This window comes from Akebia trifoliata, chromosome 10 (assembly GCF_017979445.1).
Source record: "Akebia trifoliata isolate Shusen 1 chromosome 10, ASM1797944v1, whole genome shotgun sequence".
Lineage (NCBI taxonomy): Eukaryota > Viridiplantae > Streptophyta > Magnoliopsida > Ranunculales > Lardizabalaceae > Akebia > Akebia trifoliata.
In genome coordinates this window covers 1675785-1734999 of record NC_141384.1, presented here as the reverse complement: position 1 = coordinate 1734999, position 59215 = coordinate 1675785, and the positions used below count along the sequence as shown (strand labels likewise).

Here is a 59215-nt window from a genome sequence, read left to right as displayed (position 1 = left end):
AACGTAATAATATAAATATTTAATTTATTTATTTTGATAGGTATATTATGATTTTTTTTTTTAATTTTATATTATTTTTTGGGTTCATTTTTTAATAGGAATCAATTCTGAATTTTTCCTGAATTTTTCAAATTTTTTCAAATTTTTTAAATGGTTAAAAACCATTGTCTCAATGTCAAACGAGACGAGACGTATCGTCCGAGTCAACTCGGTATCAGAAGTGAACGAGACGATACCAAATACCGAGTTTAAAAACCATGCTCACAGTGTAATTTTTTGAATTATCTCACGAGACATCTCAAACGTATCGGAAAACTCATTCGAGACGACTTGGTATCAGAGCTGAACGAGACGAGACGCGATACCGAGTTTAAAAACCATGGTGACAGGAGAGATGTTGGGACAACTTTGAAATTTTAAAATATCTTAATAGTGATGTAGGGGCAGAGATGAAATTATAAAATATTTTAAAGGGATTACTCTCCTCTTCTCTCCATTTTTGGAAAGATAAAAAACTTATCTTTTTTTTTTTCTTTCTTCTCTTCAATTCTTTCTCTTCTCTCCCCACTTAACAATCCAAACAAGAGAAATGGAGTGAAATTCATTTATTTTCTCTTCTCTTCTCTCAATCCAAACACAGCGTAAAAGTTTTGGTGAAAAATGAAATTTCAAGATTCCCCTCTATTGTAACTTTCTTGACTGTTTTTTGACTTGAAAACTTAATTTCAAGTTGCCTTAGAAGATAAGTGTTCTCAAGTTTATATTTTATATATAATTATCAAACTATAAAAGAGAGAAATTGAACAATGGTGTTAGGTGATACACTTGAGATAAAAACTAAGAAAATAATTTTCTTATGGGATGAGACTTAAGCTTGATTCTTTTATATTGATAATTAGATTACACATGAAAAGTTTAACGGAAAATGAGTTTTCCAAGAAAATGTGATTTTTAGGTATATATAATTACTTATTTTTCCACTCAATGTCCTCAAAAAATGAAGAGTCTTGATTTTCTAACGCCCCCTCTAATACCTGACCCCATGGCATGGGATAGAATCATAGATTTTTCCCTCAGGATACACAACTATACATCCTCATAAATATGTGCAATTGTGTATCCCGAGGAAATAATTTATGATTTTGACATGGCATGTGTCAGTGGGGGGCGTCAAAAAAATCATTATTTAAAAATGAATTTTCTTTCATCTGATTCATGCTTTGATAGCTACCTCTTCAACTTTATCCTCTTTTCCAATAGAATCGTAATAATCTGACTATCCCACATGGCATACTCAATTGACTCCCCTGATGTAACAAATTCAGGAATCGTAGATCTGTACACCTCAGGATACACAACTGCATTTCCCCGTAAAAAGGGTATCCCAAGGGAACCGTGTATCATGATGCATACAGATCTATAGTACCCGAACTTGTCAAGTCAAGAGAGTTGATTATGTCATATGGGGTAGTCAGATTATCACGACTCTTTCCAATAATACTCCTTCAACTTAATTATCTTCCCCATCCCAATTGTTTTATTTTTACCCAAATAATGCGCAATCATATTCACTCAACAATCAAACAGATTGAGAGGTGATAATTTCTTTATAATATCATTAACTAAAATAGAAAAACAAAAACTATAGCTTCTAAAAAAACATGGTGGACAAAGCCTCAAACATACAACTGAGTGGGAACAAGGGTGGAGCTAGTAAGGAGCAGGTGGGGGCAATTGCCCCCATTGAACTTTGAGACACCCTTATATTTTCAACCAATTACATGCCCCATTTGTCCCCTCCCCAACCCAATTTTTTTTTTTTTTTTTTGATGGCATTGCCTCTTTACCGGGCCTTCTCATATACTAATTGGAAATGACCTAAATATCTTTTTCTTCTACTTCTAATAAAAAATCTTTAAATTTCTCCTTAAAATCTTTCATATTATTCAACTATACAACTAGCTATAGTTTATCCCCACTACAAGAAAATCCTGGCCCGCCCATGGATGAAATTATATTCATAGAAAATAGAATCTATTTTATCTCTACAAAAGTTGGGCTTTTCCTCCATCACTATCTGATGTTGAGGGCACACTTAAACCTAAACTAAGATTCTTGCCGACATGTAAAGCTAATTATTACTTTCTCTCTTACATTAAGTTGATGTATCAAAATTTCCAATAACAAATAATTAATAGTTGAGTAAATATTTTTAGTGTCTTCAATGTTGATTAGAACATAGTTTTAAAGAGATTTTTTTTTCCAAATAATTATCATAAATACGAAAGAGTAGCAAGTGTTGAAAGAGATGTTGATAAACCATTTTCAACGTGTTGATAGGACAGTTATGGGTAGCTAGGATTTTGCCCATGTGGGGGCAATTAAGAATGGAAATTTTTTTGTGGGGGCAACTAAGAGTGGGAAAACAAAATATTGTGAGGGCAATAGTGATAGATTTTTTTTTTTTCTGCCGTTGATATCTGTCGTAATAACTCATTATTTCATAGACTTTAAAAATTCTTGTGGGGGGCAAGTGCACCCATTGTAAATCCGCCCCCACTTGGCCTCACCTTGTGGCATCCAAAAACATGATCCAATATGTCAAGGGTCGTAGAGGATACAATTTTATAAACTTTGAAAAAATAAATTCAAGAAAAATTATTTTTCACCGTTGAATTTCCATTTTAAATTTGGGAGTTACATGGAAGTTCGTTAGCCATCAATTTTCAAAACCTTGGGTCAAGCTGAAAAACATTGTTTTTTGAATTTTTGAATAATTTTTTAGATGTGAGTTTTTCGATGAAAATGAGAGGGCTGGGATGTTGGATTGTTGATGTGCTAATAATCCATTTGAGTAAAAAGATTCTTAATAAGACTAAGGCTTAAAATCTAAGTAAGGAAATTGTTTCTCTTATTTTTACAGATAAATTGGACTTGAACCCAAAAACTCAAAGTTACTTTGAAATGTGTCAATCAGTAGAGCTATCACAAATTGATATTGAAAAATATTAAATTGACTTCCAACAACATTTTGTTGAACGCTGCCTTGACAATTGACATGGCAACGTGTACATAACCACAAATGTTTCTCCTCGAAATGCAAGTGAAAAATCTATAGTTTTATTCACATCGTCATGTCAGCATAGTTTTGAATATAGTGTTATGGGAATTTAATGCAAAACAACTCATTGGTTTTATTGTAAACTTTTCCCTGTTTCCCAAGAGTCATGATCTAGATTGGTGTCCCGTTCTTATTGATAAGTTTGGGGGGCCTACTCAAAAACCAATTGGTAATTAGTGGAGAAGTTCATAAATTTATAAGAAGAGAAACAAGGTAATAAGTGTCTGATATGGGACTAAACTCAATATACTCCCGCCCTTGTGGGCCAAAACATATGGAGATATGAACTAGATGAGATGGAGGAGAGAAAAATCTGTGCTGATACCATGATAAATTTAGGAGTCCAACTTAAAACCAATTGACATGAGTGGAGAGGCTTAGGACCTTGTAAGGAGAGAGACAAGGCAACAAGTGTCTGATGTGGGACTATACTCAACATCTATAACAACATACAATGTCAACATAAACTATGTGTTAAGTAGAAAACAACCTGATTAGGAGTTCAATGTGTTTTAAACTCCAACCAAAACGTGTCATGTAGATATCATTCTTTTTCTCTAAGAATGAGACACCTTACCCAATCCAAATTCTTTCCAAATCCATTGAACCACCTTTACCTCCATTAAACAATTGATCCTTTACTTTACCTAACAAACAAATATATATTTAATCTCGGCCAAATTCTTAGAGTCATTTCAACCTTATTTTTTGAAATTTCAATTAGAATAATGATGAATGCACGCAATTTTGATACACGGTTAGGTTCTATGCTCTTGCCTGCGTACCAAAACCGTGTGCCTTCATTACAACTCTTTCAATTATCCCTAAGTTGTAGGGTCACCTCATCTAATGTGCGAAGATCATCTCAATTTAAACTAATATGAAGGTAACACTAGTCAGTCCCAACACCCATGATTTGTGCTTGGATTTGCTATTTTCCCGCTAAAAGTGAAACAAAATTGCCTTGAAAAGAAACTTTTTGGTTGGACTTTATTGGAAGTAGTTGCCCTAGGCCTAGACTTTGCTCCCACTTCACTCATTCAAGGAAAGTTGATTGACTTTCTTTTCTGGTACCTTACATTGAAACAAACCTAAATCAAGGTTCTTAATGACTAAGTTAGGTTCTAACTTAGAGAACCTTATGACTTTTTTCCCCTAACCTATGATATCTATGGAAGATCATGAAGAGTAAATGTGAAATCCATGGAAGTTCTAAAAGAACAAGAAGTAGTAAAAGTGGATTGAGATAATAAGAAAGATGTATTTAGATTTTATTAAATAGAAGAACATAGTTTGTTTAATCTATTATATATATTTTTTTCAAATTTATTCTGATTATCTATTTTTCAAGCCAAATGGCGTAAATTAAATATTTATTTTAAGGTAAATAAGATCATGCCGAGCAAGGCCTTAATAAGTGAGATTTTCAAAAAAAAAAATTTAATTTCCTCTTCAAATTAAGTATTTGACAAAACAAGAAAAATATGCAATTTTTTTTTAAATATTTCGAAATCAAGATGATTTACCCGAGCCATTTTGATATTTTTCATACATGTAAGAGAAATTGTCATCGAAATGTTTGTTTTTCTTCTCTTTCTCTAGTTTTTTTTCTTCTATCTTTTTTGGTTCAAAGATATATGAAAAAGGCTCACATCTCATATGAGATGACTGAGAAAAATTGAAATAAAAAATTATTTGAGAAATGGGGTTTATGATCATTATTGGAAATTAAAAAACTAACTGATTAAGTTATTTCAGGAAAATACATAGCTGCTTTAGTGATTTATTTATTTTTGCAATATAGACGACAACCTTAAAATATAATTGTGCTCATAAGAGTTCTTAAGTGCAATTCTAACATACTCTTCATCCCCTCTCAACTGCTATTTTGGAGAATATGTATCTCGCATGCACTATCCATCTCACTATTCAATTTGGATAGTGAGATTTTCACTACCCATTTTGACCAACAAGTTTGGACTCTCCATCTCCAACCGTTATTTGGATTTTACGGGTCTTTATTGCACAATTAATCTCCATCTTCATTTTAGGTTGTATTAAAAAAATATGAAGATATTTATGACTGGTCATTTTTTAGTTTTTTGATAACATACCCTTTAAATATCCAAATGACGATCTATAAACACATGATGATCCATTGTGAATAGTGATTTTGGATATTTCCCTTAGAGTTTCTCTAATGCATCTAAACCAATTAAAGTCAAACTACACTGACATTCTACAACCCTTTCAACAACACAATCCATCCAAAGAACCATTAAGTTTGCTCAATATACAACACTTGTATCTCAAGGAAAAGCATCTATGGTTCTGTGCACACCACCACATCCAAGGGTAGTGTCATAGAACGTCATATTAGCATTTCTCATAATTGTGCTCTTAAGGGTCCCTAATGCATCTAGCTAATTAGAGTCGGATTGCACTGAAATCCTACAATCCTATCTATAGTACGATTCAGGGTTGGCAACGGATTAATGACACTCCAATATCGATCCAAAAATTTCTAAAGATGTACCTGATCCAGTCCGTTTCATTTCATTCTTAATCCAAAACCGATCTAAACACATGCCTTATTTTCAAATTATCAATGTTAAAAAAGTCTAAAAAATATAAAATCATATTAAATTAAAAAAAAATCTAATTTCCTATTACAAATATAAAAGGAAAATAAAAACGACTAAACGTTTTATCAATATGTATTTATATAAAATTAAGAATAAAAAAAATTATTGAAATATATTCGGATCAGATAGGGGTACATCTGAATCTAATCCGAAAATCCTTTTTTTTCATAATTTCTTGATCGAATCGGATCGGGTCATACTGGTTTGGACATAGGATATATTTCGAATCATTGCCAGCCCTAGTACAATTTATACAGAGACAGTGAACCATCGATTTTCCCCAAAGAATTGTATCTCGAGGAAATTCAAAGAAACGTATAGCATATCTCAGCCAATTAATTACATGCCCGGCCATATGATATGACCGTATAACCATTTTTAAATTATAATTAATTTGGACTACTTGTCACCAGCTAAGAGTCCCATCAATATGCCAAGTGGCACACTGTCGTTTGCATCCATTTACCGACAAATATCTGGCCCCACCTAAACGTTACTTAGTTACTACTAATCCAACGGCTCAGAGTCCAAATCAGGGTTATATATATATATATATATATATATGTTTCCCGCATGTGTTAGGTGTACACGTAGTGGTAGTTGCTAAGCCACACGTGGAAAGCCGGGAATTTCAAAATCAGTAAGATTTGAAATTTAATTTAAAAAGGGGTTGAAGTGGGACCCACAATTGCTATCCAACTCATAGCCATATATAACAAAAATCAAATTATCGGTCCAAGAGCCTAAAAAAAAAACAAAAAGCTGATACGTGTCGGATACGTGGGTCCCACAAGCTACGCGGCAGTTTCAAACTAACACGTATCGAGTAGAAAATTGTGTACGCGGGAAAATTACGATACATATGTCTTTATACGAATACTGCTAAAATATGTCTTTATCGAAAAATTTATTGCCACAGTTGTTTTCAATCGTCTTAACTTTTTGTTTCTGCTGGGATATCTTTATCAAATTTTCATAAAGATGTCTCTATCGAAACAATTGGTTGCAGTTTTTTCAAGGGTATTTTCGTCTTAAAAGTTCCGACACGAATAAACTCGAAGAAAAGGATCTTAAACTTCACATTTACTCTCTCCCTCTCTCCTGAGAAAACCAGAGAGTTTCGATAGGTTCTTTCTCTCTCTCTCTCTCTCTCTCAGAAGTAAAACCAGATAGCTTCTCTCTACAAACAAAAACCAGAGATAACAGTAAGAAACAGAGGCACTATGCTCTGTTTAAGAGCAGCGACTTGTCTTTTTATACCTACTTTACTCCTGTTATCTTTAACCTTTCTCTCTGTTTCTCATGGAGTTTCTCATTCTCACCATCTTCAAACAAAACTCACACCAGGTATTTATTTAATCATCTTTTTTTTTTTTTTTTCAAAATGGGTTTTGTTTTTTGTTCTCTTTCTATACTAATTTTCATGGTAAGTTGAGTTTTTTTAAGCATTTTCTTTTTGGGATCTCTAAAATGTTTTTTTCCCCCTTTGAAAAACAGGAGTGTTTGATGGGGAAGAGTATGGTGGGATAGTTAAGGTTTCATGGGGGAAGAGAAGGTCTGTTGCAGAGGGACCTGTAGAAAATTCATCACTTATATTAGCTGAAAAGAGAACATATAGAAAAGATCCCCTTGATGGGTTTAAGCATTATACAGGTGGATGGAATATCAGTGAGCGCCATTACTGGGCTGTGAGTTTCTCCAATCTTAGAAGATTTTCTCATCTGCATTTTGCCATTTTTACGTTTTTATTTTGTTGGGGTATGAGTTTTTCTTGAATCGTGAAAGGATAATCTCAAATGGGTTTTTCCAAATTTGATTGACTTTGGGTTCCTATAATTCTAATGTCTCCAATCCTGATCTGATTTTGTCGTCTCGATTTTTTTTTTTTTTAATGATGAGTTGAATCTTGAAATAATCATGTTTTCTGGGTTTCGCTTAATTTAATCGGCTTTAAATTTCTAATATTCTGAGTTCATTTTCTCAAATGGGTTTAGCTTAATTTTAATTAGCTTTAAGTTTCTAATATTCTCCACCCATTTTCTCAAATGGGTTTTGTTTAAATTTGATTGTCTTTGAGTTTCTGTATTTCTGAAGTCTCAAATGGGTTTTGCTTAAATTTTGATTGGCTTTGAATTTATAGAATTCTAGTATTTCAAATGGGATTTTGCTTATAGCTTTGAGTTTTAATTCGTAATCGATTACCTCAGGTGAGTTTTGTTTGTTTTAGTGGACTTTTAAGTTTAGATTCCTGAAATCACAATATAGAATAGGTTTTACTTATTTTTAATGGGCATTGAGTCTCTAGAATCCTGAATCAAGTATCAAACCCATGTTTTTTTTTTGTTTTGTTTTGTTTTGTTTTGTTTTTGTTTTTTAATGTTGCTGTGAGTTTCTCAAGTCCTGAATCTATAGTCTCATACTGGTTTTGGTTATTTTTAATGTGTTTTGAGTTTCAAGAATCATTAATTAATTATCTCATTTGTGTTATGGTAATGTTACTAGAATTTGCAATTTCTAAATCTTGAATTGTTGTTCTCACCTTATTTTTGGTTATTTATAACGATTTCTATGTTTCTCAATCCTGAAGTATTACTCTCATCAGTATGTAATGTGTTTTTATGTTGGTTTTGATTAATTTAGCTATTTATTCTGAACACAGTCTGTAGGTTTTACGGCCGCTCCCCTTTTTGTAATTGCTTTACTCTGGTTTGTGGTCTTCGGGCTGTGCTTATCACTCATTTGCTGCTGTTATTGCTGTTTCCCTCGTGAACCTTATGGCTATTCTCGAACAGCATACGCTCTCTCACTTATTTTTCTCATTCTCTTCACAATTGCTGCAATGTAAGTTCATATTCTCTTTTAAGTTATTTGTTGATGATTTGATCCCATTTGACCCATAGTAACAAAAAACTCCTTTTTTGTGTGTGGAAAAAGTCATTTAAAACACATTTTGCACCTTTAACGATTAAAACAACAAAAATTCGACTTTTTCAACAACAAAAAGACATGTTTTTATGTTTTAAATGTGACTTTTACATTTCAAACACGCTTTTTAAAAAATAACCCATTTTTTTATAGGCCTATGGTTCATTTTTATGGCCTTATGGTTGTTTGTGCTTTGGTTCATTGTTTAATGAAGGATTGGATGATAATGTCTTGATGTTATGAATTTTTTTTTTTTAATACATCACATTATGAATACATTATTTTTTTCATAATTTTTAATATATATATGTAGATGTATATAGTTTTTTCTCGTTTCTTTCCCCTTTTTTTTCCAAAGTTTTTCCTTGTCGTTTTAAACCTGTATTCAGGCTTGGTGACTATTGTTTGACCATATAAATGTTATATTATGTGATTGTAGCATTGGATGCGTTGTTCTGTACACTGGTCAAGGGAAATTCCACGGAATTACAACAGATACCTTGGAATATGTAGTAAAGCAGGCAAATGATACCATTGATAACCTTCGGAATGTATCGGATTATCTTGGTGCAGCTAAGCAAGTAGGAGTGGCTCGGGTATTTCTAGGATCTGATGTCCAAAGCCAGATCGACGAGATCGAAACAAAGATTAATACATCTGCTGGCACACTTTCTGATAGAACAGAGAAGAATTCAGATAAAATACAAAACACGTTGAATGCCGTGTAAATAAAAAGCTTTTACATATTTAAAATGTGGTTTTGTTGCTTTTGAGATTAATTGTAACTAAATCCATTTCATCTGTTTCTGTTCATGTAGGAGACTGAGTCTAATCATAATTGCTGCTATAATGCTCCTCTTGGCATTTCTTGGATTCTGTAAGCAAATTGATCCTCAATACAACTTTCTTGAAGTTTCAAGTCACTTCATGTATTGATGATTTTCTCAAATTTTATGATTGTTATTGTGTTTATTTTCTGCAGTGTTTTCTGTTCTTGGAATGCAATTTCTTGTATACATGTGAGTCACATGACATTAATAAACCTCTTTCTTTTCACTATGTTTTTTTCCCCTTCATCAAGTGCTTGTATGTTGAATGGCTGCAGCTTGGTGTCATTGGGTGGATTCTTGTTGCGGGCACATTTATCTTGTGTGGAGTTTTTCTCCTTCTCCACAAGTAAGTTCTATCAAAAGCTTATGTTAACTTAGCCAAGTTGATATAATGTTCTTGGTGGTTAACCTGTTAAATATTGTCCTGTTTATGAAATACTAAACTACTAATGGTGGCCTATTGGATTATTTTTTATCTAAAGTTCATTTTGAAGTTGTATAAAATGCTAAACTAATAATACTGGCCTTAAACTAAACTAAACTCATAATATTGGATTATGTTTTGGTACATAAAACATATGATCATGAGACATGTAATGGGGCTGTTTTTTCATTTGGTATGTGAATTCCAATGTTTTTACAAGAACGTGAATACGAAAGGATTTTAAAATTTTAAGATACTATAAATCGCTCTAATGTGGGGTTGAGAATCAACATAATTATTAGTCAAAAACACAATATAGCGTTGAGATATGTCTTCCATTGCTGGGGTGAGTTGAAGGTTTGGTTCTCTCTACTTTGCTGTCCTGTGTTAGGTCTATGTTGTCTACACCATTGTTAGGTTGAGTCAGCTCCACAATGTAGGGTTTGGGTTGAAGCTTTGCCTTGTCTTTTATTTTGGTCATGCATTAATAAAAAACACAATCTACTTTGTTCTACGCTCCATTATTTTTCCCTTTTCGAATTTCTCATCCACCTCCTCTCCCCTCTTTAGTTCAAACAAGAAAAATTTCCCCAATCCCATCTCTCTCTCTCTCTCTCGATGATCTTGTTACAGAGGCACTCAGAGGAGATGGCGGCCTCCTCGTCCAAGACCTTCTTGTTGTTGTGGAAATTCAGAGTAATATAAAAGCAGTGTCTCTTGATCATTTGTTGCGGTGGTCTTGTCATACGGTCTTTATCCTCATGTGGCAAGTGAGATTCCATTATTGTGTCCACACCTGTCCATTTTGCATTATCTATTGGTGATTGTACCATGCTCCATTACCTTGATCATTTTTTATATTTGACCAATATTTGGGCTTGATGTTTTTGAGTGTTCTCAGATTTATTAAAGGAGTCCTTTAGGGTTTGAAAAGTGTTGTTTATGAATTGGTTTCTTTGAAGATGTCTCTTTAATGTCTGGAGTGTGTTGTTTACGGCTTGATTCCTTGATAAAGATGCCTTTTAAGGGTTTGAAAATTGTGTAAGTTGAGATGCCTTGTAAATTCAATATTTTAGAAGCTTGGGTTAGTGACGCAGTTTGTCTGGGAAAGTTATAAAAATTGAAATAAGGTACGATAGAAATAATTGTGGTTTATATTTGAACGATAAATACAAAATCCTGGTTTTCAGTGATTAATTTCAATGGTGCGAGTATCCTAGCATGGCAAATTCACATCAACCTCTCCGTGAACATGCACAATGAATTTTCATTTTTTGATTAAATTCTTCAACTTTAGTTACTCATTTGTTGCCCAAAAACGTATGCTTGAAACTGTAATATCTGACTCATTTTACCTTATATATCAGTGTGGTTGGGGACACGTGTGTTTCAATGGAACAGTGGGTCCAAAACCCAACTTCTCATACAGCTCTTGACGATATACTCCCATGTATCGATGAGGCAACTGCCAATGAAACCTTGTTACGAACCAAGCAAGTTTCCTTCCAACTCGTCAATGTGGTGAACCAAGTCATCACTAACGTCTCTAACATCAACTTCGCACCCAACTTTGGGCCGTTCTATTACAATCAATCCGGTCCTCTATTGCCTCTTCTCTGCAACCCATTTCATCCGGACATGACTGATCGGGCATGTTCACCTGGCGAAGTGAACCTCGACAATGCAACACAGGTAAATTCAATGAACCCACAATTTTCATGGTAGGATAGGAAACAGAGACAACCCATTACGCTTGAGAGCTGGTTAGTACAACTCAATTAAGTTAAAGTTGGGGTGCCAGTAGAAGCTCTCTCTCTCTTTGCTAGATTTCTATTTTCTGGGTTTAGGATTTATATGAGCCTACTCATTTTAAAAGTGTTATAATGTTTATTAATGTATATAATTTGAGCCAAACCTTTGTAAGCTCGAAGAGAGTGTTTTAATCTCTAATTGTTGGGTGATAAACAATTTAAGAAATTGGTGTGTAGCAAGTAAAAGTTTGGGTGTCAGTATCAACTCTCAAACTTTCTTTTGGTTTCATGCAGGTGTGGCACAACTATGTCTGTCAGGTTTCATCGACTGGGATTTGTACAACTGTGGGCCGTCTAACCCCTGATGTCTATAACCAGATGAGTGCTGCGGTGAATGTGAGCTTTGGGTTGTATCATTACGGTCCATTCCTTGTTGAGCTTCAAGATTGCACATTTGTTCGGAAAACGTTTACGGATATATATACGGAATATTGTCCTGGTTTGCGACGATACAATAAATGGGTCTATAGTGGGTTGGTGACGGTTTCAACCGCGGTTATGCTCTCTTTGGTCTTTTGGGTAATCTACGCGAGAGAGCGGAGACACCGTGTGTATACAAAAAAGTTCATAAGTAGATCAGGTGAAGACCATTTCGAAGAAAAGGGAACTTAAATGAGGAGAATCTCTAGATCACTTTTATCGACGTAGGTGAGTTGGGACTTTTCTTTTCATTCTGTTTGTTTATTGATGGTTGGTTATTACACTTTGTGTAAATTATGCTTGTTTTACGTTGCTTATCTCTTGATCATCGGTAAGCAAGTACGGTAATTCCTCTTATGTCTCTATATTAGACTATAGTTTTCTTAGTCATCTAGTGATAACCAAATTCAGATTCGGCAAATATTGGCAGAGAGAAAATGGTGAAACCCAATCAGTTGTGTTTTAAATTTAACTTGTTTTCAGATTGAAAATTAGAGAAGAGATTCTAAGTATTTCTATGAACTCAATCATGTAAGAAAAAAAAAATCTTAGATAGCTCCTATTTAAGTCAATTTCTTAATTCAATTTTCAGGGCATATATTACCATGCAAATTTTCTTTTATTTTTGTTTTTTATTTTTATTGTTTATAATACCCTTTCGATAATATAGAGCTCTGCAAGTGTCAGTTAGCTTAGTTGGTTTAGTCTTTGTGTGATGATACCAGAGACATGGGTTCAAATCTTGTTAACATCTATCAAAACAAATACAAATCTCGAGAATGGGAAATGATTTTTTGAAGTAGAGATGGGACTCTGGATATAAAAACAAAGGGTTTATACGAGAGAGGATGGATTGAAGAAAGTTAATTAGATTAAGAGTAATTGATGATAAAATTTGAAGAAGGAAAATCAACTGTTTTTACAGGCTGAATGAAGTACTTTAGGTATGTTCCATCTATAAAACAGTTTCTCTAACATTCACCAAAAATGTGGGGGGGGGGGGGGGTGTTTGTGAATCATTTTTAGGCATATAATCACTTAATTTAGAAAGAAAAAAGAGAAAAAAAAACACTTATTAATGAGATTTAAGTGGTGGTGGTGTTTCAACTATCTATTTATTATCGCGTTTGATGCCCGTGCCTTTTGTCCCCAGATAACTCAATGGTGATGCAATTAGCTATTGCCACACCAAATTTTATTAATGCCCCACCAAATCAATCACCAGAGAATTGCTCACAGTTGCGGTGGCAATATCAGCTCTCTAAAACAATAGCTCTCTAAGCAGAGGTGGGATTGGTTCGATCAACAATCCTGAAGCGCTAACTAACTTTGCTTACTACGAAGGGTCTGTTTGTTATAGATTTCAGCTTTTGCTTTAGGATTTTATCTAGGAGAAGTAGAACTTAAACTTGGGAAGTTGCTTCCAGGAGAATTTTGGTAGTTACATAAGCGGACGAAAAGGTATTAGAAAGGTCGAATTGATTTTGTTGTTTAATCGATGAGTTAAGAAGAATGAGGGCGTGAAATCGTTATTTCACCCCATATGTTTTTCGATGTTGGCTTTTATTAGTGGCTCTCGTCCGAAAGCAGTCCTAGTAAGGCTTCTCAAAAATGCAGTTTTAAACTTCCTACAAAAGCTGTTGAAGCAGAAGTCGTTACCAACAATTTTTTTTTTGGTGACTCAAAACCCAAAAAGCCACAAAAAAAAACCCGTAACAAACAGAACTTAAGTTAGATAATGGGCCTCTCCTAAATTTTACCTTAGAAGCCCAACCTAGCATTGACAGCCTTGGGCCCTTTAGGTTTTGGATTGGTCTATCAGTTACTCATTCTCTCCGCTCGACTACGTTTCAAGACTACTCAGCCGTGCGAGTAGAACTTTGAAAACCACGTTTTACGTTATGGGAACGGTTTCCAAGGTATGTATGATCCATTAGGATTAACAAATTCAACTAGATATGAAATTACTAAAATAGCCTTTTGCAATATACATCGTTGCTACACCTAATATAATCAAGGACAATGCTGAAGTAACGTTAAAATGTACTTTCGATTGTACATGTGGTGGTGAATGCTAGAATCAATGTACATTTCAATGTTACACTAACGCAACTTTATACTAAAAGCAAGATAAAGTGATAAGAGTTGTACATATCTTGGAAAAAACACATCTACAGGCATGAACACGCTACAACGTCGAGATGTCCTTCGTGTGTCTCCCATTGAAGGCACTCCAACATTAATCCAAGTGATATATCCTATCATCCTAACGTGAAAATGTGTAGGAATCATAGATTCTTTTTCACTCATATCTCAATGAAAATCATAATGTCAAGTTGTGCGATATGAGGAGGTCACTTCAAAACCACTCAAAATATAAAGCAATGATTACTATGTCACACTTTCATGATTTATTCCTTAAAAAATGATAGTGGCTTATAGTGAGATAGAAAATAAGAAATAAATTAGATGTGATGGCGGTTTTATATTTATTTATTAGATTTAGGATCCAAATCCAATCAAAAAGTAATTGGATTGGATTCGTTTTGATTTACAAACTATAAATAAATTTAATATATTTTAAATAATTTACTGTTTAACTTCTGATGCTTTTTGTAAAATTCTTAATGCCCATGTATTAGGATCTACTAAATAATTATTTTTTTTTCATTTTACTTGTTAGGTGAAAAGTGCCAAAATGGTCATATATGAGATGAAAATTAATGGTCCAACCATATTTTAGAAATATTTATCTAATTATATGCTTATTTTTAGAAAATAAATACCCATCGGAGCATTGTATTTGCAATTTTACTTATTTATCCTCCTCATGATCTTCAAATAAATATATATTTTAAAGTTATAAACAAGAGGAAAACCAAATTTAAATATGATGGCAAGTTTAACCAAAGTAGTATTTTTTTTTTTTTTTTAATAATAATTTATTTATGTGAATTTCAAAAAGAGTCTTACTGGAGTGACTTGAAGCTTGTACCTCATATCACACATCTTGATGTGAAAGTGGGTAGCAACCATAGATGCTTTTGGACTCGTATCTCAATGAAAGTATCTATGCTTCCTGCATACTTTCATGTTAGGATGTGTGATATGAGATACAATCTTGAGATCACTTCATCATTATTCTTTCAAAAAAGAGTGTGTAGGTAAATTAATTTAAAACCCCCATGGAAATGACTTAAGCTATGAATTAAAATAAATACTATTCAAACTAAGATTCCTTTTATATATATATATATATATATATTATTATATATATATATATATATATATATATATATATATATATATATATATATATATATATATAAACATGGTTTGTGCTTGTAATTTTGAAAAAAAAATGCCGTTTTAATAAAGTATCATTTTTTTGGGTGATTTTGACACACCCCTTACATTTTGATGAATATTAGAGATACCCCCCACATTGTCAAAATGATAAAATATATCCCTTAATCGTTGTTATTAATGAGGGACCAACAAAAGATGGCGTTTAGGTGAATAAGTACTTGTCAACAGGCTTAAATACCGTCACACTAAATTCATCCGAAAATCAATGCCTTTTAAATTTATTGAAATACTCTCATTGAAAAAATGTCAATTGTAATAAATAAAAACATCTAAAAGAAACTGAATAATATTGAAACACCATCTAGTGTATCTAAAATAATTTGAAACATAAAATGAAATAATGATTCTTTTCAACTAGGGTAATTATAAAAGTACCCCACGAATTAATAAGGACAATTCACACTATAGCCAAATTGTTTTTGTCTTATATGGGTTAAAAGTTTCGGAATGAGCTGATTTTTGGTGAGGATGATCCCCATGGTTTGGAGATCATCCTCACAAAAAATCGGCTTATTCCGAAACTTTTACCCATATAAGACAACAATTCGGCCATGGTATGAGTTGCCTTTATTAATTTGTGAGGTGTTTTTATAATTGTCCTTTCAACTAAGCTAATTGGCATACAACCATCCTATGCCAAACAATCACAATAACATATTTATTTTAAATATAAACTAAGTTTTTGTTTGAACAGAAACACAATTAAAACACATAGATGTTAGTGTAGGCTAGCACAACTACCTAGTAAGATTTCAAATCTTAGCTAGGGTTGTTGGGCCCATGTGAATCATCATATTGGCATTCCAACAGCACAACACTCTAAATTTCATGGAAAAATTTTGATTAAAAAAATAATTTAACTAAAAAATTGACCTTTTTGGGCTGATCAATGATGTTGAAAATAGATTGCTACCAACCTTCCAAATTAAAATTAAAATTAAAATTAATGGTGAAAAATAAATTTTTTTTTTTAAATTTTCTTTTCAAAGTTTTTAGAATTATGTTATGTACAACCACATGGCATCAAATCATGCCACATGATGACGGGGTAAGGAAATTTCCTTACTAACTTATCAAGGAAAGTGTTTTTCATAACACATTCATCTTCTCCGGCCTTTTTATTTTTTATTTTTTTGAAGTTAATGTCCTTTGCCAGCTATAATTTCATGGTTGCATCAAATTTAATAAATAATTTTAAAAAGGCCTAAACAAGGAATGGGTAACGAACTTTCAAATTTTAAATTAAAATCCCAGGTGAAAAATAATTTCTTCTTTTTAAAAAAAAAAAAAAAATGCAAAAACTTGAGATTTACAATTATGATTGTGATTTTGAGATTACCTTTGATTGGAATGTGATAGTAAAGCGATCTTACTTTTTCTATATTGTGTGATTCATGCAAAGAATGAATGGATGATGATCAATTTTCTCTTCATCTTCAATCTTACACCCTAAATCCGACGTCCCATACTAATTTTGATATTAGAGATCTTGATTGTTTTACTGGATTTTAATTGTGAGGGTATTTTAGTTTTTTGACAATTCTTTATCATCCAAATGTGGGCATGGCTTAACTGGGAGGGTATTTCAGCCTTTTGAAAAGTAGTTATTCTCTCAAAACGTGATTTGTTGTTGGTCCCTCGTTAAGGACAACAGTCAAGGGATCGAAGCCATCAATTTGAAAATGTCGGGGGTATCTCTAATATTCATAAAAAAAGTAGGGGGATATGTCAAAATCACCCTTTTTTTTTTGTGTGTGTCGACATATAAATCAATTCTAGATTTGACAAATCACATAACTCGTGAATCGACGGCTTTTCCAATTTAGTGGTGCCGGGTTTGATCTCATGATTGTATCTCATATTGCGCGTACCTAATGGGGAAGTGTGTAGAAACCATAGATTCTTTTTTACTTGTATCTCGATGAAAATTTTATGGTTCCTATACACTTCCAAGTTAGGAATGCGTGATATGAGGTACAATCTTGAGGTCACTTTAGTGTTATCCTTTCCAACTTACAAAATTACATAGGGAAGTCTAGGGTGTTAATGGGTCGGTTTCGGTTCGGCTCCGTAACTATTATATTTAGTTCGATTTTGATTTTTGTCGATTCCAAATCCGATTCTAAAATAAATGGAATCAGAACCATAGCCGTTAAAAATCACGGGTAGCCATTATTTCTGGTTGTTAAGAATCAAATTAAAAAAAAAAGATTTCAAATCATTACAAATCTTTTTTCCATTCAAATAATTAACATATTATTAACAAAATTATTAACTTAGTTATACATTGTCATACTAAAAATATAAATTAATGAATTTGTTTCAAAAATAAAATTTATTTTAGTTAAAAGTAATAAATTTTTAGAAGAAAACTCATTTTAATCGATAATTTACATGAAAAATTAAAGAATTTTATATAACATGCATTTATTTTTAAATAAAAAAATATCTAAAATCATTTATATTATGAAAAGAAATGAAAAAATAAATAGGTTCGGATACCCATCGGTATCCTTTAAATAGAACCTAACGATCCCGGTTCCTATTAATTCAGTTCTATTTTAGACCTAATTCTCTGGTTAAATGGGTATCCATTGACACCCCTACGGAAGTCCTTATTTTTCTTAAATTTGAAAAAATATATATCATAAAATAAAGAAGTTCGTAACCAATAACCTAAGAGGAAAATTTCAACAGAGTGAGATTTTGTTGACGCATAATGACCGCGCAATCCTATTGGAGGATTGCTTGAAATTTTTTTTGCAGTAGTCCCTCCATCTTAATTTTTTTACAATCCTTATACTCTTTATTAATTAAATACAAATTCAAACACTATCATTGTCAATTGAAATAGCAAAACACTTGTCTTACTAATGTAATAAGATTTTAATCCTTACTAAGGGTCATTTTACTCATATAGATAACCACATCACCAGTCCAACACTACCACAGCCCTCTAAGTTTCATAAAAAATTCATATTAAAAAAATAAAATTCAAGAAACTATTTTTTTTTTAGCTTGATCCAAGGTTTTGAAAATTGATGACTACCGAACTTTCAAATAACTCCCAAACTTAAAATTGAAATACAACAGTGAAAAATAACTATTTTTTTTGGGATTTGTATTTTCAAAGTTATTGTACTTTTGTCCACTACAATGATGAAGCATCCGATCATGTTTTTGGATGCCACAAGGTGAGCTCAAGGTTACTTGGACAGAACAAAGTATCTTAGAGAAGTACTTTTCCTAATAGCTTAGTAAAATTTGAAATCTTACTAAAGGTCATAGAGCTCAAATTGTTTGAATGATTGCTATAATATTTTATTCTATTGAGATTGTAATTAGCGACAAACCTGAGTAATAAATAAAAAAAATAGGTGAATGGTTGATAATAAGTAAAAGTTGAGGTGTCAATAAAACCTCTCATTTATTTTTTATTAGATTCTTTTATTTTAGGTTTAGGATTTTATATGAACCTTTTTTAATTGTAAAAAGTTAACTGGAATTGTTTGAATGAGTGCTATAATATTTTATTATAGTAAGATTGTAATTTGAGGCAAACCTTAGTAATATTTGAATAGTGTGTTTTGATCTTTAATTGGGGTGTGATAATTAATTTAAGTAATTGGAATGTAATAAGTAAAAGTTGGGGCGTCAATAGCCCCTCTCTTAAAATATCTCTCATGGTAAAATAGTTGAAACACCTACTTTTATATTTGCAGGTTAAGTAGTAAAATATTTTTCATGCATTATTATTATTTTTATCTGAATTTTTCGAGGAAATCATTTTCATTAAAAAAAGTATATAGTTTTTTCTTCATAAATTATTATTATATTTTTTTTCAGGAACAGAAACCTTAATTTTGGATTGCCAGTTTCGTAATCCATTTGAGCTTAGTGATCTTTAGTAAGATTTCAAATCTTACTAAGTTAGTAAGAAAAATACTTCTCTAAAATATTATATTGCTTTCGACTAACCTTGGGCATCCAAAAATATGATCGAATGCTTTACTTTTGTCAAGGACAAAAGTATATGTACTTTGGAAAAATAAATCCCAAAAAAAGTAAATTTTCAACCATTGTATTTCAATTTTAAGTTTGGGAGTTATTTGGAAGTTCAATCATTTTCAAAAACTTACATCAAGCTCAAAAAAAAAGTTTCTTGAATTTTATTTTTTTGATGTGAGGCTTTCGATGAAATTTAGAGGGATGTAGTAGTGTTGGACTGGTATCCATATGAGTAAAAAGACCCTTAGTAAGTATTAAAATCTTATTACGTTGGTAAGACAAGTGTTTTATTATTTCAATTGAAAATGATGGTGTTTGGATTTGAATTTAATTAATAAAGAGTATAAGGATTGTAAACAAAATTAAGATGGATGGACTGCTCCGAAAATATTCCAAGCAATCTTTCAATAGGATTGCAAAGTTACTATGCGTCAACAATATGCCAGTCAACAAAATCACACTCTAAAATCCATTGTTTTCTTCTAGCCCATGGGGTGCAATTAGAAGTTTTGGAATGGGGTGATTTTTTGTGAGGGCGATTTCTATGACGAGGAGATCATTCTTACCAAAAATCAGCTCATTTCGAAATTTCTAACCATAGTTTACAAGTTGAAGAAGCGTGGATCGTCCAATTTTTGTAAACCACTTTTAATGGGATTATAAGTTATGGAATAAGGTAATTTTTTGGGGAGGATGATCTCCTCATCATAGAGATCATCCACACAAAAAATCAGCCCATTCTGAAACTTCTAACCCATACATAGAAACAATGTTTGGCTCTCTTTCGAGCTTCCAAATGCCAGCTAATATATATATATACACTAGCGGATGCCTTGTGGCCTGGGCTGTTTTGTGCATTTGTTCTATACGCATTGAAAAATTTTACACGCTGAAAATTAAACGAATCAATAAAGTACAACATCCAATTAAGTTGAACAATAGTCAATCGAAAATCAAATCCCTCTAAATTTCTTGTTTATGTGTTCCTTACACCTTAAAAATAAAGAGAAATAGAAGAGAAAAAATTGAGTACAATAAATTAAACCTTACAAAGACGTAACTCTATTACAAAGCAACAAAAACACCAAGAAGATGATTTTTATTATAGTAAATGAGAATATACCCTTTTAAAATAAAAATCCAATGATCTTTTGTCTATTTGATTTACATATTATTGTATATATACATATATATATATATATATATATATATATATATATATATATATATATATAGAGAGAGAGAGAGAGAGAGAGAGAGAGAGAGAATTGCAGAGAGTGGGTGGTTTGTTGTATTTGTTTTGGTTTTAGTTGGTTATTGTTGGGAGAGTTTCCCATCATTGGATATGCATAAATCATCTATCACCAAGCAATGTTTATAGAATTTAAAAAAAAAATAGAAAAAAGTTTGTTTTAAGTAATTTTGTTTCTATTTAGAAGGATTTTATTGGCATCAAAGGATCTTCACAAATAGATCTCACACCACAAAATACATTTATGGGGGTATAAAGATGTCGTTTATAAGGGTCAAGTTCGGCAATCAACATTAAGGAGCCAACATAGAACCTACATGTTTGTCTTATACGACTTAAAAGTTTCATAATGGGCTGATTTCTTTTGGTGATGATGATTTCTTTGGTAAGAAGATTATCCTCACACAAAATCAACCCAATCTAAAACTTCTAACAATATAAAAAATGATTTAAAAATTGTGAATCACCAAATTTTTATCAAATTTTTATCAAATTTTTATCGAAATTTTGTAAATCACTTTTGATGGATTTAGAAATTTCAGATTAAGCTAATTTTTTGTGAGGATGATCTTCTCACCATCATCCTCACAGAAAATATGCTCAATCTAAAACTTTTAAGCAATATAGAACAACATTGGCTGTTGAAAGCCACCCTATATATAATATGATAAAATGTACATAAAAAAAAGAGTCTTACATTGATAACTAAAAAAGATAAAATAATAAGAAGTAAAAAAAATCATTGAAAATTTTGTGTTTAGTTAAGATTTAAGAATTTTTTTTGTATTTATCTAAGGATCCTTAAAACAATAAAAATACTTTAGAAATTTTACAATTTTTATTTTTTGATACAATTGGTAGGGTTTTTAGTTTAGTAGGATTCTATATTTATTTGCTAATTCAATAAAATCCTAAAATAATTGATTTGAAGATTTTTCTTCAAGATTGATCAGAATCTACAATTGAATGTTCAATCTTGTTGAATGAAGTTTTTCTTTCTTTCAAAATCTCTAAAAACCAGTCCTTTATAAGGATGGTTTTCATGGTTGGACCTCGGTTTTACAAAAACCAACAGTTCTTGAATTATTAGCGAACCAATCGATAATTACTAAAATTACAATTGGACCCATTTGGACCATCGGCCCTGATTTTAAAACATTACTCTGAATTTGCAAAATCTTGAATTGGATCCCGATTTAATGGATTACCATGAACTTATCCTCATAATTATACACTTTGTTCAATGATATTTTCCTCCACTCTCGTATGAGTCATACCTCAATTAAGTCCCAGGACCTTCTTATATTAATAGTTCCCCCTTCTACAAAAGATCGATCGTTGGGAGTCGTTGATTGGTTAACATTAAAAAAATTATTTTTGGATTCTTTTTAATCAGATTCAACCTTGTGTCACAAAAACTGAGATGTTAATTTTTTCAAAACTACACCTCTCATCCTTTAGATGTCTACTACAAGGTTGCTACAAGAATCGTGTGCTATAGAGGGTCTGCTTCCATGCAAGGTTATGTGTGCACATTCTTATAATATTGAATTGCACACTAATTCTCGCATTGCTATTGTGGAGGTGCACACATAACCATGCATGGAATCAGATCCTCTGTAGCACACGATTCTTGTAGCAACTTTTTAACAGACATCTAAAGAATGAGAGGTGCATTTTTGAAAAAATTAACATTTCAGTCTTTGTGACACAAGGTTGGATCTGATTAAAAAGAATCCAAAAATAATTTTTTTTAATGCAGATCCATGTCTTTAAAAATGAAGGGCTATTGGACCCCTCCTATTTTTAGTGGTGTGATCTTATTTTATCGTTGATGTGGTGCTCTTTTAACTGTTGAAAGTCTGTTACAAGGTTGCTACAAAGGATCCGTTTCCACAATAGATGCCCTTCACTCATATCTCGATGAAAACATTTATGATTTTGTACATACATCATCGTCAACGACGTAAGAATTGATGTACATTTTAATTTTACTTTTTTCCAAAAAATGAATAAATAGAAAGATAGAAAGAAAATAATTATTAAAAGGATAAAGCAATAAAATATACGCCACACGTTATCAAAATCCTATGTACAAATAAGTCAAGTATGGATTTACAAATCACATGAAATAATGATTTTCCAACTGGAAAGTCTTCACTCGGTCAATACTCAGACTAACGTGGCATGGACATGAAGCCATAGATTTTTTTTTCCTCAAGATACACAATTTTGCATCGTACAAAAAATATGCAATTGTGTATCCCAAGGAAAAAGGATCGACGATTCCATGCCATGCCATGCCACATCAGCCGAGTATTGATCCGAGTGAAGACTTTCTAGTTAGAAAATTAGCACCCAATCACATAACACGGCGTGGATTGAAGGTTTTTTCAATTTAACAAAATACCCGCATTAGGGAAGTTCTTATTTTTCTTAATTTCAAATGAATTATCATAAAATAATAAAGTTCATGAGCAATGACCAATAAAAAAAAAAGGGCAATTTCAACAAAGTACAGACATTCACGTAATTACTAGAAGAATCAGGGGCAACTTTAAATTAATCACACGTGGTAGCAGTCCTTCGAGATTCCCTACAAAGTTGTCAGTTAGGCAAAATGGCATAAAATCCGTCGTTTTCTACCAGCCCATAGGTGTGTTATTAAAGATAGACATACTATGAATAAGTATTTTTGTTGCCCACAGATTCCTGGATGCGTGCCACGTCTAGTATGCAAGGGTAGTTTGGTATTTTGCAAATTAGAAATATTTAATACACGTGGGTTTATATGGTTGGTTACACGTGGATTTATGTGATTCGTGATCCCGGATCTTGTTAACGTGTGCCCGATATACACTCGTTCCACTTTACAAAATCCTATTATAACTAGGAATCATAGTTATCTCGCGATTAGTAATGATCGGACCTTTCAAATCCTATAAATAGAGCCCAGTTACTCATATTTTCAAAGACCAGCGAAAGACTTAAAGCAGCACTCTCTCTCTCTCTCTGAGCTTGTCTTCTGCAACAACAATGGCGACATCTTCTAAAACCAGATCAATATCGAGCGGATTCCAGAGATCGACCTCTCCTTCTCGAAGGTTTTGTTCTTCGTCTTCATCGGCTTTCGCTTCATCAAGTTCGAGTTTCTCTACTCGATCCACTACTGGTTTCTTCCACAGATCTACCTCTCCTACTCGCGTAAACGTACACAAATCCATCAAATCCTCACCATCCGTACGATTCTCGATCGAACGACCGATCTCTCCAAGCAGATCAATCTCTGTTTCTCCTCACAATCAAGTCGTGAAGAAGAAAAACAATCCATTATCATCGGCTCCATCGTCTCCGAAGAAGACTTGTATGTGCTCGCCAACTACGCATCCAGGTTCGTTTCGGTGCAGTTTTCACAAGAACCTCAACAACCAAGCGGTATCGTATTCGTCGAATGGATTGAGCACTCGTAGATCTGCCATGACGAATTCTCTGGTTCGAATCGGTACTGTGGAGGGAGATTTGGTTAAGAGAGCTTTGGCAGCTTTGATTCGACCTTCTTCGCATCAGCAGAAACGAAGAGCTTCATTTCAGCCAAGGCCAAGCAGGCTTTCGATCATGTCGAAGGCTGAGGAATTGTGATTGAAGAACAGAGGTCTGTTTATGATGTTTTCGATTAGGGTGATTTTTTTTTTCTATCGAAGGACATAGAACAGAGACATTGATGAAGAATAAAAGGATCGATAAATCAAAAGTTTAGTATATCGATTCACAAAGAGGAATTTTGTACAACAGAGATCAAACCCTAAAAAAGCCCTAAAATCTGAGATTGGTTGACATCCGAGTCCTCTATCTTGTATATATATCATTTTGCAGCTTTTGATGGCAATTAGAGACTAAATTTGTTTATTTGAAAGCTTCTATAAATTAATTTAATATAATGAGTCATCACACATCAGTGAGAAAGTAATTAAAGTTGGATCCCAAATTGATGGATTAACATGACCTTATCCACACCGGTATCCATCAATAGGAATCCAATTTCTAAAAGGGTTAACTATAAGGAGATCATATTCACCAAAAATCCACTTATTTCAAAAGTGATTTACAAAAATCGTACAGTCTACGATTTTTCAATTTATAAATTAGGTTAAAAATTAACTTGTAAACTAGGGTTAGAAATTAACTTGTAAATTAGGGTTAGAAATTTTGAAATCGTAAGTTAGAGATGCCTTCGGTTACTTCACCTGGTAGTATGACGCTTGTATTGCTCTCTTACAATCACGTTTTCACGATTTAGACTGCTCCTATTTCGCTCTCGGCTACTATGTTATCGTAGGTGCGATGATTTACTTCACGAACGAGGTCTCTGCTTCAAGTCCAAGATGGTAATGAGCTGATTTTTGGTAATGATGATCTTTTCATCATAAATATCATTCTCATTTCATAATTGCATTCTGAAATTTTTAATCCCTATTTTGAAAAATGTTTGGCACAATAGGCCTCCAAATATATATGTATCGTTGCTCAAATCATCTCGGTCTCAAATGAGATATAAAACCATGGTTGGAGTTGCTCTTAAGAGAAGTTCGTTTGAAAGAAACTTGCTAAAAAAACAAAACTATTGATTTTGTAGACCAACAAACTCTTGAGCCATGTTAACTAACTCAAAGCAAACACACTCCATTACATTTAACTGAAGTGGAATGTGCACAATCATATCAGTTATTTTTTGAGTCAATTTTCTATAATAATAATTATTATTATTATTATTCGATTAATGATAAATGATGAGCTACAACTGACGTGATCGTTGATGTGGCAAGTGCATAGAACCTTAGATACTTTCCTTGTATATGTTGAAGAAAATGATCTACGGTTCTATGCACTTGCCACGTCAACCGTGTACAAACCATGTATGTTTTTCCGTGTTAGTTTACCACAACTCTTATTATTATTAGAGTCGTGACAAAACGGCATGCTATCATGTACGCGGTTTGTACACAGTTGATTTGACAAATACATAAAATCATATATTTTTTAAGTTGTGATGAATGCATGCGTTTAATTATTGAAAAATTCACAAATTTTTCAATGAAAGTATTGTTCTCTGGATTATTGAACTATTATGAACAATTCACGTATTTTAAGTTTTAAAAAAAAAAGAATAAAATGTGTTTTTTTTTTTACAAATTTTACAAATTTCTTTAAAACTCAGTGGAAAAAAATAAAAATAAATACTACTGTAATTTGTTGTATGTTACAAAGTGTAAACTTGCAAGTCTACTTTGAAGTGGTCACATTTCAAAATTTTGCATGAATTCACATTTTTATGAGACAAATGTCTCTTTTACTTTAAAAAAATAATGGCATGGCCCTTTATAGTTATTTGAGATTACACCTTAATTTTTCAAATTGATTATTTGCCCTTAACATACAATCTTCTTTTATAAATCAATGGAACAATAACCTCAATGCCCTCATTATCACCACCATCACCATTAACATCACTTTCATATTACTAAATTTTGGTTTTTTAATTTTTTAAATGAAACGGATAATACACGTATGAAGCGTATGCCACTTATTTTTTATTTATCGAATTTTTGCAATCCAAAATTGAATAAAACTAGATTTTTTTACTATATTTCGAATTGCTAACAAGGGTTTTGGTATGCATCTGACGTGGCAATGTCATAGAATCGTAGATCTTTTTCATCGGGATTCACAGGAAAAAGATGTGCGGTTATGTGTCTTTACCAAGTTAGTTGTGTATCCAACTGCGTGCATTAATCATTATTCATATATTTTTCTTACAAAATACACAAAGAAAAAAAATCTACTTTCCACGTCAACTGCGGACAAATCATGTATGTGTCGGCACATCATTTTATCATTAGTCTAATTATTATGAGTCGTGATAATCTGACTTAGGCACGTGGCATACTCAATCAACTTACTTGACGTGTCTAACTCGAAAACCAAGATGTTTTTTCTCGAGATACAAAACTGTTTTTTTTTTTTTTTAAATATGGGAAATCGTAGTTCTGTCTCCCGAAGAGAGGACATCTACGATTCCCAAGTCTATCACGTAAGGTAAGTCGATTGAATTGTCACATGACTATAAGTCAGATTATCAATACTCTATTATTATTAGAGTTGTGATAGAATGACGCGGTTGATGTGGCAAGTGCAAAGAATCATATATCTTTTTCTTCGGGATACACTAGAAAACAAGATCTACTTGCCACGTCAACCGTGTACATATCGTGTATGTGATAGCGCGTAATTTTATCATTAGTCTTGTTAATATTGACTTGAGAGTGAAAGGGTTGTCTTCCACTTTCATTATCATTGGATAGAGTGTTGGACACTAGTGTAGTGTCGTGAGTCAGCTTGGATATTCCTCATTTCTCCTTGAGTCATGCAAGTAGATGATCTTTTTTAATATCCACTTTTAATATCTTTGTCATTTTCATAATCACCAAGTCTCAAACCAAAAGATATGGGTATTTTAATAGTAAGAAAGTTTTTACACATATATTTTAATTATTATGATAATATTGTACCTTTTCTAAAATCTAGATATTTCATATTCATAAATTATTCTATCTTGGGCATTTACATTTTTTACTCTTTAATTTTAAATATATATAATATAAAAAAAACTTTGATCTTACTTGGACATAAGTAGTATGAAAAAATTATTAAAAAAAATGCTATTTAATATTTACAAAAAAGATTTTTTTTTTTTTTAATTATCAGAAACGAATTAAGTTGCTAGACAATCCAGCGTCTTAAATCAAAACTAAATTAATGGAGTGTTAAAACAAGCTGTTAAAATGTGGGTCAATCCAGCATTTTAAATATTCAAATGGCATTTTTGATAAATTAATGTATTATAATACATTAAAATGCTGGATAGTTCAACAAGTTATTAAAACATTTGACTATCGAGCTATTAAATCATTTTTGATAATTTTTTAAAAATAATTTTTTAAAATATTAAAATATATATGTTTTTATTATTATTTTTAGTAATTTGGCCCAAATAGTAATCACTCCAAGTCTCCAACTAGTTGGTTTGAGATGTGGACCCACTTATGATTCAATGAGGATGTGTAAAGTATGTGACAGGTGCATGAACTACCTTCAAGGGATAAGGATAAACTTAACTTAAGAGCTTTCGACGTCATATATTGACTACTTTTCCAATTTGTTGGCCTTATGTTGTAGACAGTGATTCGGATCAGATGGAGAAAGCTCGAGTCGGTTAGTGTCACTATATGAGAATAGTGGTATTATTTTGAATAGGTTTGACTCTTGTCAATGGGCTGGGTTTTGGGCTGGAATGACGCAGTCCATAGTGAACTGGGTTGGGTAGGGTTACTGTTACTAGGTCCAATTAGTTATTGGGCTGGATTCAAGTTTTGGAGGTAGACCTTTTGGATGACTATCCAGCCCAATAAGTTATATTAAAAATTTATTTGTAGAGTCGTGCTACACTGATTTCATTCGACACTGCGTTCAACACTGCATTGACGTGGCAGTATCCAAATAATCATAGATTTCTTTCCTTAATGAAATCTATGGTTGACTGCGCACTGCCACGTCAATGAAGTGTCGAATGAAGTATGTTAAGCATTTTCCTTAATTATAATAAACTATAATTATTTTTTAAATATATAAGTAGATGTGTGTCTGGCCCATAAACAGGCCCAAGTACTTGCCACATGGTGGGCTTGAACATAGACATATACTTATTTGTCCCAGCCCAATTATTAGATGGGTTGGGCTTGGGGTTAGGATTTTAAGGATTGATTTTCACTGGGCCGGACCTAATTGATCACCCTATCAAGCGTAAACAGTCTTAATTAAGAGATATCTTTAAAAAATATGTGATATATTCTCGAGATAAATTTTTATCTCGATCATATTAGAGAGAGAGAGAGAGATGACTTCGAGGAGATTACTTTTTTTTATCTATGTTGGTTCAACATGAATGATGAATTTATGTTCAAAGTTGGCCAACTTTGAACATAAATTCATCATTCATGTTGAACCAACATGATTTCCCGATAATTTAAGCAAAATTTGTCCACGAGTTTGTTAATCTCTGTAAATTTTATACCCATAGTGTTAGATTCCTCCTTGAATTGGCCTAACCATCTCTTATCTTGAAATGAAGAAATGTAGTTAGGACCAAATTTCACATCTATAGATGTATACTTAAATTATCAAATAATAAAAGCAATATCACGATTAGGTGCAGAGCTTGAACTTTGATAAGTAGCGTTCAATGTTTGGGAGCCAAAATTTATCTTAGATGGGTTAAAAGTTTTGAGTTAGAATGATTTTTCGTGAAAATAATCTCCTCAATCACAAAAAATTTACCCAATTTGAAGTTTCTGACCCCATTAAAAGTGATTTATCAATAACGGTAAAAAAATCACGGTTCATAGTTCTAAATTACTTTTGATGGGGTTAAAAGTTTTAAATTAAGTTAATTTTTTTTTTAGGATGATCTTCTCATCATAGAATAGTCAGTCCAATATGATATTTTTAACTCATATAAGACAAAATCATTGACTCTTTAACGTTGGCTAACGAACGGGGCCTTTAAAATAGCTTAATATTGGCCATAACTAACCTCGTTGATATAAAAATAACAAGTGCCGGTATAAAGTTTGTCTCTTTGTCTGTCTCAGGAGACAAACCAAGACTTGTGGAAGAGATTAGTACTTGGTAGGCATGATAGTTTAAAATCCATCTGAGTTGACTCAAAATCTGACCCAACCATTTCAATTCGAGCCACGAATATATAGTCTAGACTCTAGACTTACTGTCCTGTGCATTATCTTTAGAGAGTTGTTATAGGCATCCCTAACTTTTACTTATTACACTCCAATTAATATTAAAGAAAATAAGTTAATGATTGAGAATAAGTAAAAGTTGGAGTGCCAAGAGAAGTTCCCTTTTTTTTTCTTTTTTTTTTTTTTAATATGCTAGACTTCTAATTTTTCGGTTTAAGATTTTATATGAGCATAATCATAATCGTAAACAACTACTGAAATTAGCTGAACAAGTGTTATAATGTTTAAATTATAATTTGAGCCAAAGCTTTGTAATGTTTGAAGAATATTTTAATTTTTTTGTTTTTTGGGGGGGGTGTCATAAATAATTTAAGAAATTATTCACAATCTCTTCAATTAAAACCTGCAATAATTCATGTTTAAGCAACGATGTGATATTTGTTAACGGTCAAATCATATTTATAATCTTTATTTAATTGGAATAAATCATATTTAAAAAAAAAAAAATTAGATTATTTTTATTTATACTTTAACATCTTTATTTCATTTGAAAAGCTTTTCCTCTATGTTTCTTTGAATTATTACTTAATTGAATTTAAGTAAATAATTTAAGAAATTAGTCACAATCTCTTCAATCAAAACTTGCAATAATTCATGTTTAAGCATCGATGTGATATCTGTTCAAGAAACTTTAACGGTCCAATCATATTTATAATCTTTATTTAATTGGAATCAATCAAATTTTAAAAACAAATTAGATTATTTTTATTTATACTTTAACATCTTTATTTCATTTGAATAGCTTTCCTCTATGTTTCTTTGATTTATTACTTAATTGAATTTAAGTAAATAATTTAATAAATTATTCACAATCTCTTCAATCAAAACTTGCAATAATTCATGTTTAAGCATCGATGTGATATATGTTAAAGAAACTTTAACAGTCAAATCATATTTATAATCTTTATTTAATTGGAATCAATCAAATTTGAAAAAAAAATCGGATTATTTTATTTATACTTCAACATCTTTATTTCATTTTGATAGTTTTCCTCTATTTTTCTTTGATTTATTACTTAATTGAATTTAAGTAAATAGTTTAAGAAATTATCCACAATCTCTTCAATCGAAACCTGCAATAATTCATGTTTAAGCACCGATGTGATATCTGTTAAAGAAACTTAAACGGTCAAATCATATTTACAATCTCTATTTAATTGGGATCAATCAAATTTGAAAAAAAATCAGATTATTTTATTTATACTTCAACATTTTTATTTCATTTTGATAGCTTTCCTCTATGTTTCTTTGATTTATTACTTAATTGAATATAATTATGATTGAATTCTTTTGATTTTTGGGTTACAAAAATATTCTTAGATTATATTGAATGACAAAAATGTTTATGGGCTTTATTTTAGAGAGCTTCTATTGCCAGACCAACTTTTACTAACGCCACATCAATTCTTATGTAAATCATTGCATACAGTTGGTGTGGCGTTAGTAAAATTTTGTGTGCCAATATTAACTCTCTTATTTTATATTATCTGATATGCCCCCAACTTCGTACATTCTCATGTTGCATGAATAATAATTTTAATATCATGTGTAAACGCACGTGCCACCCACTTTTAATTTATAAAGAGGAAATGACCTCGAGATTCACAACCCCTGGATGATGTCTGGTCTGCCAGTCCAATTCAGGTGGGATAAAACATGTACGACTCAGGATCCATTGCGGTGTCCCGTTCCAATAAAATAGGTTAGGTGTCTACGTGGCACATTTTAGTTAGTGTTTAAAACACCTCGAGCTCCTAACCAAGCCGTTCACGCATCTAATGAGTTTATTTCGTAATCAAATTGTGCCACGTTGATGACTAATCTACATACGTGGAAAGGGCTCATTGGAACAGTTCCTAGTACTTTTCAGTGATTACGTACTTCGAAAGCAATTTTAACTTTTGACTTTTGAGGAAAAATGCTGAAAAATCTATGCCAAGTGACTGCAAAAGGAGTCCTGGAGTTGGTTTCCAATCAAACTTGCGGGAGTATAAGATTGTCACTAATCACCATTTCAAACTTATGACCCACCCTTGACCTAGTTGTACTTTAAAGACTATTGAAATAACTTAAAATGCCCTCATTTTCAATCTCTAGCCAAAAAATAAAAATGATTTTTAGTAGAAAATCCATCTTCAAGTTCTTCAACTTGTATTGTAAATTATTTTAATATATTCAACTTATCTATCTTATAAAAAAAAATCTTGATTTTTTTACCCAAAATTTCATTTCAAGGAAAAAAAAAAATTTACTCAACAAAATTCAAAAGACAGTATTTAAGTCATTTTTTGTTAAAATATCAAGAAAGACCAAGGTCAAGAGAAGAGAAACTCAATTTCTCTCCACCATACTTAGATTGACAAGAGAGACTTTGGAACAACTTTAAAATTTTAAAATATCTTAAAAGAGTTCTAGGGTTAGAGTTGATATTATAAAATATTTTAAAGGGTAGCGTTCAATGGCCAACAGTTTGGCAAACACATTTTTCAAAACATGGGTTAGAGGTCTTGGAATGGGTTGATTTTTGGTGAGGATGATCTCTACGGTGAGGAGATCATCATCACGAAAAATCAGCCCATTCCAAAACTTCTAACCCCATCAAAAATGGTTTACAAAAAATGGACGGTCCACGATTTTTCAACTTGTAAACTGGGGCTAGAAGTTTTGGAATGAGCTGATTTTTGGTGAGGATGATCTCCTCACCGTAGAGATCATCCTCACCAAAAATCAACCCATTCGAAGACCTCTAACCCATGTTTTGAAAAAGTGTTTGCCAAAATGTTGGCCATTGAACGTGACCCTATTTTAAAATAATTTCTCTCCATCACTCTCTTCTCTCCAATTTTGGAGACAAAAAAATCTCACAACTTTTTTCTCTCCAAATTTTTTCTCTTCTCTCCCTACTTAACAATCCAAGTAAGAGAGAAACTCATTTATTTTCTCTTCCTTCTCTTCTCTTCTCTTCTCACTATTTCTCTCAATCCAAGTACGGTCTTAATATTGTATTTTAAATTCACCTCCAAACTTTACATTTTTACTAAAAATACCCCTAATTTTTTTTCTACCAAAAACACCCTCAAATGCATATTTCCAAGACTTATTTAATGCATCTTGCCTGCATTCCAAATACTTCCAAACCAAACTTGCTTTTCCTTCTCATGATGCCTGCAATTTTTTTTTTCAAAAAAACGCACTCTTACATACACATTGGAAATGTGTATTCAATGCATCTTGACGTGAGCCCTAACGGCACACACGTAAAAAAAATGTCTTATATTCAACAAAACGTGGAGCTTATATGTCTAAATCGCCCCTGTGAAAAGAGGTGTGATTTCTAAACACCCCTCAGACTTTTTATAAATAAGAAATACCCTCAAATTTTGGCAAATATTGGAGAAACCTCCAAACCTGCAAAATGATTACATGCTTGCTTGACCCCTATCTTCCCTATAGAATAATGAAAATGACCCAAAACCCTCATCTTCGACCTCTCGTAAAAAATCCTTAACATTTCTTCTCGAAATCAATGAGTTTTAATTTCTTGGATGTTGAAGATGACTCTTATTTAGAAAGAAAAATCAAATAGGTTTTTTTTTATAAGTACCAAATTTATGTAGAAAAACATAATTTTTTCTATACAGGATTAATATTTAGTTGAAAATGATAGATTGAAGATAAAATTGAATAGATTAAAAATAATATAATAAAAAGGATAATAAAACGTAAAGAATGCTGATTTTGGGAAAAAGAAAATAATCTTTTTTTTTTGTTAAGATCATTTTCATTACTCTAATCAAAAGACTTAGGTCAAGGGGGCATCATTAGTTTGAAAACATAATAATATCTCAAATATTCACAAAAATGGAAAGAGGTATGTTAAAATCACCCTAAAAATATCCCAGGATGAATATAAAAGATTTTTAGATCAAAGTTTTTTTTCTTTTTACATAGGATTGCAACTTGATTAGGCCAGCTCGAACTCAACTAGGGCTAAATTCAATTGATGGGTAAGCCTCGATCGAGGTATGTAGAACATGAGTTGAGTTTAGGTTATAGAATAACTCAACTCGGGTTTAGGATTTGGGCCTCAATGAAATTTTTTTAAGATATAAAATTTAATTGCTAATAAAAACAAAATTAGGCTTGTTCAACGATCCCATCCCATCCAAAAATTTATAAGTCGTGTTAACATGAACTCAATTCGAGTTGAGCTTGACTTTACCTTCCACCTGCCTAGGGTGGATCCCTACCATGGTTTTAAATCTCATCCGAGACCAAGACAACTTATCCTATATGTCTCGATATCATCCACCAACGAGATAGATAGACAAGTTAAACATATCGAACGAGATTTAAAATCATGGTTCATTTATTTCATTGTTGAACAAGTGTTATAATGTTTAAATTATAATTTGAGCCAAAGCTTTGTAATGTTTGAAGAGTATTTTAATTTTTTTGTTTTTTGGGAGTTTGGGGGGGGGGGGGGGGGGATCATAAATAATTTAAGAAATTATTCACAATCTCTTCAATTAAAACCTGCAATAATTCATGTTTAAGCAACGATGTGGTATCTGTTAAAGAAATTCTAATGGTCAAATCATATTTATAGTCTTTATTTAATTGGAATAAATCAAATTTAAAAAAAAAATCAGATTATTTTTATTTATACTTTAACATCTTTATTTCATTTGAATAGCTTTCCTCTATGTTTCTTTGAATTATTACTTAATTGAATTTAAGTAAATAATTTAAGAAATTATTCACAATTTCTTCAATCAAAACTTGCAATAATTCATGTTTAAGCATCGATGTGATATCTGTTAACGAAATTCTAATGGTCAAATCATATTTATAATCTTTATTTAATTGGAATAAATCAAATTTAAAAAAAAAAAAATCAGATTATTTTTATTTATACTTTAATATCTTTATTTCATTTGAATAGCTTTCCTCTATGTTTCTTTGAATTATTACTTAATTGAATTTAAGTAAATAATTAAAGAAATTATTCACAATCTCTTCAATCAAAACTTGCAATAATTCATGTTTAAGCATCGATGTGATATCTGTTAAAGAAACTTTAATGGTCAAATCATATTTATAATCTTTATTTAATTGAAATCAATCAAATTTGAAAAAAAAATCAGATTATTTTTATTTATACTTCAACATCTTTATTTCATTTTGATAGCTTTCCTCTATGTTTCTTTGATTTATTACTTAATTGAATTTAAGTAAATAATTTAAGAAATTATTCACAATCTCTTCAATCGAAACCTGCAATAATTCATGTTTAAGCACCGATGTGATATCTATTAAAGAAATTTTAACGGTCAAATCATATTTACAATCTTTATTTATTTGGAATCAATCAAATTTGAAAAAAAATCAGATTATTTTATTTATACTTCAACATCTTTATTTCATTTTGATAGCTTTCCTCTATGTGTTTTTGATTTATTACTTAATTGAATTTAATTATGATTGAATTCTTTTGATTTTTGGATTACAAAAATATTCTTAGATTATATTGAATGACAAAAACGTTTGTGGGCTTTAGTTTAGAGAGTTCCTATTGCCACCCCAACTTTTACTAACGCCACATCAATTCTTATGTAAATCATTGCATACAGTTGGTGTGGCGTTAGTAAAATTTTGTATGGCAATATTAACTCTCTTATTTTATATTATCTGATATGCCCCCAACTTCGTACTTTTAAAACTAGTAATTCTCATGTTACATGAATAATAATTTTAATATCATGTGTAAACGCACGTGCCACCCACTTTTAATTTATAAAGAGGAAATGACCTCGAGATTCACAACCCCTGGATGATGTCTGGTCTGCCAGTCCAATTCAGGTGGGATAAAACATGTACGACTCACGATCCATTGCGGTGTCCCGTTCCAATAAAATAGGTTAGGTGTCTACGTGGCACATTTTAGTTGGTGTTTAAAGCACCTCGAGCTCCTACCCAAGCCGTTCACGCATCTAATGAGTTTATTTCGTAATCAAATTGTGCCACGTTGATGACTAATCTACATACGTGGAAAGGGCTCATTGGATGCAGTTCCTAGTACTTTTCTGTGATTACCTACTTCGAAAGCAATTTTAACTTTTGACTTTTGAGGAAAAATGCTAAAAAATCTATGCCAAGTGACTGCAAAAGGAGTCCGGGAGTTGGTTTCCAATCAAACTTGCGGGAGTATGAGATTGTCACTAATCACCATTTCAAACTTATGACCCACCCTTGACCTCGTTGTACTCTAAAGACTATTGAAATAACTTAAATGCCCTCATCTTCAATCTCTAGCTAAAAAATAAAAATGATTTTTAAGTAGAAAATCCATCTTCAAGTTCTTCAACTTGTATTGTAAATTATTTTAATATATTCAACTTATCTATCTTATAAAAAAAATCTTGATTTTTCTATCCAAAATTTTATTTAAAAAAAAAAAAAAATTTACTCAAGAAAATTCAAAAGAAAGTATTTAAGTCATTTTTTGTTAAAATATCAAGAAAGACCAAGGTCAAGAGAAGAGAAACTCAATTTCTCTCCACCATACTTAGATTGATAAGAGAGAATTTGGAATAACTTTAAAATTTTAAAATATCGTAAAAGAGTTCTAGGGTTAGAGTTGATATTATAAAATATTTTAAAAGAGTTTCTCTCCATCACTCTCTTTCTCTCCACTTTTGGAGACAAAAAAAAAACTCATAATTTTTTCTCTTTTCTCCCTACTTAACAATCCAAATAAGAGAGAAACTCATTTATTTTCTCTTCCTTCTCTTCTCTTCTCACTATTTCTCTCAATCCAAATACAATCTTAATATTGTATTTTAAATTCACCTCCAAACTTTATTTTTCTACAAAAATGCCCTTAATTTTTTTCTACCAAAAACACCCTCAAACGCATATTTCCAAGACTTATTTAATGCACCTTGACCTGCATTCTAAATACTTCCAAACCAAACTTGCTTTTCCTTCTCATGATGCCTGCAAAATTTTTTTTCAAAAAAACGCACTCTTACATACACATTGGAAATGTGTATTCAATGCATCTTGACGTGAGCCCTAACGGCACACACGTAAAAAAAAAAGTCTTATATTCAACAAAACGTGGAGCTTATATGTCTAAATCGCCCCTGTGAAAAGAGGTGTGATTTCTAAACACCCCTCAGACTTTTTGTAAATAAAAAATACCCCCAAATTTTGGCAAATGTTAGAGAAACCTCCAAACCTGCAAAATGATTACATGCTTGCTTGACCCCTATCTTCCCTATAGACTAATGAAAGTGACCCAAAGCCCTCATCTTCGACCTCTCTCGTAAAAAATCCTTAACATTTCTTATCGAAATCAATGAGTTTTAATTTCTTGGATGTTGAAGATGACTCTTATTTAGAAAGAAAAATCAAATAAGTTTTTTTTAAGTACAAAATTTATGTAGAAAAACATAATTTTTTCTCTACAGGGTTAATATTTAGTTGAAAAGGGTAGATTGAAGATAAAATTGAATAGATTAAAAATAATATAATAAAAAGGGTAATAAAACGTAAAGAATGCTGATTTTGGGAAAAAGAAAATAATTTTTTTATTTTTTTTTGTTAAAAGTTGAAAGTTTTAGATCATTTTCATTACTCTAATCAAAAGACCTAAAGACCTAGGTCAATTGGGCATCATTAATTTGAAAACATAAGAATATCTCAAATATTCACAAAAATTGAAAGAGGTATGTTAAAATCACCTTATAAATATCCGAGGATGAATATAAAATATTTTTAGATTAAAGTTTTTTTTTCTTTTTTTACATAGGATTGCAACTTGGGTAGGCTAGCCCGAACTCAACCAGGGCTAAATTCAATTGATGGGTAAGCCTCGATCGAGTTATGTAGAACATGAGTTGAGTCTAGGTTAGAATAACTCAACTCGGGTTTAGGATTTGGGCCTCAATGAAATTTTTTTAAGATATAAAATTTAATTGATAATAAAAACAAAATTAAGTTTGTTCAACGATCCCATCCCATCCAAAAATTTCTAACTCTTGTTAACATGAGCTCAATTTGAGTTGAGCTTGACTTTACCTTCCACCTGCCCAGGGTGGATCCCTACCATGGTTTTAAATCTCATCCGAGACCAAGACGACTTGTCCTATATGTCTCGATATCATCTATCAATGAGATAGATAGACAAGTCAAACATATCGAACGAGATTTAAAATCATGGGTCATTTGTTTCATTGTTGAACGAGACAACTCAAACGTATTGGTAAATTCTTCCAAGATGACTCAGTCTTGTTCATGGACGAGATGAGACGTCAAAACGAGTTTTAAAACCATAATCCCCACTTTTACAAGAGATTCAAGGAGGAGTACTTCCGTCATTTTACATTAGTCTATAACAAAAGACCAAAGTTAGGGATAATTCTTAGATATTCATAAATATGGAGGGTATATCTAAATAATCCTTTTGAGAAAAGGACATTCTGTTAAAGTTTTTAGGACTCCCAGATTCCGAAAATCTCTCATTTTCCTTTCTTCAGGGTCTGTTTTTCCTGTAAGGGTTGCTCCCTGTCCTCCTTTTTGAAAGCTTCTCTGTACTAACTTCAATCACAGAGAGAGAGAGAGAGGAAGAACTGAGATCTGAAGCTGTCACTGAACTTCAAAAATGTTGGTTTTGAAAGCTGGGAGCAGACCACCATGGGTGGGTCTTGGAGCTGCTGTTTGGATTCAAATAGCTGCTGGAAACGCTTACAACTTCCCTCTTTACTCTCATTCTTTGAAATCTGTTCTGGGTTTCAGTCAACAACAGCTAACAATGCTTGGAGTTGCAAATGATATTGGTGAAAACGTGGGTCTTCTTCCAGGGATGGTCTGCAACAAATTCCCACCTTGGGTTGTTATCTTTATTGGCTCTCTTTCATGCTTTTTGGGCTATGGAGTTATCTGGCTAGCTGTAAGCCAGACCATTCAATTCATGCCTTACTGGGTGGTGAGTTACCCATTTGTGGATTTGATTGACTGGATGTGTTTTTAGGTGGTTTTCAAGGATTAACTTTGGTGGTTTTTTTTTTTTTTCTTTCTCGGATTTTGATCTATGTGGAGATATCACTTAATCTAGAGTTGATTGAGGTTTTTTTAAATGGGTTTGATTGTTTATGAATTAGATTGTGATGGGTTTCCATTGATTGAAGTATTTTGCTTGTTATCTCAATCTTATTGATTGTGGGAGGTTCTCTTTCGTACTTTTTGGGTACCCATTTGTGGATTTTATTGATTAGATGTGGTTTTATGTGATTTTCAAGGATTAATTTTGTTGGATTTACTGATTGAGTTTTGTTAAATGATTTATGAATTAGATTTTGATGGGTTTTCATTTTGATTGAACTCTTTTGCATCTTAACTCAATTTTATTGGTTTTCAGCAAATCAGAGATTTATCTGGTATCCCTTTGCAAGATTATTTCTTGAAGAAATGGGTAGTCTAATTTTGTAAGGTTGCTTGTGATCTAGCCTTATTGGTACCAACTGTTAACTTAATTTTTCTGGATGTTCTATAGAGTGTATTTTATACAAAATCAGTAAAAACCTCAAGTAGGATATTTCTTGTAGAAATGGGTAGTTGCTTGTGATCTTGTGACTTGTCTTACTTGTACTAATTATAGTTTTTTCTGGATGTTCTTGAGGTGTAAGTTACACAAAATCGGTAAAAATCTTTAGTACCCTAAACTGAACACGAATTGTATACATATATGTCAACCTGATTTCGACTCTAATTCGCATAGAGTGAGGCTCCCCCTTTTCCACAACGAGGTATCCATCGACTATCAAAAGGTTTCCTATTTTTCTTCTTTGATCAGTTAGCTTTGGTTTAGATGGACAATGTCAGATTTTAGGCTCTGAAGTATAATTGCAACCAGTGCTCTTCTTTCATACCTACAAGTCTACAACATCTATTCATTCAAGCCCATAATTTGCATCTCCCTTTGATATCTGAAAGTTAAGTCGAACTTTCTACGCAAATATGATATTTTGAAGGAACATTAAGGTCTTGATTAGTCAATTTGACCACTAAAAAGGGTCCAACTCACTATATGTAGTTTGTGGGTTTGTTTTTTAATTAAGCCATTTCTGCTTTGAACTTTTGGCCAACCCTAAAGTTGGTTCCAACAAATCTTCCAATAAGATCTAAAATCTACTTTTTTCCAAATTCAAAGACCAATTCACCTTGTGTAGTCCAGATCATCCTATTTTCGGTCAATCCAACTTCTTGATTGTCCTTTTGGAATTGGGTGTGTTTCCTTGTGGCCACTAGTGTAACTTAAGCATGTTTGTTGAAATGATTTTTTTTTTTTTAAGACTCGACAAGTTATCGAATGTTATGTTTTGTGCAATAATACAGAATGATACCTAAAACATTTGCTAAACTTTTCATAATCACCTTAATTTTTGTTTCAAATTGTACTTGTCTTGTATCATGCTTCCTCAAAAGCCTCTTTTTGATTAAAAGCAAAACAAAAGTGAGCTACAGATTCCCTCTTAACTTATTCGAGGAGAAAAGACATCCAATTGATTAGTCCAAATCATGTACAAATATATGTACCTAATAGGCGAATCTCATGTACCAAACCAGCAGGGCTTATAGACTTCTAACCCGTAAATGGAAACAATAGGGATATATAAAACTCCACTTCCCCATTGTGAGGTGATCATGGAAGCAAAATAGTACTTTTCCCAATAATCCGATTAAAGCATGATTTTGGCTAATATTTTCCTTAAAAAAAGATTGTTCTCAAATGAATTAGAATTCATTTTAAATTTCCATATAAGCAGAACCAACATTATATTAATGGTTGTTGGAACTAGAAATTTTCAATCAAGGACATCTTTTTTCCTTTCTTGGTAAGCTTTTTCTGTGCAATCACTATTGATTTTCTCTATTACCAGCTTAAGCCTTGTTTGACACATCCAATATCTAAAGCTTTTTTTTTTTTTTTTTGGGGAATTTGGGGTTTTGGACATTATTTTGTACGTAGTTATTACTGTATTTTCTATGTTGTGGCAGTTATGGCTCGCTCTCTGTGTTGCCACTAATAGTAGTGCATGGTTGAGCACTGGAGTGGTTGTGACCAACATGAGAAACTTCCCTTTCAGTAGAGGTACTGTTGCTGGCATTCTCAAAGGTTATGGTGGGCTTAGCGCTGCAGTATTTACAGAGATCTACTCTTCTTTGCTACAAAATTCCTCTTCAAAGCTCTTGTTGTTCCTCACACTAGGTGTTCCTCTTGTGTGTATGTCTCTGATGTATTCTGTTAGGCCTTGCACCCCGGCTTCTGGAGAAGACTCTGAAGAACATGGACATTTTCTATTTGCTCAAGTTGCCAGTATTGTTCTAGGTGTCTATCTTCTCACGACAACCGTGTTGAACGATACGATCTCTATAAGTGGTCCACTTTCTTATGTATTTGTTGCCATAATGGTTATCCTTCTCATGGCTCCACTCGCAATTCCCGTAAAAATGACATTGTGCCCTACCAATCCTAGGAAATCGGGCATACTTAGCCGACGAGATGATTCTTCGGATCAACTGATTCATGGAGATGGCAACACGAACAAAACAGAACCATTGTTGACTCCATCTTCGTCTGCGACACTCCTTGGAAGTTTCATGGAGGGTGATGATGTTTCAGATTTTGATATGCTTTTGGCTGAGGGGGAGGGGGCAGTGAAGAAGAGGAGACCCAAGAGGGGGGATGATTTCAAATTTAGCGAAGCTGTTGTCAAGGCTGATTTCTGGCTTTTGTTCTTGGTCTACTTTTTCGGGGTTGGTTCTGGCGTAACTGTTGTTAATAATCTGGCACAGATTGGGATTGCACAAGGTATGAATGATACGACAATCTTGTTGTCCATCTTCAGCTTTTGCAATTTTGTGGGACGTCTTGGTGGTGGCGTTGTTTCAGAACACTTTGTTAGGTTGGTATTTTCTTTTTCCCATATTCGCTGATTACTTAGGTATGGCATATATATTTCAATATTTTAAAAGGCATGGCATGCATTTTCCGGGTGAGGCTCTCATAAAATGCCGATTCAAGGAATGGTTCTTTTCCCACAATGGCCGGCATTATAAAACCATACGCCTTAGGGGACGCATTTTTTTTACTCTCAGAATTTTTCCTCACAGGGCTCTCCACCGTGTGACACGTGAAATCTAATGAGAGTAGTTTCTTAAATTGGGGATGCCCTCAATACACGCGGGCTTATGTGATTGGTTGATCCTGGACCCTGTGAGATCTGAGGAAAAAGTCAGCAAAATTTTTTTCTTAGGGGATCTGCACGCCTTTTGATAAGGGGGTGGATCCTCTGTGGTGCTTGTTTCCTGTAGTACGGTTTGGTACTTTTTAGATTGAGAGAGCACCACAACTCAAAATAGTTAAATCTAACCTTTCAAATTTTGGAAATTCCGTGTCCTTCCATTTTCAAAATTTATAATAGACTTCATACTGATGTTGTATGTGAATCTTGCAGGTCAAAAACAATCCCAAGAACAATATGGATAACATTCACTCAAATTATCATGATCATAACATACCTTCTCTTTGCTTCGGCTCTCAGTGGAACCCTTTATACTGCAACGGCATTACTTGGGATCTGCTATGGGGTTCATTTCTCTATCGTGATTCCAACTGTCTCCGAGCTTTTTGGGTTGAAACATTTCGGTATAATTTGCAGTTTCATGGGACTTGGCAATCCTCTAGGTGCACTTCTCTTCTCAGGTTTGCTTGCAGGGTATGTTTACGATAAAGAGGCCGCGAAACAAGGAGGACTCTCCTGCTTGGGTCCTAATTGCTTTAGGCTTACATTTTTTGCTCTAGCCGGTGTTTGCAGTATGGGCACTTTGTTGAGCATAATTCTTACTATTAGATTAAAACCCGTTTACCAAATGCTTTACGCTGGAGGTTCGTTCCGGCTTCCTCAAAACGCAAATCATTGAGACGATCCGAACGGTCTAGGCAAACATATTTTACGGGACCAAATTTAAATTATCTAACAAAATCTCTAGAACAATTTATGCGTGTTTCAACTCTCACTATATGTTTCTATGTGATAGAAAATTCTAGAGCTCAAGTTCTTCCTTGAAGGAGTTTAGGTGGCATTTTGGTCTAGGAAGCTCTTCTGTTTGTTGTAATTTGATATGTTTCCATGCTAGTCAGTAAATGAAAAACGCTAAGATTTTTGAAATTAGCTATGTTTGAAGAGACAGGAAACTCTTCAATTACCGAGATATGCCTTTGAAGTTTTAGTCTCTGTGTGTGTCAACAGTATGATGTCGAGATTATATATCGATCAAGATATGTTATGTTCTTTCTGACTAAAAGAGGTCGATAGCATAGTTGAAGAATATATTTTATGTTTAAGATATATGTACTTGATGATTTAATAATAAAGCTTACGATGCATTAAATTGCGTCGGACTAGAAAGTTCATATTGTTTATTTGATTGTATGTGGATTACATGTTATGTTGTACGATTTCTTGTTTACTTGGTCTCATAAATAAGAAGTAATGTTTGCAACTTCACTAATGATTTTCGGACTCGAAAATTTTCACTCAGTCTGTACTTGGCTGACATGGCAAGGGCACAGAACCGTTAATCTTTTCCTTGTGTATCCCGAAGAAAAAGATCCATGGTTTTGTGCCATGTCAGCCGAGTGAAAATTTTTGAGTCCGAAAATCACAACGTGCTACTTTGTGCAATGGAATGGCCTTTTTTGTTTTGTTCAAGGCCTTGCTTTATATGCAAGCAAATTTTTTGGTTGAAGACGAGTACAATTTGGTCATTTTCTGTTAGTTTCGACGAAAAGGCTGTGGTCTAGGAGTTGCAGTTACTGCTACATTATCGATCGGAACTGTTAAGAGAGAAGCGAGAAATTTCTTATGAATTCAGGTGGCCCATGTGATGCAATCTCAAGTGTCACCAAGAACCCATAGCAGTGTATTTATTTTTTTTATTTATATATTTTTTTGAATTTTTATTTTTTACATTGCAATAGACCTAGCAGGGCCTAGGAAAAAAAATATTGTAGTAGTAGGTGAGTCACATATTGAGAGATTTTTTTTTTTTGGTTGTCGTCATCCATACCTTATTGCACATGATCAAAATAGAAATGATTTTAAAATTTTATTCCATAGTGCGATTCAAAGAGTTGAGTTTCATTTGTGGATGACGTTAATGTTTTTTAATTTTATCGAATAAAGCTGAAGTGACCTCTGTTGTGATTTGTGGAGCCTGATAGTACTGGTCAACAAAGAGGTATTGTAATTCAAGGGTATTTTCGTCATTTCACTAATATTAAATAAAATCTTAGTTAAATTTTCTAGGGTATTTATATTTTTCGTTTTTTTATTTTTTGTTGTGAAAAGGTGAAATTTGTAATTGTGAATTTTTTTTTTTATAGTAGAATCAGTGTTATTCGTAGACGTACCTCCATCTAAATGGAATCACGTAAATCTCTGTATTTTTTTGTGTGATTTCAATTGTATTTATTTTCTTAACAACCTCAAGATGTACCTCACATCACACATATCCTGACATGAAAGTACATAAAGAATCATAGATGCTTTCATGGAGATACGAGTGAAAAAGCATCTATGATTTCTATGCACTTTCACGTCAAGATGTGCAATGTGAGGTACAATCTTTACGTCACTCAACAAGACTCAATTTTATTTTATAGCTATAAATTAAGCTAGGCTGTCTTCGTATACTTTGTCGCTGCTTTCATCAATGTCATTTTCGATTCTATTTCTAATCCTAACAAGAGTGCATTTGCAATGAATCCTCTTCATTGTGATTAGCATTTTTATGAAGTCTCGTAGCATCTTTTACATTCTAATCGAACTATAGTCCAAGACGACGGATTGGGCACGCAATCATCCTTATTCATTAATTAAAGAAGGAGAGAGAGAGAGAGAGAGAGTCAAATTAAATTTAAGATGGATTAGTCTTCCACACGGCGCAACCACTCGTCTTATGTTTAAAGTCCTCTATCTTTCAAGGTGGTAGGGGAGATTTGATTCCCTTCTAGTAGGTACCATTATTGGTGAGAAAAAAAGAGAGTATAGAGGAATTGTTCAACCAGGCCTTTCTTGGTATGTTGTAAATCATTTGCAAATGCAAATAATTTTTTAAAATCAATTCTATTGGTGCTTGGTTAAACAGTGCAAATGATCTGTATTGTAAAAAAAAATTGTGTGAATCACTTAAATTCTAAAGAAATTTTATGCAAATGATTTGTGACATAAAAAGTATCGTAAATCATTTGCAATTTCAAAGATCAACAAATCACAAAAAAATATTCGCAATAGATTTCTCACTGGTGACCAAGCAATGATAAATCATTCATCATGATCCATTTGCATTGCAAAACATTTGTAGTGCAAATCAATTGCAAATGCAAATGATTTGTAGTGTACCAAGTAGGGCCCTAGTGATTAAAGACACTTCTCTGTCAAGGAGGTTAAGTGAAAAGGAGAAGTCATAGAGGAGGGGGATTTGATCTTCTCTCACCACGGAAGGTGGAAAGCAAATGGACTCAAGTGTTAAGAGCATCTCCAACAAACTCTTTAAAGTCGAAAGGTGGAAAAAAATATCTCCAAGATACTCTTTAAGAGTAAATGTTAAAATAAAGAGAGACTTCCACTCTCTACATGTAGAAAGCCTCCAAAGCTAGCTATTTTAATGTTAACAAATGAAAAATACCTTCCTTTCTAACTTAGTAAGTTTCGAAATCTTACTAAAAGTCATTTGGCCCACATGAATTACAAAATTGACAATCTTACACAACATTCTTCTAGTTTTCATAGAATAACTCATATCCAAATATATATATAGGGGTTAGAATATTGTGCTAAATAAAGAGAGTCAAATATTGTGTCAAATATTTTTGAAAATAGGGGTTAGAAGTTTCGGAATGAACTGATTTTTTGCAAGGATAATCTCTATGGTGAAGAGACCATCCTTACAAAAAATCAGCTCATCCTGAAACTTCTAACCCTAATTTACAAATTGAAGAACTGTGGGCCGTCCAATTTTTATAAACCACTTTTGATGGGATTAGTAGTTTCAGAACTTTATCATAGATATCATCCTCACACAAAATCAGCTCATTCTAAAACCTCTAACCCATACATTGAAAAAATGTTTGGTATTGGATAATGTTTTTGGATACCTAGATGTGAGTTCGTAACCCATAGTAGGATTTAAGTAGGTTTTAACAAATACTTATTTGTAAAGTAAAATAATATTAAATATTAATAATAGTGAAAGAAATGTTGGGTCTATTGGAGTTGAGATCAAAATTTACAATAGCTAAAATAACTTTTGTTAATTTTTACAAAAGATGCTCTTTATTTTAAAGAAAATTGTTAGAGATGCTCTAAAACATTAATATAGAAAAAATATTAATATATTTTGTTAATATAACCACTTCAAGGATGTTGAATTGCGATATATATATATATATATAGTCGGGTTCCTGCAACACACATTGCGACACACATATAGACAACGTGTTTGTCTTATATGGGCAAAAATGTTTGGAATGGGCATCCCATTCCAAAACTTGTAACCCCATCAAAATTGATTTACAAAAATTGGACGGTCTATAATTTTTCAACAAAAATTGGACGGTCTAGAAATTTCATAATGAGCTGATTTTTGGCAAGGATGATCTCCTCACCACAAAGATCATCCTCACAAAAAATCAGCCCATTCCAAACATTTTTGCCCATATAAGACAAGACACGTTGTCTATATGTGTGTTGAAATGGTTGTCGTTTGAACGTGACTCATATATATATTACCTATAACTTAAATCCCTGAATCCTTATTTACAAGTATACTTCCTAAGAATAAGTTAGAAAGTAAATCAATTGCATCCTTAATCAAATCTTTAAAAAAAATCTTAATAATACAACTTAATCTTAGTAGATATAATGTTAATCACTAAATCTAATAAGAGTCTGGATTATCCTCAAACCTTCTCACTTAGATTTCTCATTAAATGTACCAGATATAGAAGATTCTTTGATTAAATTCCCACCCCCACATCTCAAATCTTACCATATAGATTTCTCATTAAATACACTAGATATAGAATTCTTTGATTAAAATCTTACTCCCACACCTCAAATCTTACCGCATAGATTTCTCATTAATTGGTATTTATGTGGCAAGATTTGAGGGGTGAGCGGATTTTATGGGTTTTTTTTGTTGTTGTTGTACTTATCATGGGTATCCTCACCCTTCAGGTGAGACTAATCCCATGGTCACATGCACTGCCCCCTTGAAAAGTCTTATGTGCAATATTTGACTAGAGTTGAGTTTAGGGTTAATCGAATCTTGGATGGTGGCCCCAAGGAATTCATTGCTTTGTAGGGTTTCAAATACTTGACTTACCCTTCCTGAGGAGTTTATCAAGGCTTGGTTTGCCACTAGGCCAACCCCTTCGGGTTGGATTTTAAGGGATTCAAGATGGATATATATATATCCCACGATGACGTTTATTTGACTAGTGGTTCACGGCAGCTCTCTTCCAACAAGGGAACAGGATTGAAATTCACTAGAAAAGTTGAAAGAATGTATGAAGGTATAATCTTTGAATGGGTAAAAGAATAGATCTATAGGGTCCCAAATGAATTTGTTTATTCGAAAAAACAACTTCTGTGACCGACAAATTGGCTAATTTCAACACTGATAATTAAAATTAATACATACATTAGTCCCAATCTATCAATAATTTTCAAAATCAATCAGGATTTTTTACCTGTAATTTTCTCACTAAATTGGATTACATATTTCTTTTCCATATCCATACAAGAGAGAAAGATTAATCTCCATCACAAACTTTGGCCTCAGCTGCTTTTTTCCTTTAAAAAAACAAAAGCAAGGGGGACATATTCATGACTAGCCAGACTCTAAGGTGCTAAAGCGTGGGTTCTTATATGACCCACCATTAGAAGGAAAAACTAAAATTAAATTAAATCTCCTCAAACACACAAATATCCAAAACCTCCCATGGTGGTTGGTGGAAGAACCACACACACGCACACACAAAAAAAGCTATCCCTCACCATTTGAAATTAGACATAAAAATTATGAAAAATAAATTAAAATAAAAAACTTTATGTGGGTTTTAAATCCTGAAACATTGCATCCCACCTGAATTCATCGACACCCGCCGTAGGCCAATAAGCATCATCTTCAACCTTATCATCGCTACGAAGATCGTAAACCATCGGACTCGCTCCAACACTAGCTGCAGGAGGATCGAAAACCTTTGAATTCCCATTTGTAATCATCAATCTTTCTTGTTTGAGCATCATTAACTTCTTATTCCTCTTCAACATGGCTCCTCTCCATCGCGAACCATAAGTAGGCCTTGGCACAACAACAAGAGCAGACTCTTCGCGATGAATCCATCGACTAACATACTTAGCGAGACATCTTTTCGACTTTTTTATCGCTGCGACGAGCCTCGACATGGGATGTGGCTTCCCTCCCTTTTCTTTTCTTGCAAGCTTAAGTATCTCTAGCCTATGTTTGGCTATAGAGATGCCCATGCTTTGGAGAAACTCATGGTTGAAGTAAATTATATCTTCTTCTTCGAGTTCGTTGTGAGCAAAAGCTAGGCCATATTCATACACAAGTGTAGGCTCTAAACCTGTTTTAGATAACCAAGAGAACCAGTCCATGGCTTTGTGTGATCTCAATGTCTTTGAGTGTGTTTGTTGGTTTGAGATTTTATATATAAAGGTAATGAGGGGGGTGGAGAAGGTGAAGACTTGAGGAAAAGTAGTTTGGGTCAATTATATATTTTTTTCTTTGTTTCCATCTTATAAAAATTTGAGGCTATTTTGGTTGAGGTCAGGTCACTGTTGTAAAACTCGAAAAACTCAGTTTGACTTGGATGTCTAGCAAGACGAGTCAACTCGATCAGTTTTGAGTCAATAAAATGTACAAAATTTTATTAGGCTTTCCTTGAAGGTGATTCTCTACGATGGAACTAGGGGAATTTTAGACAAAATTATTGAAAACAACAACAACAAAGTCTTATCTCAAAGGTTTGGGTGGGGTGGTTTTAACATTTTTAATTTGAATATTTCTTCTAATTAAGATTATAATTAACCATCCTTCAATATGCTCAAACTATCTCAATGGACTTTCTCTTAATTTATTGGCCTTCATTTTAGATATAATTGATTGGAAGAATCAAATTTATTTGGCCCATCCCAATTTTTTTAGTGTAAAAATTTGATAACGAAGAAAATCATTATGGTTGTTTATCCTTGTCTTCAAAGCCTTATCTTAAAGATTTAGGATTAGTTAAATAAATTAGTTTCTCCATTTCACTTTGTTCAGATTTCAGAAAGACTTCTTTTAATATAGAAAGGCAATTATGATTTCTTGAACTATCTTCATCTATGTTCTTTTAAATATTTTTCTTATTCTTTTAGAATCTTCAACTTAATATCTGTTAATTGGTATTTGTATGAAATAAATGTGAAGTTAAATCTAGACCCTACACATGTTTAGATCAAAGAGAAGCTTGATGATTGAGTTGATCCAACATGGACTAGACTTATGAAGCCCAACAGCTCCAGTTGGTACGATTCAACTAAGTGAGCAAAGTATCTACTCATCCTTAGGTAAAGAGGGGGTAGACTTGAGTTGCGTAATAGGACAAGTTGTCTTGTCATGTTAGAGTTTTGTTTGAAAAAGTAACTCGAGATAGGAGTGATTGATCTCATCCACTGAAGGATTCAGAAGGAGATAAATCCAAATCCCCAAATTAGGAGAGGGGGTGACATATTAGATTAAATGATTAGGGGAGGAAGAGAACTTATAAATAAGGAGAAAGATCTTGAAAGGAAAAATATTTGGGCAGAAGAGATTTATTTGTTATTTTCTATAACTTCAATTCTAACTTGAGTCTCAAAGGGTATTTGACAGGTACCACATCAATTCCCTAACTTGTTCGTGAGGATGTTTGCGTTGTTTGAGGTAAATCAACAAAAAAAGCCTCTACCAAACTGAATCATTTTAATTGACTCTGAATATTTTTTAAAAAGTTGTGATAACTAACACGCTAAAATGTATTCACATGGAAAGTGCACATAACTATAGATCTTTTTCTTCAGGATACAAGAGAAAGAAAGGTTGGTTTTGTGCATTTGCCACGTCAACCGCATAGATTGCGTACGTTTTAACCCATCATTTTATCATTAGTCTTTTTCAAATCATATAGTTGAATCCATTGAGGAGTTTCAAAGTGACTCGCCAAGTTGAGTCAACTCTCCAATGTTTCGAGTCGACAACTATAGTTGAGGGTGACAAGACCCATGAGGGAAAATGGTGGGTGGGTCCCTCCAAAGTTAGGCAAGTGCGATTGATCTCTTTAGGAGTGAGTATGAAGGATTCATTTTGGGAAAGAATCCCTTCAATCACGGCCTGGGAAAAAGGCTCTTATTTGAGTCTTTGCGTGCATCGCGGAGGAACTTATTAAAGGACCCAATTGAGATTCTGTACTACAAGAAGTTGATTAGCTATATAACACCATATCTCCTTTGCACACCATGTGGAGTTTTTTTTTTCCTTTTCAGTCAAATAAACTATGAATATTTGGTGGATCACTTAGGGAATCTCTTATAAAAAAAATTGGCTTGATTGGTGATTAACATACCTACGTTAAATAATCAAATCAAACTGTTCGAAATCACCAATCATTGGGTGAAAGAAGTTTGTGAAGTGGCCCACAAGGGAGTCTGAGGAATTGGGCTGCAAATCCAACACCAGGAGTACTGGAACTTATCTCTTAAAGGCCTCACGATCTTAAACAGCCCAAGTGAAACATTAAAAAAATACAAAGTGCCCAAATTTCAAACTTGTTGGACGGAAAGATTAAAAAAAAAAAATTTGGAAAAAATGAAAAAAAAAAAAGACTGATTAGGGTAGGTAGGTTTGTTTAATAAAATCCAAAATCTTCTTCAATGCTCAACTAACTCGCAATTTTCCATCTTATCAAGTAAACTTACAATCGGTGGAAATAGATGAAGTAAATATAGAATAATGCTGAAGTGACCTCAGCGTATAACTTCATATGGCACTTTTTAATGTGAAAGTTAATAAGAATCATAGATATTTTTCATTGAGATACGAGTGAAAAACATCTATTGTTCTTAGCCACTTTCACATCAAAAAGTGTCATATGAGATTCCAGCTTGAGGTCACTCCAGCATGACTCTTAAATATATTATATCTCGTAAAAAAAAAGTCGCATTGGAGTGACCTCAAGATTGGATCTCATATCGCACATCTTGACGTGAAAGTAGATGGGAATCATATATATTTTTTCACTCATATCTCGAGAAAAAGCATTTATAATTCCCGTACACTTTCACGTTAGGGTGTACGACGTGAGGTCCAATCTTGAGGTCACTTCAACATTATACAAAAATAAAAACAAACACACACACACACACACATTTATTAGATAACATTAAAATAGGATTAGTCGGGGGTCTGATCCAACTCATATCGAACTGATTCCAAATCCAAAACTTATTGGATTGGTTCGGAGTCAACTCACCCAATCCCTTGACAATCCTTAACAAACAGATAATTTTCTAGGTTACACTAAAATATTTGTGGCTCTTAGATTATTCTTTCAATAATTAACAACACAATAATTTAAACTAAAACATAGGTCACGTTTAAACTCAACATTCATCTGTGGAGTCAACTTGATGATTTATGAATCAATAAAAATATTTTTAATATTTAAAAATTAGAGATACTTATGATTTGAAGATATGTTAACAAATTCTAAAACTATGTTTTTTTTTTCCCTCACAAATAACCCTAGAGAGATATCTTAAGGAGTGTTTGATTATAGGGAAAATATTGCATGACAAATGATTTGTCATTGCTTGAGTACATCATGCAAAAATTCGGAAAAAATAATTTTCTATTTTTTGAGTGGCATAGATAGGGGTGTCAATGGGTACCCATTTACTCAGAACTGAAACTGAAAACCCTAGTTTTGTTTTCCTTTTTATTGAAATCGATTAGAGTCGGATCTAATATGGAACCAAATCGATAGGAATCAGAACCATTAGGTTCCATCCGATGGGTACCCACAAGTATTTGGAATCGATTTATTTTGTCATTTTTTTTTATATATTATACATGATTGAGGGTTATCCTATATTTTAAAATCAACATGTATGATATAAAGTTCTTCAAATTTCATATAAACTAAATATTTGAGTTTAGGATGAGTCATTTCTTTTTAAATTTATTACTTATAAAGGAGATAAATATTAATTTTTGAAAATAAAAGTCATTAAATCATTTTTTTAGTGGAACAAATTATTATTAAGTTGATACTTTACAAATAATATGTTATTTTTTAAAAAGGAATTAAAAAAAAAAAAGATTTTGAAATAATTTCTCATTTAATTCTAGAGAATCGGAACCGACAGGTACCAGTGATTTTTGGCGGTTTCGATTCTAATTTCACTTAGTTTAAAACAGGAACTGACCCATTGGCACCCCTAGGTATTAAAAATCATGATAAAATCATTCAACTTGCATTATTTTTTTGTGAAAAATTTAAAAGGATACTTACAAGAATATCATTTTATAAAATGACAATCCAACATCACATCCCTCTATATTTTCGGATGCCACAAGGTGAGCTCAATAACCTTAATATCAACAATTATACACAAATGTGTAAGACTAAATTTATTATCAATAACCTACATCAACAACTCACAAAGAAGAGAAATTTATTGGCAGACCTAACTGTTGCATTTTTATTACAAAAAAAATGCTGTTAATTTGTTACTTAGTATAACTTGGAGTGGATCCTATCCGCATCAATTTTTTGCATCCAAAAATATAATCCAATACCACAGAGTTATAAGAAAAAGAAATTAAGCACTTTGAAAAAGAATTCGAAAAAAGTTAATTTTCACTAGCGGCTTTTAATTTTAAATTTGGGAGTTTGATAGCCACCCATTTTCAACACCATCGATTAAATTTAAAAAAGATTTTTTTTTCCCTTTTGAATCTGAGTTTTTTCATTAAATCTAGAAGACTGTAAGGTTAGATTTCCAATTTGATAATCCATGTGAGTCCAACAACCCATAGTAAGATTTGAAATCTTACTAAGGTAGTCATGCTAGCCTAAATCATAAAGTAAGGCTAATTCAGTGGATAAAGTATTCTATTGCAACAGATAGGTTTGCCGTATATATACAAAGAAAGCAACGTGCAAGCGAAGTATAGGTTTCCAAAAATAAATTAAAAAATAGGGAAAAATGATTTTCCGCGTGAAGCGGCAAATTCTTTGGGTGAGACAAATTTCTTTCTCAAGTCTTTTTAAGTTTATTTTGTTGTCAAATATCGGAAAATAACAGTTTTTCACGACAAATCATTTGCCATAACATTTTGGGTGTAATCATACGCACCATTAGTTCAAATAAAAAGGGTTTCATTATCTTTTTGTAATAATGTTTTTTTTTTTTTTAAATATACAAAATCTCAAAGATTATCTACAAAAATATCATTGTTATTTGTTGAGCTGAAATCTAGATGGGTTGGAAGGTAAACCCATGCGAAACCCAAACAGTAGAACCCTCGATCCGAGCTCAATTTAACCTGATAATCGAACCTGTGCTTACTAACCGGAACTTAACCAAAGATTGATCTTTTAAAATTGGGTTGAGCTTAGGTTAGCCCTAGTTAAGTAGTTTTGGGAAGATTGAACAGATTAGCTTGTTGAATATCTCTTATAGACTGATATAAATTTTATATCTTAAAGAAAAAAAACATAAAAAATAAATTATTAGTAAATAAAATCACATACAATCTCCAAATCCATCGAGAATATTTAGATAAATCCTATTTAATCAAAGCCCACATTAATAATATCCAATTGTCCACTAACCATAATAGTAACATGGAATCAAAAAGTTAAACAATATATAAAAAATTGGTATTTGAGTATATAAACATTGGATTTAGGTTGAGTTGAGTTTCTCGATCCCTCAACCCAAATTTAGTCAGATTGAAATATTATAATTCAGGCTCAAACTCATTTTCTGCATAACTCAGCCCAGACTCACCAATCAATTGGGTTGAGTTCGAGCCAGTCCGCCAAGGTTGCAACCCTAGTTGTTTGACGAAGACATTGGCCCAAAGGATATCCCATCTCTAAGATTCATGATTTAAATCATTAGGTTTCAAAGAAAGAAAAAGTATTTTACTCATGACTCATGAAAGGGTTCAAAATGTTTCTCAAGTCCCTAAATTAAAGTGCGTTGGTCACTAATTTCTTATGGAATCTCGAATCTCATCATATTTTTGAGTGTCACATTAATATGTTTCATTAATTAAGTTTTCAGAGAGTAACATCCATTCAACACCTGACTACCTATAATATAAAATCGTATAAAAATATATATTTTTTCAGTGATGATCGTTTAATGCATGCATGCGCATTAGATCACACGCATCACAATCAAAATTAAAATAATAATTAATTATTAAGGACATACTCAGGAGTGAAGCCAGGAATTTGTCTTGGTGGGCAACCGAGACATTTTTCCTTTTTTGTGGGGGTAATAGTGACTGATTTTATTTTTCGCCCATATTATTTATAAATTTTAGGAAAAATTATTTAAAAGATCTTGATGGATGGGATTTCTTTTTAATTAGTCCCTGAGTTTTGTGTGGTAGCTTAATAGGACATTTAGTATATTTTTTTTCTTTCTTAATGGTCCTTTATTATTGACGAACTTGCCACTTTTTTATTTATTGTAAGTTCATCACTTTTTTATTTATTATCGAATTTGACGCTTTTTTATTTAGTGTCTAGTTTATAATTTTTATTGTCGAACTCACCACTATTTACTGTTGAGTTCACCAGTTTTTATTTACTGTCGAACTCACCATCGGTAAAACCCATCCATTTTCAATTTTGAGTTTTTTCAATTAAAAAACATGAAATCATTCTTGATCGATTTTCATCCAAAAACTAAATGGGAAAAAAAAAATGAAAAATCCTAATTTTTTTTACATACATCTTCAAACTATTTGAAAAAACCCTTGAAAAAAAACTTTTTCTTCCTTCTTTAATCCTTTCCGACAAAATGGAATCTCCAAAACTCAATTGAGATGCCAAAAATTCAATTTTTTTTTAATGAAAACGATAAGTTCAAAGGTTAGGGCATTCAATTGTGAGAAATATGGGAGATGAGGTCTAGCGACTGTTAAGAAAATAAAAGTTTACTACATGGACTATTAAGAGACCACCCAAAAACTGGGGACTATATAACAAAAAGTCCCTCCACCAGGGTCTTTTTAAGTGATTTTCCCTTCTTTAATTGGAACATGGTCCCCAAATATAAGAAATTAGTGTTCAGTAAAATTAGTTGTTCTTAGTCTTTCTCTACACCGAATTGTTGCTAAGGATGTGTCAAGGAAGATCTATGCAACATTTCTTAGTCTTTTTAATTTTCTCTGAGGAGAGAGTTGGAGATTTCAAAGAATTTTAAAACTGTCAAACCTTGATCAAAACTGGAACTCTTTTGATGGGTTGGGCTGCAGGGTTTTGAAACCTAATAATCCTCACATATTAAGAGAGGCAAACCTCTTTTGAGTAAAATAGATCTGCAAGAAAGCAAAATCCATAAATAGTGAAGTGTTGATTGACTGTTAATGGGCCATCAACCCTTTGGACCAAAATGAAATTTTAAGCCTGACATGTCAAACCCAGACCAGATCACTAATATACAATTGTAGAATTTCGATTATATTTTGGAAAAAAGTGATTCATTTAATGATGAAGATCTCAAGAAAAGTCATGGAATATAATCTTCTAAACAAAATATCTAACAATGAGGCCACAAATCTTGAGTCACATTAACTTCACGATGGATACATGTTGCATACTAGACACGTCTCATTCGACAACACTACAACTAGCAAAATTCGCTATAAACATTTCCCTTTAAGTGTTGGCCCACTGTCTCTACCCCATGTCCCTGCCCATGTTGGTTATTGCACTCAGTAACAACCATAGCATTGGATTCAGTTGATGCCAAGAAACTTACTTTCAAATGCACAAAGCCTTCTTCAAAATGGATCAGGGCTCCTCTTCTCTTCTCTTCATACCTTATGGTTGTGAGAAAATCATTGAGGAATGTACAGTACCATGGAAATGCTTCAAACTTCATCAAGGGATCATCGAATAGAAACCATCACTGAAAACCCGAGAAATTTTTTTTGACAAGAAACCATCTCAAGAAATTCATGCTCATGCCATCTTCTAGAGCCTTGCGTCTTCTTCAACACAGTGTAATTTGACCACTTGCCTTCTGCAATGTTACGTTAGTCACCCATAATGTGCAATATGTCAAATATTAGAAATTCATGTAATATATAAATCTCATTTCCTTTTCTATTATTTGGAAAAAATCATTATTTTGAAATTTATTTTATAATTACAAAAATACAAGGATATAATTCCCCTACTGAGAAATTAGTATGAGCCTACTTAGACGCCCAAAGGCCTAAAAAACAGTGTGTCTATTGATTCGACAAGCTTTGCACAATATCATTTTCCCACTCCTATCAAATGAACTTTTCCTTATCATCTTCAATTATGGGGAGGGATGCTAAAGAAGAATTACTTCAGATAGTTTGATCATGTGCAACAGAGGCCATTGACGATACCAATGAGATGCACATACCTGAAGGTAAAAGGCTATCTGAGAAAAGAGAGAAAAATGATAATTGTTTGTTGAGGCACCCAAGGTGTATGCATTAACAAAGGATACGACCCCATATAAAATGAAATGGCAGTATGGGTCTCAAGGAGCCAACCCAAAATAGTTGGGACGAGAGATGAGATGACAATAATTCAAGATGTTAAAAGACTTGCAAATTAGAAACCATGAGGAAGTCGACAAGTGCATGAGCCTTTACCAAAATACCCTCAGATTCCAAGTTCCAAAGTGTATTTATTGCACTTTTGGGCACGCGTCAACAACACCCCTAAACAAAGTGATTATATTGTGGATTGCAATTTTCTTCGTTTTTTTAATACCAAAATGACCTATATTATATTAAATTTAAATATAAAAGCGGGGACATTTATGATGACTCAAAACGAAGAAAATTGCAATCAACGATATAATCACATTGCTTAATTTTCAAAATTACACAAAACCCTTTAATAAATATTTTAAATTACAAATAAACCCTTTTGATACACGTGCATTTTCACATGCCACCTTCAGTTACTATATTAAAAATTGTAAGCAAGACGAGAAGAGATTCTTCGAGTTTGAAATCCTAATGTAGAAAATAAAGAGATAAATGAGAATAAATGGAACATAAGTTCTCACAAAGATTATATTGCCATGCAAAAATAGATACTTGAAACAACCATTCAACCAAAGCAAGAAATAGAATGTAAAGAAGTTGTTTTTTCACATATAACAAATCTATCATCGCTTGCTTACCAGACCCAAATGCAAGGCAAGAACATCTCTGATCCTCTCTCCATCCTCATTTCCCTTCCCTTCGAACACATCAAACCCCATCTCCCGCGAGAGATCCTCATTTTCATTGGGCACCACCTCACTACATTTTATCAAAAAGTTATGAAGAAGACAACCCGCAATAACGACAAATGGGAAGAACTCAATGCACTCCTCCTTCCACTTCATTGAAAGAAGCTTCCATCGAGCTCGAACTCTCCGAAATGCCATATCAACTAGTCCAATCCCACGGTTATGAACCGAATTGAATGCGTACTCAGACGAATTAGAATTATCATCTTTGCCCAATTTCGGGTAAGGGGTCAGCAACCACGGTAAGAGCGGGCAACAAGAATCCCCTAATATATACTGAGGAATCGAATAACCATCACGAAGCTCAAACTGAGGTCCATTCAACAACTCCTTTGATTCTTCCACCCTCGAAAACAGCTTCGTGTGGCGTAAAATTGAGTTTGGACTCATCGAACTCGGCCAACCAGCCGAAACATCCAAGAACCTCCCTTCAGAATCCACCAAACCCTGAACAATCACAGACCCATCTTTCCCAAACCCTCCACCATCAACTAAAAACCTACTAAACCCTAGAACACCACAACAATTCGGCAACGAAAACCAACCGAAACCCACAATAATCCTCTTCAAATCAGAGGAGAATTCGAACAAATGAGCCAACCGATCATTCACAGCTTTACAAACCTCGTAGAATGCTCGACAAGCACTCGACGAATCAATCCCGAATCGACGTCCAACAGATTTATAAGAAGCGGCGTGAGCTAATCGAAAAAGGGCCGCGGCGAGGGCGTAATCAGGAGGGATAGAAGAAGAGGAATTCTGCAAAGAAGGAATTAGGGTTTGGAGGAGGATATTAAATGAAGGTCTGGACATTCGAAAGGCTTCGACCCATCGAGTATCGGAATCGTCCGAGGCGATAGAGAGGAATCGTTGGAACCAACAATGTGATGGAGGAGGAGAAGATGATGCAGAGATAGAGAGAGGAAGGGGAGGATCTAGGGTTTTGGGAGAGTTTAGGGTTTGGAGGAGAGAATGGAGTTTGGAGAGAGAAAGGGCAGTGGAGGTAATTTTGGATTCTAGGGTTAGGGTTTGGGATGGGTGAAGAAGAAGATCGTTTTGAGACAGGAAGGTGTGGGCGGCGGAGGTGGCGGAGGTGGCGGAAGCGACGAGAGAGATTAGTGAGGATAGATGGTTTTGAGGTTTTGTTTTGCGTTTTTTGTTGGATGAGATGGTGATCTTCCCGCCACCACCGGCCATTGTTCGTTCCTTGAAATGCAGAAGCATCAACCAGTAAGAATAGAGAGTTGTACTTAAAAAAAGAAAAGAAAGAGAACTTCTATTAACACACCAATGCATATGATAGAGAACGGTTTAATTTCATTTAAATTGGTGTGTTGTAAGTAAACGTTAGTGTGCCAATAGAATCTCTCGAAAGAAATATATAATAATAATTTTAAAAAATATATTATACAAAACACAATCTATGGCGACAATTGGAGATGTAATTGTTTGATTTCATGTTTCTTTGATGGGTCCCGTTCAATGGCTAACTTTTTGGCAAAACATTTTTCAAAACATGAGTTAGAAATTTTGAAATGGGCTGATTTTTGGTGAGGATGATCTCCTCGGAGATGTAATTGTTTGATTTCATGTTTCTTTGATGGGTCCCGTTCAATGGCTAACTTTTTGGCAAAACATTTTTCAAAACATGAGTTAGAAATTTTGAAATGGGCTGATTTTTGGTGAGGATGATCTCCTCACCGTAGAGATCATCCTCACCAAAAATCAGCCCATTCCAAAACTTCTAACCCCATAAAAAATGATTTACAAAAAATGGATGGTCCACGATTTTTCAACTTGTAAACATGGGGCTAAATTTTTTGGAATGGACTGATT

The 59215-nt window shown here is 32.9% G+C and overlaps 4 protein-coding genes and 1 pseudogene across 5 annotated transcripts; 3 read left to right on the top strand and 2 right to left on the bottom strand.

The window, feature by feature from the left end:
* The first annotated feature begins 6843 nt into the window (after window positions 1-6843).
* On the top strand, window positions 6844-12562 carry LOC147392658 (uncharacterized; annotated as a pseudogene). The gene is made up of 9 exons (XR_015182190.1): window positions 6844-7113; window positions 7264-7454; window positions 8426-8607; window positions 9131-9415; window positions 9510-9568; window positions 9674-9714; window positions 9797-9867; window positions 11313-11637; window positions 11991-12562. The product of XR_015182190.1 is annotated as an uncharacterized LOC147392658 (transcript).
* An 11203-nt stretch (window positions 12563-23765) lies between these two features.
* Window positions 23766-24711, top strand: LOC147392657 (uncharacterized). The gene has a single exon (XM_086456872.1). The coding sequence runs from the start codon at window positions 23842-23844 to the stop codon at window positions 24442-24444; it is 603 nt and encodes a 200-aa protein (XP_086312998.1). The 5' UTR covers window positions 23766-23841; the 3' UTR covers window positions 24445-24711.
* A 13513-nt stretch (window positions 24712-38224) lies between these two features.
* On the top strand, window positions 38225-43167 carry LOC147392656 (protein NUCLEAR FUSION DEFECTIVE 4-like). Its single transcript, XM_086456242.1, has 4 exons — window positions 38225-38667; window positions 40740-41647; window positions 42200-42684; window positions 42783-43167. The coding sequence occupies exons 1-3, from the start codon at window positions 38344-38346 to the stop codon at window positions 42663-42665; spliced, it is 1698 nt and encodes a 565-aa protein (XP_086312368.1). The 5' UTR covers window positions 38225-38343; the 3' UTR covers window positions 42666-42684; window positions 42783-43167.
* A 4302-nt stretch (window positions 43168-47469) lies between these two features.
* LOC147392655 (uncharacterized) lies at window positions 47470-48537 on the bottom strand. Its single transcript, XM_086456862.1, has one exon. The coding sequence runs from the start codon at window positions 48425-48427 to the stop codon at window positions 47858-47860; it is 570 nt and encodes a 189-aa protein (XP_086312988.1). The 5' UTR covers window positions 48428-48537; the 3' UTR covers window positions 47470-47857.
* A 7015-nt stretch (window positions 48538-55552) lies between these two features.
* LOC147392654 (LOW protein: nuclease-like protein) lies at window positions 55553-58640 on the bottom strand. Its single transcript, XM_086456273.1, has 2 exons — window positions 57269-58640; window positions 55553-56119 (listed from the first exon to the last, which is right to left on the bottom strand). The coding sequence occupies exons 1-2, from the start codon at window positions 58601-58603 to the stop codon at window positions 56090-56092; spliced, it is 1365 nt and encodes a 454-aa protein (XP_086312399.1). The 5' UTR covers window positions 58604-58640; the 3' UTR covers window positions 55553-56089.
* Between the last annotated feature and the right edge of the window lie 575 nt (window positions 58641-59215).

Bases quoted from the DNA above. Each gene is read 5' to 3' on its own strand.
- LOC147392656 (XM_086456242.1), top strand. From the start codon at position 38,344: ATGTTGGTTTTGAAAGCTGGGAGCAGACCACCATGGGTGGGTCTTGGA. The intron at 38,668-40,739 runs GTGAGTTACCCA...ATGTTGTGGCAG, and splicing joins AATTCATGCCTTACTGGGTG to TTATGGCTCGCTCTCTGTGT. The intron at 41,648-42,199 runs GTTGGTATTTTC...TGAATCTTGCAG, and splicing joins GTTTCAGAACACTTTGTTAG to GTCAAAAACAATCCCAAGAA.
- LOC147392657 (XM_086456872.1), top strand. From the start codon at position 23,842: ATGGCGACATCTTCTAAAACCAGATCAATATCGAGCGGATTCCAGAGA.
- LOC147392654 (XM_086456273.1), bottom strand. From the start codon at position 58,603: ATGCTTCTGCATTTCAAGGAACGAACAATGGCCGGTGGTGGCGGGAAG. The intron at 56,120-57,268 runs GTAAGCAAGCGA...GTAACATTGCAG, and splicing joins TTGCCTTGCATTTGGGTCTG to AAGGCAAGTGGTCAAATTAC.
- LOC147392655 (XM_086456862.1), bottom strand. From the start codon at position 48,427: ATGGACTGGTTCTCTTGGTTATCTAAAACAGGTTTAGAGCCTACACTT.